The sequence below is a fragment of the Stylophora pistillata genome, chromosome 4 (genome assembly GCF_964205215.1).
Source record: "Stylophora pistillata chromosome 4, jaStyPist1.2, whole genome shotgun sequence".
Taxonomy (NCBI): domain Eukaryota; kingdom Metazoa; phylum Cnidaria; class Anthozoa; order Scleractinia; family Pocilloporidae; genus Stylophora; species Stylophora pistillata.
The window spans coordinates 42129296-42201384 of NC_142522.1; the positions used below are offsets into that span (position 1 = coordinate 42129296).

Consider the following 72089-nt stretch of genomic DNA (forward strand, 5'->3'; position numbering starts at 1 on the left):
CTCCTGCAGGCTTGGGGTAGGAGGGGTTAATTTCTCGCACACGAGATTACTGTGTGATGGATGGCCTCCCCTGGGGGGGGTTGGGTGGGTTTAATAGAGGACCATGTGGATAGGGACATGCATTTTTTAAGTAATTTCGCAACCAATTTATTTTGCAAGAAGATTACAAACGGTTAAAAATTCAAGGGCAGCCCGAATGAAAATTTAATTTAAAAAATAGGCATGTCTTCACTGCTTTCCTTGCAAGTTTTCTATCTCTGCAACGCTATCCATGAACATTTTCCACCTATTCATGCCTCACAATGGACAAGATGACTTTTAACAGACCTCAGTATTTGAAAACCGGATATTTACAGGTATTCACAATAGTTAATATACTTTTAAATCGATGCACCCTTCAAGGTATGAATCGTATAAGTGCTTTACACCCTGACGTTTTCAATGTGCGTTGAATATCGATAAGATGTCAAGACGTGTTACTGATTTGGATGAAAAACATTTCCTTTTAGTTAGTGAATGATTACCAGTTTTGTTAGATTTGTGTCGATTTTTTTCACGCTAACAAGGCGTACCTTAGGCTTCCTATTTCTTTGTTTAGATTAAAAAACTTATTTTACCGCCAGAAAGATAAAGAAAATAGAACAGAACAAAATTGGGAACTACCCCAAAAATATGACTAATGGACATTTAAGTTGGAACGATATCATCATATCCAGTAAAATGATAAAAATATCAACATTTTTAGGCAAAATCTGTCGGCAAGTCTCATGCGTTCAGTAGTTTTAATTTGGCACCACTGAGGAGATCATTGAAAAGACTGTTATGTATTACCATTACACAAATGTGGCAAATGGTTTGCAATTACCACATACGTGATTTGTTTCCCAGCTACTTAGGAAGGGCTTTTATGCCAACGTTATATCTACAATTAAGCCCTGACGGTAGAATTAAATTCACTTTGCCAAAAAACATCTGTAAGGGTTATTGTCAACTAAGCTATTTAGTTATTTAGTCTTTGTTACAGGTTGGTTAGATGGATCAGATTTTGAAAAGAAAAAGAATATGAGTCGCAGATTTATTGAATCCCCAAAAATTGATCACAACCGGAGAGGCGATCCTTGTGGTCAGTTATTATTACGCAAATGCCTGATTAAGTAAAACGCTCGAGGTTTTTAATCAAACAGCTGAAACATTCATTTTGGAAAAGCATGTCTTTAAGCACAGACAGAAACCTAGCATATTCTTGGAGCAGATTATATAAACATTCACAAAAGGTGTTTTCTAGGCAATGGTTAAAATATAAAAACCGGTTCTTAAACATTGTTTGAACCTAGCGGTGTTTAGATTAGGTCTAAACACCGAGTAGAGAGCAAATTCAAGTTAGACTCCCTCACACTCTGTTTATTACGAAAATTAGGGATTTTTGTTCATGCCGAGAAATAAAAGCAAACAAAGGAAAACGGACTCCAAGCAATAAATACCGGGTGGACTCCTCTAGTATTGGCAAGACAGCTCTGGCTTATTGTGACATGGATTTGGAAGGTAAATTATATTGAGTCGCTGCTACTTTCATTCAGTTTTTGCTTGAGTTGTCAATTCTATGAATAGTGTCCCTGGTTGCTTTGAGATATATAGATTCGAGCCAGTCCTAAAAAAAAATTCACCGCACAGTTTCGGTTTCCGTATTCACATGTCTTTCTTTTTTTTATATAAAACAGTGAAAGAGGGGCAAAAAGAAATGCTCCAGCCATTGTTCGTCACCGAAAAGTAGAAAGCAAGGAAGTGGCCTGAAGTATTCAGCTTGATGGGCGTCCTTTATGTGGTGAGGTGTTAGTTGAATTTCATCTACAATGCCTCTATATGAACATAATTTTTTTTTTTTTTCAGAAAAAACCCGTCAAAGTAGTCAACACAAATGGATATGGGCAGTGTTGGAGGGAAAACAATGTGTTTTTGTTAATATCTCGAGTCGTTCTAGTTTTGCTAAGATAGGAATATACAGGATGACGCACTGTTAAGCATGATTGCTTAAATCACTTGTAAATCGATCCAAACGAGATAATAATGTGTGGAAGTATTTCCATACTCATGTTCAGGATAATTGGGTCCCTTTCTTTGTTTTAATCGGTGTATTTTTGAAAACTTGTCGCTTCCGAAAGGAAATTGGAACACACTCGTTGGCGAGAGATCCAAGATTTCAGGACTCAGTTTGCTTTTAAATGAGCAAGGCTTTAGACAATAAAAGGGCTTTTCTTTAATACATTTCTTTAAGCCTATTTGAAAACTCTAAGAATGGGATGCTGTTGAATTTTATCGTAAATCGATTCATCAATAAACACGCTGCATGTTGAAGTTTGGAGCAATCACTTTCAAATGAACAATGACGAAGCTTACATACCGTAATTTTTTATTTATTGATTTGTTGTCGTTGTCGTTTTTACCGACCATGAATGAATGCTTGGTGGATTGAAGTCAGAGATAAACAATTTAAGAATTTTCTCGGGTTTGCACTTTTTTATGTCTTAAACTTTTTTAATCAGCGCCGATAAAAACAAGAAATTCGTGCTCACCCAACAGAACAAAATTACAATCAATTCTATTTCGACACGACTCTCTAAATGAAGTAATTTAATTCAGTCTTGAACAACTTCGTCGAAAAGGGAAGAGACAAAACAAAACAAAACAACCAAAAAACCGAAACCAAGTCTTATCCTAAGCCTAACCGTTTCAGGAGTTACTTGCATGAATTCTTTCAGCGTTAAACAAGAACTCATCACAAGCGACTTTGTCGTTGGGTCGCTTGGTTTCTACATGGTTTGGCCATGACACCATTCAAAATGCTTTGTACCTCTAAGTATTCAATGTTCAAAAGAGATGTACCGTCATGAACGAAGAGAAATATCCAGTAAACAAGGGGAAAAACGATGATGAATTCCAAACTATACTTTGTAAAATGGCGAAGATGGGCAGTGCTAAAATCTAATGGCACGAAACGAAAAGACAGCAACGCAAATCGCAAAAAAAAAATCTAATGGGCTCTAAAATTCGATACAGGAATCAACAGACACGAGTTTTACCTGGAATGGATTAATTATAGAGTTTAATTGCCCATGTGGTTCGTATATCTTAAAAATCTAACTTTCCGTAACTATAATTATCCTCTGTTTGCACTTGTTGCATCATTCTCAAAGAGGATGGTTTCGTTGTCCTTAAAGCTGTTTGTGAAAGTTAAAATTTGTGTTGGCGATCTTTGAAAAGCCGAGTTTAGGCTATTGAAGAACAGATATTGCGCTGGCGTCTAGTTGCAACGACTGCTAAATCACTTCTGAAGCACAACGGGGCGACGTTCTCGATCATGTTTCTTACCGGTATTTTTGCTGTGCGCGCCGTTGTCAACTGACGTTCCCTTCCTCTTGCTAAATCTGTCTAATTTGCGCTCGTGCGCTAGGGGTTAAAAAGTTGTTAAAAACTGATTCAAACGCATTGCAGATTTTTAACTTATTTTTGTTTCTTCATGCTACTTGGTAGATTTTTTCCCTCCAAGAAATTCACAAACATGAAGCACAAAAATGTTACATTGTAATTAGCAAAACAAAAAAACCTTGCTTATGAGTAAAACATCCATTTTCAAACCTTGACTTAGTTATAAGACATTTTTAAGTTACCAAAATGTTATGAGTACTTAAGTAAAATTTTACTTGCAATTCTGGCTCAGAAAGTCTTGCTTAATTGTAAAGGTAACACCACAAAAAGTAATTTACAAACTCTTCGATGCGATTTGAATTAGGAAAATATTATATATAGTCCTTGAATACCTAGCACATTATTGAAAATGTTTATGTCCCATTGTAAAAATAATAACATATCAACCATTTTCGTACTGAACAGTTCCTCGAGACCCGTTAAGCGAAAGCGGCATCCTGGTAACCTGAAGTTCTTCATTAAGTAATGTCCAGACCTGTTCCTGCCTAGAATATACATGTCAAGTGACAGGCGAGTTTCCTATGTAGTGGAGGACGGGAAAGTAATGCGTCTGAAGATTCATTAGGAAGAGCACGATGATACTTCATCAAGTCTTCTTAAAGGGTAAAGTTAAGCTATCCCTGGAGGATTAAAAACTAAAAACAAGCAGTCATTTAATATGTTTATCATTACAAAATGTTACGATATAGCAGTAACAACTGAAGTGTTTAGTCACTGGTAACTAAGAATCGTTCCTCAGTCAGAGGTTGGGTGAGCATTAAGTTTTTCCGTCTTCTCCGTTGACCTCCAAGGAATCCGTGATCACATATCTCGCAGAAACATCGCGCCGGGCAGAGGGAAATATTCCTCCATGCAGACTTCAGATGGACGAGGCCTTTCACTGTTAAAATAGAAATATATCGGAAAAAAAATATAACAATAATGATGGATAATCTCCTGGTAAGTATTCCGTAATTTTCATGTTTTTTTGGCTTCCTGAATGCACTAATCCGTTCAGAAAGCTACTGCGTGATGTACGAATATGATTATAGTGCAGACTCCGGCCAAGAGTTGATTGAAAAGAGAAAGTTTATTCCTCGTTCACCGTCAAAGAGTAAATTAAACGCATCAGATTATGTAGAAGGTGATGGAAATGATGAAATGATTTAAATGCAAGTTCGACTAGAAGGAGAAATTACAGCAAAAACTATAATAGATCTAAGAAAATTGACAAACAGAATGAAAACGAAAAAAGGATTAACGACCTAAAGATATTTCCTCCTAATAACGTGAATGGGCCAAGTAAAATAACGGCTGATTTTAAAACAAGAACTTGCCGTAAAAAAGGCCAACACTGAATATATTATGCATTGAAAAACGAGAACTTAAAGTGTGATCAAAGGAGTCACGTGAAGATTAAGAGCGACCGTCCGTAATTATCGCCCGGAGGCGTGCAATATGAAAACATCGAAGATCCCTAAATTTTGCCAGAATATAGGTCTGGATGAACTATTTCTATAAAAAAAAAACACTTTTAATTCAATTGCATTTTTATTTTTCGCGATCGGCGGCAAAATCGGTTTTGTGGCTCTCACCGTCAGCTTCACGAGGTTTAGCCTGCCATTATTTGAACGTCGCTTGAAAATAAAATAAACAGTAAATGTGATCAAATATTTTCATAATGAAAAGAACATGTATATAAAAAATGTCTGAGGTGTTCTTTGTTCGATTCCGTTGCAATAGAAATTTTTGGGGAATTTTTGTTTTTATCCAGTAATTCAATCATTTTGGCGACAAAAAAAGGACGAAATTGAGAGGGTAAAATCGCACCTTGGTACATGGAATGGGGTTCTATCAAGTTAATTCAGCGAAAGCTTACCCAAATTATGAATCTTTACGACCCCAGACAAAAGTGACTCAGAGGTCAAATCACGCCATTATTTGTCACGCAATTGGATGTGAAAAATAATAAATGCCCACGTCTAAATCTCGTGAAGCTGACGGTGAGAGCCACAAAACCGATTTTGCCGCCGTTCGCGAAAAATAAAAATGTGATTGAACTCAAAGTATTTTTTTCTAGAAATAGCTCATCCAAAACCTATATTCTGGCAAAGTTTGGGGATTTTCGATTTTTGCATATTGCACACCTCCGGGCGGTATTTACGGACGGCCGCTCTTAAGCTTAGGCCCTGTTTAGAAGCAGGTAGGGTAACCCTAGTGCTAGGGTTACCCTGGCAGGAGGGTTACCCTAACGCTCCCACATTTCTTCTTTTTTTCATCGACGTGTTTACAAGGCAGCTAGGGTTACCCTAGCACTAGAGTAACCCTAGCTGAGCGCTAGGGTTACCCTAGCGCTAGGGTAACCCTAGCTGCCTTGTAAACAGGGCCTAAGGGTTAATTTTGAATCAAGAGTAATACACGTACGTGAGAGGTCACGCACGTTTGAATCCTACATATCGAAGTGTCTAGGTGTATGAATGTGACTGGACCGAAATTTATCGCTGCTATGCTAGCGAACATAGACGTGTGGTTAAAAAAAAAAATTTGAAAATTAAGAATTAAAATAAATATAAGATAAAAATAATAACACTAAATGAAGAGGAAAAAAAAAAAACCTTCCACCACACCATAGGTCTAAGATGGGTAGGTTAAAACCCGATTATTCATTGGAAAGAAAATGATAATTACGGAGGAAAATGGTAAAGAGTTAATGGCTGTTAGGAAATAAAACCTTACCCAGGGCTGTGAACAACACGAAGCTGTTCAGAACAACGAACAAGACATTCACAAAAATTGAATCGTTTCCTTCTTGATTTTGCTTGATGGTGGGCTGGGAATAAATTGCACCGAGGCAAACATTGAAGAATATTATCCAAAGCACAAAGGTTTGAAGTCCATCTTCAAATTTGCCTTTTATGGGCCGCACAAGAGTGTAAGCAATTCCTGATGCACTTGCTGCAACTACGGCAAAGCCAATTTGAGAACGGCTTTCGGAACCAAACAACAGGACGACTGAAATGAGGGTCAGTTTGCGGTACATCTCAACTATCTCCCAGTACCAATATTTCTCTTTATAATTTTCAAAGAACACTTTAAAACCAAAAGCAATTTCTTCATCGGTGCCAGACTCGCGGTATTTGTAAATGGGAAACAGAAGTAACAGTGGAAAAATGACAGGGTATAATGCAAATACTGCTGCGATGTGCCAAAACGCGTTATGTCGAGTGGTGAAGCACCGGAGGGAATAATCAGCTTTGAGGAAAGATATGCAATCGTTGCCATGAGAGGTAAAACACACGTTCACACAGTTTCCAGGCAGGGGTAGGATGTTCATGATTTTCTTACTTGTCATTGGGTAAGACAACAGAAGAAATAGGAAGATGTTCCGATAACATGATTTCTTTATGGCTGTGATTTTCTGCAGCTTTTGGCTCATAAAGATATCCATGCTATTGATGTAAAGTTTCTTTAAGAATAGATACAGTAGTATCAAACAAACAACCGTAATGTTGATGGAAATGGCTACAACAAACTGGATGAATGGGTCCAATCGAAGTTGGGAATGTATGCAGCTTAATGGTGCAAACTGCAATATGTTTCCTTCAAAAAACTTCAAGTATTTTTCCATGGAAACAAGTACAACAGGCCACTGGACCCGTGCCAATGCCGAATAAATACCGGCGACGACTTGATAAAATCCAATCACGATTTTGGCACAAGACATGATAACATCTGCAACGGTACGATCGTCTTGGGTACGTTTTGAGTCTCCCCAAAGAACCAAGGCAAACAGAAGGACGAAGACGACAACTATTATCACACACGAGATGATTGTGATTAACACATTGGGACATTGCAGGCAGCTGTTAAATCGGAAATAGTGATTTTGAGAGCACATTGCACAAAGAGTACCTCGATATCCTGTGCTACAAGAAGAGTTGATTCCACCTTTACACGAGTCTGGATAGGGGCACTTGAGGGGCATTGGCAACAGTCCTTCAAATATAGTGAAGTTCTTGTCGTATTCAGCTGTAGCGATGTCAGTGTTGGCCACAAATGTTGAGTATTTTGCCATTATGTCCGTGTTGTTCCACTTCCAAAAGTAACCAGGAGCCAATATTGCTGTGTCGTTTCTACAGTCCATACCATGATCTGGACATAGCGTACAAGGGCCGAAACGATCCAAGCGGTAGAAATTATGAAGACATCTGCAAGCACGGTAACCAGCCGTCTGGTTAGTTTGGGTTCCTGTTGGGAAAAAGAGCAATACATCCATATATGAAAGTAATCAATATTAGGGTTTTCGGTAATATCATCCAGGAGAAGACGATCAACTGCATCGGGTAGAAGATCCACAATTTGAGTATGACTAGTTCAAGCCGCATAAGTGTTAAGCAGTAGGTCTCACTATATATATATATATATATATATATATATATATATATATATATAAATTTTTTTTTTTTGAAAATCTATAGACATTTACACGTTGTCGAGGAAATAAAATAATGCCCCAATAGATAGAAAAGAATAAAAGCAATGAAAAAGAAGTAAAAGTTAATTTACAAAGTTAAAAGTGACTCTCAAGAAAGAAGTGTTGTTTTAACCCTGTGCAGCCTGACATCTCCATGCCTGACATCTCCTGCCTTTTCTCCATACTGTTCTCCATACGTTTCCTAAGGTGCTGACCAGGAGAATTTGCTTAACAATCAAGAGTTTCTTCAGTTGGCGATTGTTTCCTTTATTCTCCTAACCTTAATAAATGAATTATTCAGGGCTGATATTGTGAGGAGAAATTAGATACTTGTCACTCTTAGGGGTCAAGGGGTTAAACTGCGGGGTCATCAGTCAGTGACCGGCACTTAGTGGGACACCTGTTAAAGCTAATTTGTTCGGTCACGGGAAACGCAATACTCTTTTGGTGCGCATTTGCCTCCATTATGCACTAATCGCCGAGATTAATGTCTTGAAGAAAACTCCAATGAGGATCGGGCATCAAGAGCTATGAAGAAACCAATGCCTTTGATTTGTTGAGTTGGAGGGACAGAAATGCACTATCTACTTCAATTTTTGTAATGCCGTTTGTTTCATAAGCATCGGCAATATTGCTTATTGCCTATTTGTAAACCTTGGTATGATCCTCACCATATGGACATGCGAAACAGTCAGTGGGAGATTTTCCTGGATGACGCGATTCTGAAACATATGTACCCGTGCTACAATTCTTACATCTTACTTGACCCATTTCATCTTGATAAAAGCCACCTGAAGTTAATTAAAAGAAACTTTATGATGAGAATGTCGTTTTGAATGTAAATTCCTTCCTAAACTAGAATTGGACTTGCAGGCGATCGATAAAGTTTATATATCGAAGGTCATACTGGCTACATCTAAAATATGTGTTGGGGGTGTACCGAACTTGTGGGGTACACTCTAACTCACGTACTCGAAAATTGTCCTTGACAAATCCTGTTTTATTCTTCTCCTCGTTTTCAAAACGTCTCTCTTGATTTCTGCTCTCACACACAAAAACTAATTTCATCATCTCCCACGCGTCTCCTGTTACAGTCTCGTGATCTAGCCTACACGTTCTTATGCAACTTTCGCATTGCGTCATCTCTAAAAGCGTCTCCTGTGTGCTTACGCAGTTTCCGTTCAAGGGGTCAAACGCAATATCTACCGCCTCGTAGAACTCCCAAAATTACACAAAGAAACTTTGAAGCAGGATATTCCGCGTAAGTTGTATCATGTTTGGGGATGAATAGATCGCTAATTATTGCTTTCTAAGATGTTTGATAAGAACAATCTGCTGATTCAAGAGCGAACATCCTTTTTAATTCTATGAAAATGATGCATTCTGTAGTTTTACAAATATTTTGTCCAGGATTACTTCAGAGCTACTCATCATTTGTGTATTAAAAAATGAAAATCAGTTCTTAACTTCTGAACTTAAATTAGATTTTTAACTTAGTATCAACATCACTGAGTTCAATTTTTTGAACGGGAGGTTGAAAATTTTTATTTCTTAAGGAGTGTGACTCTTACAGAGAATAGTACTTCATATTGACTTTCGCTAGACAGGTTATAGTGAAATTTGCTGGACCGTTTTATGTTCACTGATTGCTCCCTAGACCGTCTATGTTGCATCATTAAATAAAAAATAGCGATCACGTCATACTGCTTCGCCACTTTTTCACTAATTCAACTAATTATTACATCTACAGAAAAATTAAAACAAATAAGATAAAACAGCATTACCTGCCGGACATGTTCTGCACGTGCCATTGCTATAGGTACCAGCCACGCAAAAGGAGCAGTTCAGACATGTGCCCCATAAGTACGGTCCATTAGGATAACAATCATCACATTTGAAGCCCGAATGTTCAAAAGACGTTAAAACCCGGCCACTTCCTGCGATTTTTGTGTTTAGTATTGTAAAGAACGATTCTGATGGGGCACAAATGCTTTTGAAAATAAAAGAAAACGGACATTTTTGGATCAGCGCACATATCATGATAAAATACATAAAAAAAGAGATATCAACTCAAATTAAAAAAAAAAAAAAAAAAAAAAAAAAATTCGGGCCGAGGAAATCCACAGTTCCTTTTTCCGGTGCACATGATTTACCATAATAATCTTAATGCAGTAAATGGTTTGAACCCGGGGGTAACATGTGAAGGTGTAGTCTGATCGTCCGGGTGACTGTAGTCCTGAGGAGGACAGTTGTCGGTGGTAGTGACTGACGTTTCGACAACCTGTGCAGAAGTCATCATCAGAGTCAAGTGAATGATTGTTGTCAGTAGAATGTTCTTATTCCAGTTCGTTCACTCTGATGATGACTTCCGCACAGGTTGTCGAAACGTCAGTCACTACCACCGACAACTGTCCTCCTCAGGACTACACTCACCCGGACGATCAGACTACACCTTCACAATAATCTTAATGTCATGAATGTTAATCACACGCCTTAAGGGAACGAGATAACGAGCCTTTTTTTCAAGAGGTTTATACAAACTTAGAAACTCCAGGAGCATAAATTTCCTTATTTATACAGAATTCACATAAAAGAAAACTGCTTACATAGATACCGTAACGCCTGCATGGGGATGACTGTCAACTGTCAAATGGCCAAAATATCAACCATGAACCGTCAAAAACGCAATATTTTTAGCGTCAACCGTCAAATAAGCAAGCTAATGTTAGCCGTCAAATGTCTCAGATATCCTTGGTTAAGAACTAAACTATTGTCTTACTTGGGGTCAAGCTCTGTCGATTATAAATATAAGTTCTGATATATCACAAAAATACATCGATGTAAGTCCTTTAACTTCTAGTTGCGAGTAAAACTGGTTAGCGACATAACTGACTTCCGGTGTGGAAACACTTCAGGTGTCGTAAAACGTCAGTCATTTATTAATAAAAGGTGTTATAAACTAACAGTTCCTTAGAAACGCGTCATTATGAAGACTTGCAGCCAGATACCTTAAATTTAACTTTCAATCGTCAAAAGGGCTTATTTTTAACCATCAATTGTGAAGTTGTCTCCCCCTTCCAATTGAGACCCTCTTTAAAGAACTTTTGTCTTTTGATATTTACGTCATCCATAAAAACCCTCGTGGGGACTACATAAGCGCAATGTCTTGGTTTGCCTTACTTCTCAAGACTCGAGATAATCAGAGCGTGCATTATACTAGCTACATACTTAACCGGGGAAATTGTATAAAAGACCGTCACCACTTTATTCCTTTAATCAGAGAAGACCTTCGTAGTATGACTGCAGCATAACAGTTACTTACATACGAGCAGTGTAGTTTCCTGGAATAAATCCCTCGAGAATTTTGCAAGAAACTGCACTGGAAACAAAATTTAAATTTTTTTATAAGTTGCATCGGATAAAATTTTGATAAAGGTAACATTTATTCAGTCTTAAACTTACACTTTAAACTGCCCTAACACAGTACAACCCTCGATAACTGCCTATGATATACATCTCAAATAAAATGAGATGTGGAACACTGAAAGCTATAAAATATTTTAATCCTTGAAAAATTAACCAATATTCATAAGATGAACAACTGGAAAATTTACCACACCCATAAATCATTGGGGCAGATTTATTGTAAGGGTATAACTTTTCATTCTTTACATTTTCATGCCTGGTATCATATCATGAAACATTTCAAGTGGCAGCATCGTCAATGGGTTGTCAAAAATCGTCCTGAAACAAAAATAAAAGTTTGACATATATTGATAACGCCAAGAAGTTCCTATTTTAGACAAATAGAACAAGAAAATTAAGAGCTGGTTATTAATTTCCCTATGATTAATGTATTATAATAGCTAACAAACTGAGGGCTAGATTTTTTATATCAATAAATATTTTACCGAATTGTCGGGATCCTCTCCGCGTTTCAAGTTTTTCAAGTCAAGCGTTGATTTGCGATATGTATAATTCCGGAGCAATAACACGTTAAGATAGTGGAACGTTGATTTAACAACTTACAATGTTTGAAGATGAGATAAGCCATTGAAGGGGTTACCATTTATTTGCTTGATTTTGTTACTGTGAAGAAACCTGGGAACAGCAATGCATACCACAGATTAAATCACATGAATATATCCATTCCTGACACTCTTATTGGTTTTGTCTTTTTTCCGTAAGTGTTCCGGCACTTTTTAAACAACATAACACATTAGAGGACTCGTATCTAATGGAGATTGTTGTTCATCAGTTTATGAAGGTAACAGTTACTAGACTGTCCACCTTTGTCCATCGTTATTAAGTCATTCTAAACGGCTATAAACAAATCATATTAAGTAGACTGAGTTTTGCATTCAAGAGATGTTACATTCTAAGAGTTGACAAGATTTCTTTCTTCGTAAAATTTGAAAAATTCCCAGTCAACATCGGGCAAAACAATAACGAGAATTATAATATGACAATTATAAGAATACTAGTGACGAATCTAGAACTGAGACTTACAGAGAAAATAACCTTTAAAGGCTGTTGAGTAACAATGAGAAAAACCATTTTAAGTTTGAGAAGAAACAGCGTATTAAAGATACCGACTTCTAATGAGCAACGTGTTCTTTGAGCAGTTTCCGTATTTATGCTGAAGCATATTTTCCGTAAGTTACTAAGCATTTATCATTTGTTGAGCGCTTATTAGTCACACTCAATTGTATTAATTTTTTTTGTAAGTTACTCACAAGATTTCTAGAGTAGTAGCATTAGCAAATGCATTATCAGGGATTACTCTCAGGTTGTTGCCCATCAATCCTCTGTTATGAATAAAACAAGAAATACACGGACTGTTATGATTGCTCTAAGGCTTATGAGTTGCAACCAGTTCGTAGACGGTATAGCAGTGTCAAGTTTACGAAGCTAATCCTCCTAAGAATACCTTTGTCGCTGGCTGAAGAAATTCAGACCTCACTATGTGTGAAATAAGCAACATCTGTTTGCTTCGTGGTACAAAAATATTTCCCTATGATTGATAAATATCCTTGTATGACAGATGTACAAGATATTTCTAACAGGAACCTGGTTTAAAGTTTAGACTCTCACAAGAAATCACCTTCCTCTCAGTATGCCCGAGACTTGGTCTAAGAATTTAATTGCCAATGATTAGTTGTGTAAAATATTAATGTAACTGGTATTCATTTGTCGAATAAAAAATGTTCCCTTGACGGATTATAAAATATACAAACAAAATTTAGGACCAAGAACAACTCTGTATGTAGGTAATATGTGTATGAAGCATCTTAAAACTTACAAGAGACGCAGACCTTTTAGTCCGGTAAATGTGCTTGGGCTGATGTCTGTGATGTTGTTAAAATTTAAATGCCTTTCGGACAAGCAAAAATAGAAATAAAGAACGTTAATTCCCAACGAGTTTTTTCTGGGCACATACTGAGTCCCACCACTGAGTGTCAAAAATATTGTTGTGTTGTGAATCTTACTGAATAACGGCGATTAGTTGTCATGGCATCTTTACATGTGCGACTTCGAATTCTCCTAAGCTTCATACCATAGACTTTTTCAACCTTCCCACTGTACTTTTTCTTTTTTACGATTCACTGTCACTCCATATAAATACATTCTCCGCTGTTTGTTTACCTCATCGACCACCTTTAGAATGCTGCATAATTTCTAAAGAGCCCTGCTTAATTCGTAATACCCGAGCAATTTCATGTTATTAAGGTTACCTCTAGATCAGATTAGATTAGAAATGTTGGACAAAGCGTTTCATTATCATTAATGTTATTGTATTATTGTAAGAGTAAATAACCGTTTTAACCTACAAGATTGCTAAGTTCTTGCATCCACTGAAAGCCCCTTCTGGTATGTATTGAAGCTTGTTGAAGGAAAAAAAGCTGAAGCGAACATTTCAAAGTTTATCTTATGAAAGTACGAAATGATAATGATGATAATATTAGTAATAACAGTGACAATGATATCTATAGTAATAATAACAATAACTTATGATGATGATAACGACTTTATCAAAGCATCTCCACGTAGTTACTACGTCGGCCACAAGAACTCCGCGATTAAGATTTTGAGAGTTTCAAGATATTTTCTTACATCAAATCTAAAAAAAAAAAAAAATGAAAACCGTACAACTCCTTAGGGATAGGAGTATAACATTAAAGGGATTTAATACACGCTCATGAGGATATGATTTAAAATGCTCTAACATTGAGTGTATTGGGAGCCTCGTCGAAGCACATGCTTATAAAATAGATTGACTATATGATAAACTTAAGAAAAAAATGCATTAATATGTGTTTCATGAATGCGAGTTTTGTTGAGCTTACAGTGAAGTGAGCATAGTTAAGTTCCGGAAGTCATCCCTATCAATTGTTTCAATTTGATTCCCAGAGAACATCCTAGAACACAATAAAAGTATTTTCAACAGCTAGATTGAATGTAGTCTAAAATAATGTCTGTGCACTGACATACTTCATTTTGCATACAGTTAAACCACCGGTTTTCTGTTGGCCGTCCGACCCTCTTCCCTATTCTCATGAGACGGGGAGACTTTCCTTGTAATAGGAAAAGGCTGCAGGTCTAGAGTTCAATGAATGAGGCAAATCCAGATGACTCTCCGGTGTTTAGTACAGTACTATAACCGAGAAGAACTCAAACTCACATAGCTCCCAGCGCTTTAATTCCAGGTAGATCGGGCACATATCTCAGCTGATTGTTAGATAAGTGTCTAAAATGTAAATCCAAATAACATACTACTAAAAGATGGTAAAGGTGTATGCATCGGAAATGCGAAACAATGATCTCATGAAGCATCTCTCTTGGCAGTCTTCTTTATCTTCAATGCAAAGGCTACACTTCGAGATCAAGACAACGAAAAGCAAATTTAAACTATATAGGGATTGAGATATATCTCAGCGAGGGTACTTCAAATTGGGTGTAAAGGCACTTGTCTTAACCATGCAGCAACTAAGATTTAGCTATTCACATGGTTTTAAACATTAAACCTCGGCTCTTGTTTTGATAACCACCATTCATTTGCGGGCATTAATTTTTTTATGAGCATGCCATTTCTTACTTACAATTCTATTATCTTTGTGAAGTTCTTGAATGTGCCATCCTCTATTGTTCTAATTTGGTTTTCATCCAGGTGCCTGTGGAAAGAGGAGAGCTGACAATTGAATCGATCAAGCTAAAGGGAAAACAGGAGACCCGCTCATTCTAAGTATCAGAGGTTTTAAAAATCGCTATCGAGCTGCAAACTCACGCAGCCTCTGTCCCTCATTTTTCTTGAACAAAAACGAGCTTTCTCAATGGCTTCTTTGATGTAGCCTGTGTCGCAGACAGTCTAAACCGGCGGTGTAGTACGTCCGCGCAACGGCTTCTGATATCCCGCAGTCTTTATATCTATTTCTGATCGGCTTGTTTCTTACGCTATGTATGATTGGATGATTCTTGCGAAAGCGATGACGCAATTGTCTCGTAATGCTAAAATTATTTTGTTCATGGGTTTCCCGTGTTTATTTGTACAACTATAAACATCAAAACTACTTTGAGTTGGAATTAAGATGTCTACAGTTACCGACGATTGTTGGAAAATCGGCAAAACAAATCTAAGCTGTGAGAGCAACTTGAAATCGATATTCTTCTACCTGAATAGGAAACCTTGCTCCGCTATGTAAACCAAGGGGTATATAAAACCCATTTGCAATGAAAAAAAGCACAGGAAGCAGGATATTTGGAGAAAAAATAATCTTACAAAAATGATGATGATGATGATGATGATGACTAGGACAAGGACAAAGACGATAACTATGTCGAGGAGGATGATGGTTAAGCCTGGAGACAGGAAAGGGACGATAGCGGTAATGCATGACGCCAGATTGCGGTGGCTATAATAAGGATTATTGTCACGCTGATGAGTTTGGTGATTTAGCAAAAGGACTTAATGAAATGGGGAGTTGCTGATAAAAAAAAAAATAATAATAAAATGACACCATCACATATGTACAAATGAGGGTAAATAGGGCTTTTTTGATTTCTGGACCAATAACGGGTGTTTTTAAGGCAATGTAATGTCACTCTGCTGACCACCTCTCGCCAATTACATACCTATCACGGTAGCACAAAGTGAAAGATTACGTATGTTGTGATCAATCAAATTTGCTGGTTTGATGAAAGGCTTTGAATCCTATTCGGGATTTCAGTGCTAGGACTCAGAGGTTTATGCCCATTCCCTTGACAATGAAATGGCGTTAAACGAGACTAATAAATGACAGGTAATCAGAACGTTTAAGGGCTTTTCACTTATCCTCGACAAAATCAAAGTATTATCAGTGACTTACAGAACATAAAGCTTATCAGATGGTCCTTCAAGGGTGGCTTTTTGTAAGTGCGACAAGGAATTACTCGCCAGATGACTGCAAGATAATAACAATTATTTTCAAATACCCAATGCCAGAAATGGTGTTTCCTGAATTGAAATGTAGCTTTGAGTTAATGGCAAAACACCAATTTTGTTAAATATAAGGATTGCAATAAAGGAAAAACTTAAAGGTGTACAATTTTTGTTGTAAAGAGACTTACAGGTGTGTTAGATTTCCCATGGCTTTGAAGGTTCCTCCATCAATGTGTGCGAGACTACACTCGTTCAAGTATCTTGCATAATAGAAAATTTAGAAAAGCAAGGAGAAGTGTATCCATAAGACATCATAGGAGTATGCAGACGTAAATATATTTCGCACAAATCATTAAAGAGTAGATAAAAAATAATTTTCCTCGTCCGGCCCCACTCGCGCTTTCCCATTGAAAACAACTCTGAGTAAAAGCTAACGAGTTCAGGGCCGGACAGGTTGACATAAGCCGGTCCTGAAAAAATCGTCCAGCCCTGCTGCCCTCGCGTCGCTTTGCCGCAAAAGCGTAAAGGAAAACAGCACTGAAGAAAAAGAGTCGTGTTTTTCAAGGAATTAGGGGTTTCTTGTCAATGCTCTGATTGCATAATTTGTTTGTGCTCGTGTGGCTGCGTGTGCCCCATCTACCGCGTCCAATCATTAACGTTGACATTCTCGAAACTTAGTGGTCAAATGATAAAACGCTCGTTGATTGACTTTGATCGAGCCAGACAGGAAAATATTTGGCTCTCAGTCTTTTGCGAACGACCTCGTTTACGTCGGTCAGTTACATCATTACCTCGAGCCAAATATTTTACCGTTCGGCCCTCCCACTCGGTCAATAGGTACATAATCCATTTTTGTGCATGAAATAAATTCAACACAATTGAGAATCGTCCCCTTCAATATCCTCTAAAGCTTTTTTTCACCGCTGCCTTTCCTACTAGTGATAAATAGACTGTTGTGGAATTAATTAATCACAACTGAGATTTACACTGTGGGGTACTATCGTTCGTGTCTCTGATTAGACGAACGATGTATTTTGACAGTCGTTCGCTTCCAATCTAGGAAATTTGTCGGCTAGTAAGAAAAAAACTAAGGAGTAAGTAAGAAACTATGAAATAGGATGGAAAGTGCTTGAACGAATTTATATTCACTTGTTTCCGCCAATGCATAAAAAACTCAGTCGTTTACTGCCCTCACTCGATCGTTTTTCTTTTTTGATGCATCGCAACTCGTCGATAAAAATCGTTTCTGAGCACTTTCCTTGAAATAATCTCTATTTATTAACTTACAATTTCTTCATATCACTAAAACCAGAAAAAGTGTCCGAAGTTAAGTTTGGCCCAATCGGATTTCCAGTGAGATCTCTGCGGAGATGATGGAAAGTCACTCTTAGTAAATAGATATAGATGTTTTGTCTCAGCTAAGATCGTGACGTTCTGACCGCATACTGCTGTTCCTCATCAAGCGATGAAATGGAAGTGTTCTAAAGCATGATGTTCCGTTGCGACAAAGCGGTGTTTTTATTTTCATAGCACGGTTCTTTGTTATCTCGGGTGAAAACAATGCATCCATCTTCCGTGAGTTATCTTTCTTCTCTATTTTTGCAGAAAACAACAACTATTTCGAGAACGTTAACGATAACTAAAATGAGGAAGGAAAGTAGTTTAATCTTGACTTCAGTTTCCATGGATATACTTACAAGTAGAAGACGCTTTTTAGTCCTTTTGAGAAGACTTTGAACGCACTCAGTGAAATATTGTTGCCCGCTAGAAATCTGAGAAATAAAAAGTGCTAACTACATGTAGTTAATTAGTTTATTCCGACATAATCAGAGTAATGCCTATGTTCCGATGGCTCGTCCTTCTTGTACTCTTCGCCCATGGATGCATGCTGCTGAGGCATGAACTGATGTTAACAAAATATGTTATTGTTTGTCCCTTTTACGATTATTCGTAGCATTCCGTGAAATATACCACGGTTTCGTTCAATCTGCTATTGTAAAGGAGGGAGTAGTGGGAGGGGCTTTACATTGACGTTTTACCGAAACCATGTAACCTGAATAGATTTGTCATATTATTTTCTTATTTTCCTCTCTTCGTTTTCTAGATTTTAATGTTCTGGTTGTTATTGTTCATAATTATTGTCTCGAATTAAAAACACTATACCCACATTCTTTTTAGCCTCTTCAAATTTTGGAATGCGCTCTGCGGAATATGCTCCAAAAGGTTCTTTTGAAGGTTTCTGACGAGAAAGCAATGCACTGTCACGTGTATGAGTAAAAAAGCCATGCAACGTTGAAGTCTATGAGTCAAAAGAGAATTATGACTAAAACTTTATTCAGAAGTGGTTCTAGCAAATTTTACTGCCTCTCATTCTCTTAAGAATTGTGACGCGAGTTATATGGAGGTAGCGAAAGGGTCAGGGAGAGATGGAGTTCTACAAAAAAGTACATTTTTTGGATGCTTCATACATCCAAACGCCTTTCCTTACCGATGCTAACAATATGCGACGATTAACCCATCACGTGTACTTTCTTTTCCCAAAACGGGTCAGGGTCCATGGACCATCCCAGCCCACAGTTTGCAGTATGAATGAGAGTTCCCCCCCATCCCACCCCTCTTACTTCAAATTATCTTAAGGGCTTCACTCATCCTTGGGAACCTCCAAAAGACGAGTATAACATAGAGATACTCGAACTGTTTTCCTTTATCAATAAATTGCAGTTAATTGTGAGGATTCCCTTATTATTCTGAAGTTTATGAATTTCGGTGTGATGTGCAACATTACCGTCCCTTTCTGACAATAAATAACGGTAAACAGTGGATTTCTATAGCGCCACATCCATTGGCTTATTCCACCTTACAAAACTTCAGGGGAACTTTGATCAGGCTCCATTGAGTATTTTGAAATTCTTGAAGGAGATTTTTTCACATGCGTTTTCAGAATTTTGAACCTGAGCTGACCCATTCTCAATCATATTCCTCACTCTGAAGAAAACTTCAGCTCAAGCTATCAACAGATGATAAAAAAGATTCTTGTGAGTGATGTCCTCAGTTTTACAGTTTTCAAGCATAAAATTACGCTATTCATCGAAACATTACAACATCAACTCTGCCCTCTCAGCTATGCAACGAAATGATCGCTTTTTATGTTACTGTGTGATGTGTGATACAAACATATTCTATGCCTCAGAAATTAGACAATTATGTACAATCAAGTTCGCTGCTTTTCGGATTTAAAGTTTAAACCACTTTTAATAGGTGGAGGCTGGTTTCGATCGAAAAACACTTTAAATCTATAGAAATCTAGAGAATCGCTTTCCCTTGTACAGATATGATTACCCTTTATTTTAAGTTGTCTACTTACAAGTAGTCTAATCTCGTCAGATTCTGGAACGCTTTCTCAGGTATAAATTTCAACATGTTCCATGATAAATCTCTAAGAAGAAAAAAAATTATCTCAGGGAATTGTAGTACATAGTGATGCTCACGTGCGGAAACGAATGCAAGTGATGTAATACACTCGGGACCTATGGATTTGCATGCATGTAGCATATCTATAGCGTGTATTTAATTTTTTTTAGTAGCTCTTTTTCGGTCAAGAGTAAGTGTGTAAGGGACGTGAATAAACAGTTTTCAACTTAACCGCGGTGTACTGCAGGAATGAGTGCTAAATTAAGCAAACGAAAGGAGGCGCGAAGGCTGTCAGGATCTTCCTACCTCTTTTTAAAATTCTACAAGGTAAGATACATGGTACATTACACTAATGGCATTTATATATTTACAAATCCAAACTATACGTACATCCTAGTTAAGTTTGGAAGATGGAAGGTGCTCTGAGGAAAGGTCGTCAACTTGTTTCCTGAGAGAGATCTATAAGTTAAAAAAATAAGAATAACTTTCTCAATTATTTGATTTCAAATAGTAAGTGAAGTAATGATTGAAAAAGGCTGGTACTTAGTAATGAAAAAAAATTAAATGAACAAATAAAAACTATGCAAGGTCATCTCAATAACAAAAGCAGTTTAAAAGCCACAGAGAACTATGAGTTCTGTTTAGTGGTGCGCTGCACGTATCTTTGAAGTTTAACCAAATGAACACTGCACTTTACTTTTGATATTTTGTCCAAAAAATGGCTTATCGCTGCAAAAAAGCAAAGAAACAGGCTAGAGATGCGAGATTGGCTAAAGCTTACTCGATGCTACGACGGAGCCTGATTAGTTTTTTAAATAACAGACAACATGCGGCGAAGCTGGAGAAAAAACTCGCGATGTCTGAATCGTTAAGTCACTATTATCTCATATTTAACACGCACTTATGAAACGGTTATTAAACATTGATAAAAGAGCGAGCTTTTTTCGATCACATACATTTTCTTGAGCATTGTCAGATTTCTGAAGGTAAATTCTTGGATCGAGCTCAGTTGATTGCCTGACAAATCCCTAAATAGGAGAAAAATGATAAGGAAGCTGTGTAGCACAAAATGATTGATTAGAAAGGAAGGTTATCGATTGTCTTTGTCTTTCAGTTTCATAACAAGATGTTGTACAAAAACGTAGTTGTACGACGGTACTCACAGTATTGCCGTATTGGGTGGAAGGTCACGTGGTACGTGTTTAATTCCGCTGCACTTAATACTGATTCGATGTTGGCCAAAAGATTTGCACTGACAACTTCCTGGATGAAAATCTTTTGCACAACAGAACCCAGAGGCCATGAGCCAGTGCAACAAAACTAGAGGTGCCAAAGGATTGCATGTCAGTAAACGGATTGAAGATGCTTTCCCCATCTGCTCAAACGAAACAAAAATATATCCATTAAAAATTAACAAACTGAATGAGATATCCACTATATACATAAAGTATGATTTTCGAGATATGCAATTGCAAGTTTGAAATACCTGGAGTGAACCTGTATTGTTCGAACGCTTATTTCTACACATGCACATATAATTTAAGAATCACTTTTATTTCGAGCAATCCGGTAAAATATGGCTTACATCACATGAATGAAATCTACATCATTGATCAAAATGTAAGAACTTATATCTCTCAGGGAATTCGCATATTTTCTGCATGTAAATAGGTTTCGAGCTTTTTCATCATGGGGTGTTAAACGAGACGGCTGTGTAATGTATGTTGTGGTTTCATACCAATCGATCGTAAAAACCGTGTTGGAAGACTGCTTATGAACGGAAATATAGGACGAAGCTCTTTCTGGTCCTTTCTAATAAACTGGGTCTTTATTCAAATCTTTGAACGAAGGAAAAATTTCAGTATAAAGTAAATTCAAGCGTCGACTAAATTACCCACCACTTAACAATTGGTTCATGCTTTAGCGTGCACTATCGAGTTATGGAGCACGCGGGAAGTTTGGAGAGCACGAAAGAAGCGTAAGAGTTGCCCGAGGCGATAGCCGAGGGCAACTCTAGCTTCTTGAGTGCTCTCCAAACTTCCCACGTGCTCCATAACTCGATAGTGCACAGCTGAAAGCATGAACCAATTGTTTAGAACATAGCCGGTGGAATTGTGCATCAAATGCGACGCGAAAAACGGACAACAATATCAGTTGAAGCGAATCGTGACGGCGCTGATGCCAAGTCTCCTTTTCCTTTGTTTTTCTCTTTTTCTGCCTCATTTAAGAACTCTAGTCCATGGGAAAAGGTCGAAACATTGTCTTCGTTTTCGGAATAGCAGGCCGAGTTTCTGTTTGTATCCATTATTGTCGCGAAATGTATTATTTTTCCCCGCAATAGCAATGGCCGCTCGCGCGAAAATAAAATTTTTCTGGCGAAGTCGGATTTGCTGACGCTATCAGCGTGCACTATCGGGATTTTGAGCACGCTTACGTATAATGAATTTGATTGCGCGACTCTGCTAGCTATGTTCTAATATATGTTGGAAAATAATGGTCAGAATTAGAAAGAAAGCCAATGTTACTTCATTACGGCTTTAAGCGGGTCTGCTTTCACGCGATGTCAAAGGTGCAAAACAGATATCATTCTGCCTAATTATTTTTAAATCGTCAAACCGTCTGAAAAATGAAAATTTAATTTCAAAAGAGTTAATGAACCTGGCTTCGATAAATTAACTTGTTTTACTTCAATAGACGTTTTTACCAAGATAAAAGATTTAAATTTCCAAGTTACTCAGCCTTAATTGTGAGCCTTAATTGTTGCTCAGCCTTAATTGTTAGGTTACCCAAGCCTACTTCATCCCTGACTGCAATATGTAAATGAAAGAACGAAGGGTTATCCAAACAACAGCTGCGGAAGGGGAAAGAACAGCATCGAGACGTTTCCCTCTCTCTTGAAACTAGTCTAAATGACCTGATTAACTGGGCAATTATTATGCATTAATGGAATTTCATTTACGTTTATAATTACATTTTGCTTAACCAGCACATAATCAGCACAACTACAGGGTTTCATTGCCATTTCTTTCAGGTTATAACTTAAATATGAAAAATCTGAATATTAAATACAATACTTAAAGTTTGGCGAAGATATAGTTGCACACCTGTAACGACCAGTCAGAAAGAACACATCCAATAGCTTCTACGGTTGAAGAGGCGCGGATATTTTCGAATGTTTGAGCTTTTTCAGGGTTTTACCAGAGCGAATTCGTATAACCCGTTCGTTGCACGCATACGTGTAGTGCTTATGAACATACTTGCCTTTATTCAGATTTTTGTGACTTTACGGACGAAAATCCTAACCCTTTATAGCACTGGTTGATTGAATACAAGTTCCCAACTGTGCTTAATTGTTCTTCGCATTTGCCTATAACGAATGGTTCATTTGCATATAGCGAAAGGGCCATACGAATTTGCAATGTTGAAAACTGAAAGTAACTTGAAATCCTAAAATCAACAAGTCTCTTGGGAAATTTAGACTCTTGATTTATTTACAAGCTTATTAACAGCCGCTAGTTTTCATGATAGTACCAAATAGACAAATAAAGCAATTTATAGTTTTCGTCTCGTTAGTGATGAAAACAAAAAAAGGAAAGACAAACGTTTTGAACAAAGTTCGTTCCACATGACATGACCATCGTAAGAACACAATGATCGAAAGTGATTGCACATAGACAAACAAAAGAAACTGAAAAGAAAGGTTTCTTGGGGTTTTCCCTCTTAGCTGAAAGCAAAGGGAAAGGAATTAGCGTTTCAGCTGTTATATCGTGTAAACGAGAGTTCATTCTGCATGACCTGGCCCTTGTAAGAAAATAACAATCGAAAGTGATTGCAGGTATGCAAACAAGACACTGAAAAAGACAGTTTCCTAGGGTTTTTCCCTCTAGGCTGAAGGAAAGAACAAAGGCTGTGAGGTTTCAGGTGTTTCATCGTGGGATATAGTACGTAAAAGCGCATTAGAAGTCAATGGATATGGTTTATTGTTCACCAGTACCCACCAGGGTATACATCCTCTTTTAAAATAAATCGGCAGTTATACCGAATTGTTCAGACCTTTTACACTTGACCACGATTCATGCATCATATTTCCGGCAAGCGAGTTTCTCTTACAGCAGGTAGGTAATCTGCTGTTATGCCAAGTCATCTGGCGAATGTGAACAGTGTTCACATCCAAGATGACTTTTTAAGACGAGGGAACAAGTTTAAAAACATCTCGCGGGAGATATTTCGAAGAGATTTCCGTATAATCCTATAACAATCAGAAACAAAGCCGTAATCTCAAAGGTATTCTGTTGTTTTGCCTCTGCTTTCTTTTATCCAAGAAATGTATGTATAATGAGGTCTTGGGTTATACGGAAATGTTGCCGATATTTCTTAAAAATTCTATGCATGATCATGAAGTAAGAGAGCTTTGAATGCCAAATGAGACCAGGCTAGGACGCCGAACCCAACTAGCATTCCGACCTACTGCAATTGTTGAGTTTTACGTTATATTTTTACATCACATAATGGGGCAAAGAGATAAAGCTACCGATGGATATTTAGCTAACTGAACACAGGAAACTATATTTCATAGTATGTATCAGAATCTTAGTGCTTTCAAAGCGATGATCAAACGTAACTCCTTTTGACGCATGACGCATAATTTTATTTTTAATATCTACAAGTTCTGTGATTATCATACGTTTGAAGTTGATTTGACACTTAACAACGATTTACCACGTAAACGTCATTGACTCCGCAGCAGCTCTTAGCTTTGTTCCCTTTAGGTGTCAATGCTTCGTTTCGTCGTTTCAGAAAACAGTCAGATAATTAGGTCACCTGATAAAGTCGGCGAGATATTCGATAACATCGTTCTTTTCATGCTCAGATAAGCAAGATGAACAATATCGTACAAGTTTGTATGTGGAATTGTCTAAATCTTCCAATATGTTATCAATTCAAGATAAAAACAACGTCAAAAATTTCAAACGATATGTAAGTTTTCCAACTCAGTGAAGCGAAGAAGCAAGTCGACTCGAGTAAGACCGAATAAGTGTTTACAGAAATCATGAAATTGTTATGAGGACTTAAAACAAGAGAACCAAGTATTCAGCCAACAGACCAATAGATATAATAAGCAAGTGAATACCGAAAAAATTAGTTGAATTTATAGATGAAACAGGTTTTTTTGTTTCAAAACACATTTCTATCTAGAGGTTTTCAAACATTTCTATCTAAAGCACGGAAGTTATAATTAGCTATAACAGTTTAGGCGTAAACTAAAGAGTTATAACGGGTCCGAAGTGTCATGTTTGAAAAATAAAGAGGAAAGTAGAAAAGGAAAAAAGAAAAAATGACCGATCTCAGCATTGCCACCATTTAAGATATATTTCTATCAATTTAGAGAGCTTGGCACTATGGTTCAGAAAAAAAAAAAAAATGAGAGCTGGAAGGAAAATTGAACGACGAGTTCGCGAAAAGATCGCTATGCTTGCTAGGAAAAACTTCGAGAGACTATCAAAAGACTTTTTAAAGTCATGATATCAAGCTTAATATAGACCAGAGAAGTTAATTAATCATTCATTAATCCTATATTTTTTGTTTTGGTTCATGATCTGTTTTTTTTATTTATTTCGAGGATGGAATTTTTTGTTCTCAGGTGTCAAAAGCACTCCTCTGTTAGCATGGCTTCCTCGTGTCTGCGTCTGATAGTCGCCGCCCTCCTATTCTGTGTGACTGTCGCTAATAAGGTGAAAGTAAACAATATTAATTACTGCGGTAAGTAAAACGTTCTGAAACACGGAAAGAGCAGTGACAAATTCTACTTCAACACTGTTTGTGCTATATAATTATGAAGCTTTAAGACGCAAAAATTGTTCTGGTGTACTGTAGCTCTGCCTAATGTGTCTAAATAAGGTTTCTGATTACTAAAAGTTAAATATGTGTTTTTATACATCTTATTTTGTTTGTTTCATTCTTTTAACTCCGTCAAATTGAATCCACCCCCTTTAATGACAGCCACACACACATGTTAATGGTATCTCCGAGTCGATGAAGATCGACATACTGACAGTTTCTTATTTATTTATTTATTTATTTAAGGATTTGTACAAGCAGTACGGAGCAAAAACAATAGGACATAAGTCCCCTGCTAGCTTTAAGCTCCAACTCAACCCTCTCCTCAAATATTAACTAATAGACTAAATATTTGGTAATAGGCCGCTTAACAAGTGCACGCAACAAGGGTATTTAATTACTCGGCGACATTAAGGACAAATTATTTTAAAGGTACGAAAGTTGTCGCGATCAAAAACGTTGAAAAGTCTCTCAAAATAAAAAGACTTAAGTTTACGCTTAAAAGAGTCAATAGACTCAGCCTGCCTAACATCACTAGGTATATTGTTCCACAAATTTTCTATCCTATTAAAAATAGAAATCCCGTAGTGTTAATGGAGGATTTTTATTTATATTTAAGTTCAGCCCTGAGCACGCTTGACGCGTCTGACTCGTAACAAGGGAAAAATAGCAAACAAGGGAGCAATAGCAAAAGTGCGAACGCACTAATGAACAGTAAAGACGCAACAGCGGAACAAAGCCAACAATTCCTGCGAAGCTACTTCTAATAAAGCCCAGTAACCTATTTGCTTTAGCAACTATCACGAGTATATGATCCTTCAAAGAGGTGTCAGTCGCGATCACTACCCCCAAATCTTTTTCAGTTGAGACAACCTCCACATCTATACTATAGCTCCGATATGGACTGATACGCTTCCTTGATATACGCAGATTACTGCACTTTGTGGGCTGAAAATACCATTCATTTGGCAAGGACCAAGTTGTAAGCGAAACTAAATCCTGCTGCAATTTCGAAAAATCAGCATCATTATTTACGATCCTATAACATTTAGAATCGTCAGCAAACATAGCCAGCGTAGCACTATTAATTACATTTGGCATGCCATTTACAAATAATAAAAAGAGAAGCGGTCCTTGAAGCGGCCCCTGGGGCACGCCTGACCCAACACCTGTCTAATTACTAATAGTTCCATTTATAACCACCCATTGGCGCCTTCCAGTTAGGTATGATTAAAACCAGGAGAGTCGGGAGTCATTGATTCCAAACGTTTTTAGCTTTGACACGAGCTTTGCCGGGCACGCAGAATCGAAAGCCTTGGCAAAGTCTAAGTAAATTAAGTCAGTTTCTAGCCCGCGGTCCAGTGCTCATACTTCAATGAGCTGAGTGACACAAGACTTGCCCTTTTGAAAAGCCTGTTGCCTTAATTTGCGGAATTTTTTCACTTGTTGAGGAGATTTTGAGATCCTAATACGCCGCCATAAGGTCTTCTTCTTGTTAATATCCTTTGCTAAGTCCTTTGATATCCATGGAGGACGATTTGGATGTTTATAGCTTAGTTTTGGGACGAAGGCAAAAAAACAAACAAAAAAACAAACAAACAAACAAACAAAGTCATTCCACAAATTCCAAAGAGAATTAAAATCTTCGACGGCATTAACGCTGTGAATATCACTGCTGAGTGGAGTTAACAAATGGACTTGTTTAAGAGATTCAAAATTTGCAGTTTTGAAGTCGGATTGCCTCAAGCGAGAAACATCTTTAAAATCTACATTCACAGCAAAGTCAAAGAAGGCGGGAAAATGATCTGATGAAAGTCCACTGTCTCTAAACTGGGGACCAGTTTTAGGTTCGAGCATAAGGGAAGGGGTGTTTGTTAGAACGATATCTAAGATGTAGTTGCTTCTAGTAGCTTGCTCTACTCATTGAAATAAATCAAAGTCCATCGACAAATTTTCAAAAGAAGAATCATAACCAAATGATGCAAAACCTGACCCTTCTATCCACCGTTTGCCAGGAAAGTTAAAATCCCCTAATACGATAAAAGAGTAGTGATGATGAAAATCCAAGGCTCTTAGAAGGCCAGCGAATTGCTGAATACATTTGGATAGTTGTCAGGAGGGCGATAATAGTTTATAAACAACAACAATTTCAAACTTGAAAACTTTGACGGAACTTCAAGGAGAGTCGAAGACCGCGTACGTTTGATTGCTATCATAACTCCACCACCAACTCTACCAACACGGTCATATCTATAAATGTTATACGCAGTAGGCAATATCTCGTGATCCACGATTGACTCGTTTAGCCATGTTTCGGTGAGGCAAATAACATCGAGGTCTAGGCCATAAACGATATCTTGTAGAACCCCAAGCTTCCATTCAAAAGACGAACCCTTCACAACATGAAAAGTTTTTAAACTTCTCACGTTTTGAATAAAGCAGCTTAAAGATTTCAGGTGAGGTCCAAGATTTGGAAAAACGTCGCCACAGCGCAAATGGATCAGTCTTTCAACAGAAGTTGCTAAATAGAGGCCGGCATGCTTGACAATTTTCGCGATCGGTCTGTGCAGTTTAGTTGATTCTTCTCTTACTACGACGCAGTCTCTACAAAATTTAGGCCAAAACTGAGGTTTATATATGTCATGAGACCAGGTTGATGCCTTAAAAGAGAAAAGGGTACCAACAAGAAGCTCAATAAGCAGAGAGAAAAAGGATGCTTAACAAACACGTCCGCCGCCATATTGAATATCTCAATGACAATTTTTAAACAATAACAATTTCAGCAATAAGAACAGAATAATTGATTTCCTTAAATTTCAAAGCTCGGTTAGTCTAAATAACAATTCGTTCATAGGATTATCGCCTGTAGTGAGGACGTTATCTGAGTTCAATCTGCGCACGATCAACAACTCAATCCGCCCTAAGTAAGTCCGTATTTGTGCACGATCTTCGCAGTAAAGAGCACTATTTAAGCAATATTGAGAATCAGACGTGAAAAAATTCAGGCCTGAACGGGATTCGAACCACTAACCTCTGCGATACTGATGCAGCGCTCTACCAATTGAGCTAACAAGCCAACTGGGAGCAGGTCATCAAATAAGTCCGACATAAACCCGTAAGATGATAAATCAATCACAACGAATATATGAAATTCATATATCTGAACTGCGGTTATAGAAACGTATTTGTGCATGATCCTCTAGGTAAAGAGTACTATTTAAGAAATAGTGAAAATCAGACCTGATGGTCCTTTGCAGGTACGAAGTTCGAACTACATACCCTATATATTATGTGAAATGTTAAGAACAATTCATACTTTCGTGAATTTTAATAGAATCGCCAATAAGCGAAGTGACAAGCCACTGGTTATTCAATTGAAAGAGAGCTATGAGAGGCAAAAAAATTTGCAAAAGATGATTGTTACACTATTGAATCGTTGACTCTATCGTATACGTACTGATCATTAAGTCCAATAATTTGGTGAAGGAAATGTTGGACAATTTCTAGCTTTATGACAACTATTGCATCAGTATAGAAGAAGTAATGGTGATTTTGTTATGTTTGCTCTGTTTCAGGTCCACCGGATAAAACCTTAAAGTACCACTTGACTCCCTTTCCAGTAATATCCCCGGATGAACCGGTGAATGCCACAATCACTTTTACTGCAGGTTAGTAAGTGATCTGGAAAGCAGCTGTGACCAAGCTACATTATTCGACATACTTATCCAGTTACCATTTTCCCAAGAGTAAATATAAGTAAATTAAGAAATATGTTAACAGAGAATGAGAATTGAATTTTTTGAAAAAGGGTCAAACATAGACAATATACAGTACTTTTTTATTGTTCAGTATTGCGAAAAGTCTTTCAGATGCATAAATCGATAGAAATCCTCAAGTCTTTTTGTTTCATTTGTGAATAAACGGCAAGTATTACCCTGCGTTTTTGCTCTCTTTGTTATTTGCTCCGAGAACCTCTAACAAGAAAAAAGATAACTTTTCAATCGTTTGATAAATGTTGTACACGCTAATGAGGCCTAAAAAACGCGTCAACTCCTTCCATTGTCAATTTGAACTTTCTATCAACACTTCTTCAACAGCTGTTGACGTATTTGATTACACATCACGATTGATTGTGACCCATGAAGATGGGACACCCTTTTGGAAAGGTTCTGACATGGTCAACTGCACACCAAAGATGGGGTTTTGCAATTTGGCGGCTGGTGGTAGGTATTTCCAAATCAGAACGGAACAAAAGTACCGAAGGCGAAGCCAAATCGTAGCATTGTGGGCACGCCTTGATATGTATTTGGCTTTCAAGTCTCCGTTCTCAACAAAAAAGGCGTTTCTCATTTAACTGGAGATGAAAGATACTTGGCTGTAAATAGAATCACAAGATTTAGTTAAATTTTAACACCTGACCAACATTTTAGGATAAGGAAAACTTTCGTTTGTTTGTTTGCTTGGTCTTGTTTTAAAGGGGGGATTGTGTTTTAATATTAACTTATTTTGAATCAATTTCAATCTAGGTCCAATAGTGGTTAATTAGATTGAGAAAAGCGGAAGTGATTCTATCAAAAAATTACGGTAACAAATTGACTTATTAGAGAATACCATAATTTCAATACAAATAAATGATGGAAGTAATATATCATGATATATTTAACAATTATTCCACTCGCGCTTGTTGGATATGAGATGATAGATAGCCAACGAGGCGCGTAGCGCTGAGTTGGCTACAATCATCTCATATCCAACAAGCGCGAGTGGAATAGTTGTTTTATTAAAAAAAACGCTCCAAGATATTAGAAAAATCTTCTCGACTTTATTTTGTCAGAAGAAAGCGGATGGTACAAGGTACAGATATTAGATTATGGTATATTGGCTCGTATACCATGATGGCTAAGCCAATCAAAAGTCTTGAATTGCATTATCCAATAATCAAGTTTTTAATATTTCATGATATATATATATATATATATATATATATATATATATATATAAAGTGTGACTTGATTTTCGTAGAATAGTGCTCAATACATAGAAGTAGAGCGAGGTATATATTATATTGTGGGAGGAAAAAGACAAGTAAACTACAAGTTCATCCCTACAAGCCTGTTTCGTGGTCGCCCACTCATCAGGGTATTTAGTGAAATCCCCTGATGAGTGGGCGATGAGTGAAATTTTACCCCCTGATGAAATTTTACCCCCTGATGAGTGAAATTTTACTCTCATTAAATCCCCTAATGAGTGGGCGACCACGAAACAGGCTTGTAGGGATGAACTTGCAGTTTGCTTGTCTTTTTCCTCCCACAATATATATATATATATATATATATATATATATATCATAATATATTATTTAATATATATTTCATGATATATTATTTTTCCCACAAACAAAAATTACATCTCTTAGCTACATTAGAATAAGAACTAGCTTGTTTCACCTTACGCCACTTAATATTAAACTCAGTGTTCTTATCTTTAAGACTCCAGATATATTTACTAAGTTCAATAGCATGCCTGTAACGTTCGTTTCGGATTGAAGACAATTGGAGCCTGTAACGCATTTTAAACGCGGTGTCACAGAAACCAATGTATGTTTCCTTTGCGGTTTCTGTGGTGACCTCTGCCTGGTAAATTACGCTTTCCATGTCACAGCTTCCTTCCATGGGGTATATGTCAGGTTTCCTACAGTTGCAGCTTTTCCTAGCTTGATCATTAGTATGTGCGAGTTTCCGGATTTCTGCTTTGTTACGGTTAGATAACACCCTTACATTGAGCTACAGCTGCATGGGCAGCATTAAAACTGTCGTATCTAACCATAACAAAGCAGAAATCCGGAAACTCGACAACATCACCAAAACATACAAGAAAGCTGACAGCAAGCAACTCAGAGAAACTGACACCGCAGCCAAAGCAATCACGAAGAAAACTAGATATTAACGACCGGGTCGAAGTTACCACCCAGAGAGAAGCGTTCGTAACACTTAAAGACCATAAAGACAATTTCTTAAACCGACCCACTTGTCGTTTGATCAACCCATCAAACCAGGAAATTGGAAAAATAAGCAAGAAAATTCTCGAAAATATTAACCAGAAACTTGTAAATGCAACAGGCGTTAAACAATGGAAGAACACATCCTCTGTGCTGCAGTGGTTCAAAAACTTACCAAATAAATGCCAATCTGCTTTCATCAGCCTCGATGTTGTAGACTTCTACCCCTCAATAACGAAAGATCTACTCAAATGTGCCCTCGACTTCTAGTCTAACTACACGATCATCTCGCCAGATGATCGCCAAATCGTCCTACTTGCTAAGGAATCATTACTATTTAGCAATGAGACCTCTTGGCAAAAGAAATATTCCAACGGCCTTTTCGACGTCACCATGGGAAGTTATGATGGAGCGGAGACATGTGAACTAATATAAATCCACAATTTTATTGTTATTATTTATTAGTCGGCTGCTACCTCCTATCACAGCTTGCGACTATACCAGAAACTAAAATCGGACTTTACCGTGACGACGGCCTTGCAGTTATAAACCAGACACCCCAAAATGTGGAGAGAATTAAGAAACAGATTTACACGATATTTGCCCAAAACAACCTTAGAATTACCATCGAGGCAAACAAGAAAATCATAAACTTTCTCGATGTAACGCTCGACCTGATAACCGGCAGATTCGGACCCTACTCCAAACCAGCAACTACCCCTCTACACGTACACAGCAAGTCTAACCACCCACCTTGCATACTAGGAAACATCCTCGAAGCAGTTAATAAAAGACTTTCTGAAATCTCTTCTGACGAAGACATGTTTTACAAAGCCGCCCCTCCCTACCAAGACGCGTTACACAAGAGTGGCTACAAATACAAGCTGCACTTCACTGAACCGGAACCGCACCGGCCGCAATACCAAACCAAAAGGCGAAGAAACATAATTTGGTTTAACCCACCATTTAACAGAAACGTCCAGACCAACATTGGCAGAGCTTTTATTAACCTTATTGACAAGTGCTTTCCAGTCACCCACAAACTGAGGACAATTTTCAATACAAACACCATTAAACTGAGCTACTCATGCACACCCAATATGAAACAGATCATCGACGGGCATAACAAAGCCACAATCAGGAACGCAAAAATGTCCGAAGAAAGCCGCCCCCAAAGATTGTGCAACTGCAGAAACGAAAACGAATCCCCTTTAGGTGGGGAATGTTTGCAAAGCGAGGTTGTCTACCAAGCCACAGTCGCTACCAGGGAAGAAACTGAAACGTACGCTGGCCTCACAGAGACAGATTTTAAGACTAGATGGCGCAACCAACGAATGTCGTTTAACCACGAGAGACGGCGAAATGACACAGAGCTGAGCAATTACCTGTGGAAACTGAAGGAGAAGAGGGAAGACTATTCGATTTCATGGAAAATTATTGCTAGGGCTAGAGCATATTCTAATGCCACAAAACGTTGCAATTGATGCCTCACTGAGAAATTTTTTATCTTGTCCTATTCACAAGAAGCCTCTTTAAACAAGCGAAGTGAAATAATATCCAATTGTAGACATCGGCGAAAATATATTCTCAGGTATTCTTAACGCTATTATCGGCGCGCGCACGGTTTTCAAGATTTGAATTTTTTAAACAATGTCATGTGATCACATTGCTGAGTTAGAGTTAACCGTCACGATGCCTCAGTGTGCATGGAGTTTGACTGATGAGTGGATCAACTTTTGTTGGTCTACGAAACAGGCTGTATTAAAATCCATATGTGCATAACTTGAGTACTCCATTTGCTACTGTAATCGCTCCTTCATTGTCGAGCACTGTTCTGGATCCTACGTTGCCTATTTCGCTTATATATATAATTATACTTCAAGACTTAGGTTACTTGAACTTTTACTGCAACTCTGAGTTTCATGCCTCTTGCGAAGCAATCGTCAGTTAACAAGGCTTCGCAACAGGCATGAAACTCAGAGTTGCAGTAAAAGTTCAAATAACCTAAATCTTGAAGTATAATTATCCATCGCTCTAGCCCTGCTATTGAGCACTTTTTAGTAGATGATGATCTTATTCCGCTATTTTGGTATATATATATTTATTTATTAAAAACTGGATCATTGGATCATGCAGTTCAAGACTTTTTATTGGCTTAGCCATTATGGTATATGAGTCAATATACCATAATCTACAAATATGGTAAGCGTACGCGTCAGTTTAAAATCAAAAGGGAGCTACAAAATCCGGTTTCTCCTCACAAAATAATAATTTCTTGATGGCGTTTTTAATAAAACAATTATTCCACTCGCGCTTGTTGGATATGAGATGATTATAGCCAACTCGGCGCTACGCGCCTCGTTGGCTATCTATCATCTCATATCCAACGCGCCCTCGTGGAATAATTGTTAAATATATATATATATAGAAAGTCGTTAATGAAACTCTCAGGCCAACAAAGGTGCACCGCGCCAGGAGGATCAATAAAGATTCGCAGTCCAAACCTCACAGCCAACACGAACGTAGAAAGTTTAAAAAATTGCGAGGATGGACAACTTCTGACGTAAAAAATATATTGCCTCTATGCAATTGGTTACGCCACTTATATTAGCATATTTAGCCTTCTCATCTCTTAGTTTTTAGGGTTTGTTCCCTGTATTCTTTCCATTGCTTTCTTTATAATTAGGTTTTTTGTTTATTAGCACCAGTTCATCAGTCGTTATCTGTAATTACGTAATCATTAGCACTTCGATCCTAGTTAATGATCTTTTTTTATTTCAAAAGTTGTAAATAACTGAAGAAGGTCTCTGACCGAAACGTTTTTTATTAAATTTTTTTTATATTTTTTACGTCAGAAGTTGTCCATCCTCGCAATTTTTTAAACCTTCTATATATATATATATATATATATATATATATATATATACATTGGTTCTACTACAAATGACTTTAGAGTTAGATTTCGCAACCAGAAGTCTGCTATGGTTACTAAGAAAAAGACCTGTGAAGTAGCGGTACATTTTAACAAAACACCACATGATTTAAGTGATTTCTCATTCCAATGTATTGATCAAGTACAGGCGACTGTAAACAATTCAGGTAACATCGAGTAACTTCTAATTACCAAAGAAGCATATTGGAGCTCACAGTTGTTCTCTCTGGCACTCTTCGGCTTGAATAAGCACCAGGAATTTCACTCCAAAAAAAAGAATAAACTATAATTAATGCGGAGAATTTTTTCAAATTGGGCGGGCATCCAAGGTCCCAGTCTCAGCGTTATGGGGAATTTTAGCACAATTCTCGCCTTTCAAGTCAACGCTGGTTCCTTAACATTTTCAGTGGATTCGACAATTTTTTATTGTGATAATTTTTTAGCGTAGTAATTACTGTTTTTGTTTATATGTGTCATCACGCCCTATATAAATCTATTTAAGGAATTTGTAAGTCTTTGTATTACAACTGATGAAGGTCTCGGAGCGAAAAGTATTTTATTAAACTTTCTTAGACTTTTTATTTGAGTATATGTCTTTCTTAGCTCGAAGTTGTCCGTCCTCGTGTACTACAATATTTTTCCTATATATATATATATATATATATATATATATATATATTGAAATCCCCTGATGAGTGGGCAACCACGAAACAGGTCTGTAGGGATGTCTCTGTAGTTGTGTTTTTTTTCCGACATATATATATATATATATATATATATATATATATATATATAAATAGTCTTAGATCTTATTATGATTAGTATCATTTAAGGGCCCCTCCAGGGATTTTGTTGCTAATTTGTCCTTTCGGGCTCCAAAGGCCTTGTTTTGGGATTTTGTTGCGCTATACAGTTGTAGTAAAAAGTGGGCCTTCCCTTTTTTAATGCTCGCCGCTTTGCTTCTTTGCAATTGGTTACGCCACTTATATTAACATATTTAGCATTCTTATCTCTTAGTTTTTAGGGTTTGCTCCTTGTATTTTCTCCATTGCTTTCTTTGCAATTAAGTTTTTGTTTATTAGCACCAGTTCATTAGTCGTTATCTGTAATTATGTAATCATTAGCACTTCGATCTTATTTAATGCTCTCTTTTTATTTCAAAAGTTGTAAATAACTGAAGAAGGTCTCTGACCGGAACGTTTTTTATTAAATCTTTTTAGATTTTTACGTCAGAAGTTGTCCATCCACGCAATTTTTTCAACTTTTTTAACTTTTTCTAACTAGAAGAAGTAGTGTGGCACACGAGGACGGACAACTTCGGGCGAAGGACGACATACTAGACTATACACTCAATAAAAAATCTAAAAAGTTTGATAGAAAACGTTTCGGTCCAAGACCTATATACATATATTTCCTTTTTAGAGGGGTTAATACGCTTAATTTTAGAGTAAAGTGTTATCATGGTAAGACTTAGTAATACCCAGACTGGCAGTGGTTCCCTTATCAAGTCATTGGCGAATCTTGTGTTTTTTCTCCTAGAAACCTATACAGAGAGTTTACATGGCTACATCCCATTGTTATCATATGCCTCGTTGAAGGTAACTTGTGAAGAGTCTTTTCAATAGAAGGCAATATATCTTCTTTTCTATGATTGTTATAACATTTGTTTTGGCTAACGTTAAACTGCCGCTAGGCCAGTACAGTTTTAGCTTCCCGTTATAACAAAAATTGCGCTGTGTTATTGCTTTCCTGATTCAATCTCTTTATTTTCTTATTCTCAACTCATAGGGAACCTTCAAATTTAAAGTTGAACTGTACAATGATGACGAATTCGTGTGGATTTGCTTCGAGGGAGAAGTAGCTATCTACTAATCGTAGCAAGACCCCTTCGCTCTCATTTTTTTGCTTCTTTTTCACTGAGAACGGAATTTGGTTGATTAATAATTCACTAACTTTTCCGCTTGCATTTTATCCAAGAAAAACTTCAAATCTCATGACTAAGTCAAATGTATCAACTGATAATATCGAGATGAAAGTACATGAGGTAGCAGGTCACCTTAAATAGTTATGATAGCAAACTAATTGAGTGATCATTATTATCGATCATTTTTTATAAGCATATCTTTGAATTTTAGGCCGCTACTGGCACAAAATCGAGTTTAAAAAAAAATAGCTTCAGTTTAGCTTAGCTTCAGCCTGCAGTACAGGCGTCATGTTAGGGCGAGTTAACGTTAAGAAGCGCGTGATTGTTTATTCAACCAGTCGTGTTTAATTTAGAGTTAGAGTCGACGGTAGGCGTAGAGGGTGGGAAGGGGCAATTTTTTTTAATTTACCTGTTTGATTGTTTCAAAATTGTTTTAGAAGTTTTCAGGAGGCTCTTGGGCCCTTCTACTCCAAGTGGAGTAAAATACTGTAATTGGCGTGTTAGGTGGAAAGCAAGTTTAGTGGTAAATTTATTGAAATACTCAAACAATTTGTAAGTCGTGGGTACGCGAAGCGTACAAACGATTATAACAATGGGGCAGAATATGCAAATGCATCACTCACTCAGATGTAAACAAATCGATACGTCGACGGCAGACCAATTGATAGCAACCTTCCGAAATTATACGGGAATGCCTCTATCCCATTTCAGAACATGTGTAACGGAGTTAAAGCTCTTTGAAAGACTAAAGGTGTAACTATGAGTGAAGACGCTTAATGCAATCGATTTTCCGCGATCATCTTTCGCCATCATTTGCATTATTGTGGAATATTCCACGCTGTTCCCAGGTATATTTTGCTTTTAACAAAGCGTTCAGGCCACAATCGTTCCTAAATACATTTTCGAGCCTTCATTCTTCTCACTGCGAGCCGTCAATATTTATATCGTTATCTAAAGCTAAAATCATTTGCATTATCGATTTTCCGCGATCATCTTTCGCCATCATTTGCATTATTGTGGAATATTCCACGCTGTTCCCAGGTATATTTTGCTTTTAACAAAGCGTGCAGGCCACAATCGTTCTTAAATACAATTTCAAGCCTTCACTCATCTCGCTGCGAGCCGAAGACGCTTAGTGCAATCGATTTTCCGTGATCATCTTTCGCCATCATTTGCATTATTGTGGAATATTCCACGCTGCTCCCAGGTATATTTTGCTTTTAACAAAGCGTGAAGGCCACAATCGTTCCTAAATACATTTTCGAGCCTTCATTCTTCTCACTGCGAGCCGTCAATATTTATATCGCTATCTATCGCTAAAACGAGTAGCCGACGAATTTTTATATAGGGGAAAGCGAAAGCGAAGCGTTGTTTTCGTGACTGGCGAGTTGCTTGATTTTCTGATGGTTTTACCTCTCATCTGTTTGGTGACTACGCAAACATTAATTTGTGAAAATCATTGTGTGTACACCCCTGAACGGTAAAAAATATATCAAGTCGAACAGTTTTGGTCTAAGTCCACATTTTTGTCAAAAAAATGAAAATATACTCATGTCGGTTTAAAATGTGAAGAGTTCGTAACACATACAAAAGCTGTCTTTTTTTGTTTTCTTTTTTTTTTAATACTGACATTTCGCGCGCGAAATGAGACTATACGATAGCTTGAAATTCTATTTGAGAACGAAAGTGGCCGCTTTCTTGAAAACAGCATTCAGTGCTCACTTTGTTTAAAACAAAATATGCGAGGAAACGGACAAGGAATATTCCGAAATAGTGCAAATGATCATGAAAGTGATTACTAAAAGGCGATTGCGTGACACTCGGTAAGTTGTAAGATTACTGACATATGTTATCAATGGATCAGGTGAAATAACATTGTTCAAAATTTCTAGTCTGCATTCTGTGCACAATCTGTAGTCTGCTGTCTGCATTTTGTACCAAGTCTGCATTTCGTACCCGGTTTTCAGTCCGTATTCTGTACAGACCGATAGCTAAAGTGTAAATTCTGACCATTCACCCAGCATCACCCCAGCATTTCAGAGTAATACCAAGTAGTTTCAAATGGATCCAGGAATCACCCATTGTGTAATGATGGGCTGTTAATACCAGATAAGTGCAGATAAACTTAACGGTTTCTTTAATCTACACCAGCGGGCACGCCATGTTACAGCACCGATAACTCTATATAACAGTAACGAAATGTCTAAACACTACACATTGGAATTTAATATCTTCAAAACTCATTCAAACGCAATGTATCCACGACTTGTTCACAGTTTCCTTTAATTGATTTTAATAAGTTAGCGAAGAGATCTCTGAGTTTCCGTGACTCGCCGGTCTAAATTGTAAGTTTCAGCAAAACTTTTGCCAAAGATCAATAAATTTATTCCTCCTTGTCAGTATTTGCTTTTTGATTGTTATTTGGAAATAGCTATAAAGTCATTCAATAAATACAATGAGCTCAAAGCTAATTATAATTTGTAAAAAAACAAGGAGACATGTTTCACCGGAGATCTACAGTAGACTATTTGACTTGAACCTTTGTTAAGGCCCGCTCTAAGAATCACGAATGACTCACAAACATGGCCATTAAATGAATGGCCTTTTAAAAGAAGGTTAGCGGATGGTGAACACCAGTTTAACTGCAATGAACTGCTTAAAAACTAGTCACATTCTACCTCGTTGGCATCGTGAAAATATGTAATTTCGGGTAGTTTATGTACTAAACTAAACTGACCTTACAGATTGTCTTCTCCAGAAATCAAACCATTAGATAGTAAAATGTTTTAAATTTTACTGACCCATGCTATTTCTGAAAGGGTGTTTCCCGGATATGAGACAAAATTTTTCATCCTCCCGAAAGGGTCCTATGGCGAACATTCTTTGAAAAAACTTCAAAAAGCCATTAGGTTTTTGTTGCTATCCAATTCATCTTGAGTCTGATAGTTGAGTTTCCCACCACTTTTGATTATGTACGCTTATAATCCAGTAATTATCATTGATGTAAAAATATGTATAGATATAAAAATAAATTTTGCCCAAACTTTTTGTAGCTTTCGGGTTTTCAGCATTTTTAGGCGGGAGCCAAAGCACTTCTGAATATTCGCTGATTTGGTTGTATGAGGTTGTATAAGAAACTCAACTTTATAGACAAGGCTATTTATTCACTTGTACAGTTTGAAACGAATGATACGTGTCTGTTACTAGGGTGACAAACTTCTGCCGAAAGGAGGTGACAATTTTTTTGCAATAAAAAAAAAACAACTTCACTCAAAAATGCACGTGGTCTCCCCCCTCCCTCTCCCCCATCAGTGAAATTTCCTTGTAAGACACACTATTTGTACAACAAACTAATAGACTAAATTATAGCCGGGAGGAGAGCGTAAGCTATTTACACCTTAGACCTAACCACGAAATAAATTAAATCCTTCTTAGAAAAAAAAACAAAAACAAAAACAAAAAACAAAAACAATAACAAAAAACCAAAAACCTTCAAATCAACAGTATTTTTTCACAGTCTGGTACCAAACATTTGGGAAATGGACACATCATGTCAAAATGTGTCAATTTCAAATACTTGATAAGCAGCCTTCAAGTAGGTGGGCCCTATGCATTGCACCCCTGCGGACATAAGAGAGCCAGAATTGAAAAACGCATAAAAAACGTCTTCCGCTACGATCTGAAATTTAAGGCCATTAATATGCAATATGTATAATCGAGTTTCACCGACCAACAAGATCTCGGGGGATTTAATTCAGTTGTGACAAACTGACAGAGAACTTCACAATCAAGAAAAGAAGATGACCTCATTAAACGCAGGTTAACATTAAGTCGTCTTAATTTGTCTGATGTTTTCCTTAAGGTAGAAAGCTCACTGTAGCTATTTGCTGAATTTATAAGGGCGTTTTCAGATAACTTACATTTTGTATTCTACTGCTTCGTTTTCATAATTTTGGCTTCCCTAATATAATAAGTTCATGCATTTTTTAACTCATTTTGCAACCAACTTCTTTTGCAATAAGAAGGTTACAAACGGTTAAAATTTAAGGGCAGCCTATATCAATGTTTAATATAAAAAGTAGGCACGTCTACAGTGCTCTCCATACAAGTTTTCTGTCTCTGCAATGCTATCCATGAACATTATCGACTTATCGATGCCGCACAATGAACAAGATTATTATTGATAGACCACTAGTAAGTAAGTGAGCAAGTAGGTAACAACTTTATTTACAGAGGGTAACACATAACAGTTAAAAACCGACGAACCAGTGGCCCTCTATCCTAGGTTAAAAATTAACAACTATTTACACTTATAAGATAATAATAAAAAATAAATCTAAATCTGCGTATGCACAACTAAAAACTAAGCTAAGAGTTCTTGAATAAAAACATTTTCGAGCAGAACATTTAAAAGAGCCAATGGAGTCTTTCTTTCCAATGTCTAAAGGGATGCTGTTCCATAGTTTTGCTCCACTGGCCTGAAAAGTTCGCCCCCCTTTCCAAATTCTATTATAGGAGGGGCACACTAAGTTATATTTTCCATAGCGACTGGTTCTGGTGTGTCGGTCTGAGTTTCTCGTCAAAAGTTCTGTTATAATACCCCTGTATTTAAAGGGCCATTTTCATCCGAGATCCTTTGCAGTCGTTTGTTTTTGTTTTGGAATCGCGTTATTGTTAAATGGCGAACTCTGATAGTCATTCACAAACACTATTAAAAAGAAAAACAAAGATTTGGTGAAGAACACAGTAAACAAATTTGCAGCTAAATATTTGAGACTGAAAAATCATAAATCGAGTCTGTGTATAAAACTTGTACAAAGCTTACTTGATGTTGAAGGAAATTGTTCAGCTTCAACACTAAATAAGATATAAACAAATGACCAATATTGGCCAAAACTGATTTACTTTACGCATTTCAATTATAGAATAATGACTTGTACAAATGAGATCGCTTACATACATATCTCAGGATCTCAAGTAAAAATCAGTCAAATAATTATTCTCACCTCGAAAAAATCTCCCCGGAGTCTCTAGTTCCATCGTAGGAACAATGCAATAACATTTCTGCAAAAGCACTGTCTGTAGTGTTACCGAAACCCATTGTTGTTTTCCTTGCCCTCCATAAATCATACACAGACTCTCGAAGTTGAACAACCTTTGCCGAGCCGGGCAGACACGGCCTTCCTCTATACCGCTTCTTCGGCGACATCAACTTTTCAAATGACGTTTTTGACCGTCACACATGTAAGAATTAAAAACTATTTACTGATATGGATACTACGATAGTTTGTTGTTCGCACATGATTCAAGATGGAACTTTGAAAGTCCTAATTAGTAAGATGGAAGAAGATATCAAAGCGATTCCGCAACTTCGACGAAAATAGCGTATGTTTCAGATATGAAAAATGATCTGGGCGCGCAAGGCATCTCGGTTGAAAATGGGCCATTAAAAACCCATTTTTCATCACTGCAAAGTATTCAAAATAGTTTTAACTATTATGACGTAAAAAACGTCAGGGTATAAAGCGCTTATACGATTCATACCTTGATAGCTACAACGGTTTACACCCTGAAGTTTTTTATGTGCACTGAGTATCGAAAAGATTTTGAGATTTGTAACTGATTTGGATGAAGAACATTTCGTTTTAGCTAGTGAATAATTACCAGTTTTGATACATTTGTGTCGATTTTTTTACGTTGACATAGGTTAACAAGGCGTAGTTTGGGCTTCTTATTTCCTTTTTCAGAGTGAAAAAAAAAACTCATTTTAACAGGAAAAAGAAAAAAAGAATAAAGGACAGAACAAAATTGAGCACTATCTCATAATTATTACACGACTCGGGTAGTCAGAGGGCCAATAACTAAAATCAACCAATCAAAATGCTCTATTGCCGGTCAATATTCTCTCAGTATTGGACCGGGCACTGTCCCGAATGGTCCCGAATGATACCGCTATTATACGTGTCCCTTTGAACTTCAGTCGTATAATATTTCTCTTATTAACCAAGCTTGCTCGGGATCGTACCGGAAGAATATCGGCCCTCGGTCTTTTTTGTACGGACCGAGCGCAGCGATGTCCGTACTGTCAAGACCTTGGGCCGATATTCTCCCAGTGCGACCCTCGCGCTTGGTTAATAAGATACATATATTTTATCCCTTATTTAAAACGAAATAATGGACATTTGACTTGGGAAGATATTATCATACCAAGTAAAATGATAAAAATATAACACATTTAGGAACAAAATTTAAGAATTCAAGAAATTTGACCGCCAGTAAATTACCAATGAGGGTATATTATAAAATGTGACAAAGGCAATCAGGTGACCGGTAAGGGGTGGTGGGGGGGGGGGGTGAATTTTATTAAAACACAGTAAAACCCTCCACCACTCCAGTCCCCCTACGATGAATAATGATCGGTCCCTTATTTACAGTCATAATTCTTAGATTACGATGCCTAAAAGCTAGGTTTAATGGGTTCATAGATGCCTTCTTATGTCCAAGTTTTGGTTACTGCAACTATAAAATAAATCAGTTATAAACGAAAACTAATGCCACATCATTCGATTTACTTAAATAACAATAATGGCAGGATTGATTAATAGTAAGTACAGAGAAGTTTGCCTCAAATGTTGTTCAAATTTGGCATTTTAAGCATATGGAACGTGAAGTTGATTTGACCGTATTCATTTCTGTTAAAAGTCATCAAACTATGATATCAGTACAAACCGATCTTGATTTTTAACCTGTACTAAATTAAGCACATTTTTAGCAGGAATCACTATCTACAAAGTTCAGTTCCATCTATTAAGAAACTTTCCTAACTTATGTAGATCATGAAACAAGTTTAGGCAAACCTCCTGCTGTCAAATTGTAAAGCTTAATCCCGGAAACTTGGCATTCGGTTTCACCAGATAACTCGACCTCTCTATTGACAAAAACATGACGGTCTCTCTTTAAGATGGCTTTGAAAAATATCATGCGGTATAGAATGTCGACAGCTGGAACACGAAAGATATTAGTTTACTGAGCATGAAAGCTGCTAGTGCCTGTCCTCAGAAGCTGATGATATCAACCTCAAGGTAAGTGTTTGAACATCACTTTTTAGCCCAAGGAATTGGTCATATTTGAAAGACTGGAGCATCTTTTTTCAGTTTTCGAATTTAAATTCAAACTCTAAAGCTGATTTAGAAGTACATGACGGAGGAGGGAAATGGGTGAGTTTCTCGCTTTATCTACATGTGTGTTACAATGGGGTAATGATAAGCATTTGTAAGCTGATATAAAAAACCGTCTCTCTATTTGTTATTTGTGGCCTGTTAGCTCGGCCATTGCCCCCCCCCCCCCCCCCCCCGCTCCCCGCTGCTTTTGAGTGGAACCTACCAGGGGTATATGTGATACTGGCATCGAAATACTCCCCAGGGGAAAGCACCGGTCATGGTTAAAGTGTGAACCTCAACGTATCATAGGGTGGACCTGGGAAGCATTAAGAAAATAAACACCATCTACTTACCAAATATTTATTGAAAATACATCCTCTGTAAGACAAAATTTTCAGGCCTAATAACATACAAAAGCACAATTTCAGCTTGTTCATCTGACTAGAACACTTCAATTAATTGCACACTGTGCAGAATGCTAAAATTTGAGTTCAAAAGTTTGACGTTAAAATAAATATATTGACAGTGAAGCTGCAAGAGCACAACAAAACAAAATGGCGGAAAGGAGAGGGGAAAGTTACATCGTTTTAATTCAGAGTTTTAGTATAAGCCGGAGGCCAGAATAAAATTCTGGTGAAGTTTCATGTAGCAATTCAAACGAAAGACGGGGAAGACTACGAGTGTGATACTTTCTTGTAATGATTACTGCTGTCGACCCATATCTAGCAGAAAACATAATACAAATGCTCGATTATTCGTTGTCATCCCCATCATGCTATGGTTATTTTCATTGTTATCCTCATCATAATCATCATTATCACTTTCCTTATCACAGATGCAGCTTTGCAAGCTCAGGCTGAATTTCCGCGTCGTTATTTCTCAAAATAAACCTCTAGCCTGAAAAAAGATTATTTACTTAATGACTGAGTGCGAGGAAAAATAGTAGAATGAAAAATAGTAAAATGGCATAGTCGTTGGGCATCAAGGACCGAACAGATTACCTCGTATGATTAAATTATTAATGTAACGCTAATCACGAGAGTGTACAGCTAATTTGTTATAGTAAACATAAAATCAACACACTCACTCACTTAGGAACAACTCTAGCGGTGGTTGATCATTAGAAAGTGGAGGTAGCGGCAAGACAAAATCCCTCGATACGTTTCCCTCTTTACAGTTGAAACCAACCAGGTCTTTTTTTCTTTTTTCAACGAGAAGGGAAAAACTATACTTTGTTTTCGTTATGTTCTAGATTGCAAAGTGTTCAGTTTGATGTAGCTTACACGTACGCATGGGATTTTTGTTTTTAAAGGTTTATCTCAACATGGGAGGAAAAAAAAAAACAGAATTAAAATTTAAAAGACCGCTTGGACCTGGTGCTTCTGTGAATGAATGAATGAAAAACTTTTTTTAAGTGTCTATGTTTTTAGCTATAAGCTAGTGGGGGACACTAAAAAATTTAAAAGTCAAATACATTTACATATATAGATAATAGTAATTTACAGTAGATAATTAAAAAGATTATAAAGTTATTTAATTAAGTTTTAAATTTCAACAAGAGTTTAAAGGTCGACTTTTCTTAGGATCTTCTCGAATGAAATTAGAGTTTCTATCGTTCTTAGGTGTCTTGGTAACTTCGACCAAATGAGAGGTCCCGTATATTTAATAGAATTCCTACCAAATCTTACAGTATCGAATCTTGGCAGTTCGAAGTCACTGTTCCGTAAGTTATACTGAGTGTTCTTTATATTAAATAAGTCAGAAATATTCTCGGGTACGAGACTATGCTTAACTTCTAACGTCAAAGTGGCCATGTCTTGTAGTTGGCGATTGTACAACGTCGGTAGTTTGGCGCGACTTAATAGTTCTTGATAGGACGCTGATCTAGTTTTGTACACCGCCCTAAGTGCTCGCTCCTGAATCCGCTCAAGCTTTCTCCGATCCGATGCATTACAAAAGTGCCATACTAGATTACAGAAGGTTAGATGGGGCAGAATTGAAGACCTGTAAAGTGATAGTTTAGCATTACAGGGTATCAAATTGCGTAGCCGCAGTAGGACCCCTACTCTTTGACTGACCTTAGAGCATAGATCACTGATATGACTAATAAAACTCAATTTTTCATCGATTTAAACTACCAAAAGCCGTATTTTCCCCATTCTCTCAATGGTATGACCGTCGACAGAAAAGTTTTGATTGTCGTCGTCTTTGTCAACATTTCTTTTGTCTTTTCTTTCTATTATGTCATAAATCAAGGCTTAACTCAACAACGGCATAAAAAAAAAAAATGAAAAAAAAAAAAGTATCCGGTCTTCTTGTGGCCACGGTCCGTTTGTACCCAAATGCAATTGATCTCTACCCAAGTTTGAGTCGGTTCGTACCCAAACCGCCGATCGATTCTTACCCGCCCAAAATAAACATTTATTCGAAATACCTTATGAACAACCGCGTGAAAAGATGCTCAACTCAGATAGTGCCTTCGACGTACGAAGATTTCCGAAAAGCCAGCCGTTACAACAGTAACAATCCCCAGTACTAATTTCACCCAGAGGATCAGACTAACACCATCAAACATGGCTCCTGGGTTCAAACCCTTTTACTTCTTGTATTCGTGACAGGCTCGTAAGATAAAGCAGAAAAAAATTAAAATTTACTCCATGGCCTTTCATTCCTTTTGGAGCTATAGTTGATGCTGCCCTAACAATCACACCTGGTAAGTTGATGTCCGTGAAACATGGGAGATCGGTGACCTACCAAATATTATAATAGAGTTCTGATACGACGCGTGTTCTCATTGGTTGAATGAAAGGGCGTGCTCTATCAGATCATAGAGCATGGAAATGAGCTAAAGCTGTCCCGCCATCAGCCAATTTGTGCCATGTCTACTGAGGTTTTTTTCGTTAATTGAAAGAGAAATTTCGGAATAAGCAGGTAGGCAAGTAGCAACCGAATAACAAAACAAAGGTTTGTAAACATGCCAAGCGCCGTAACTTGCATTACTATGACGGATGTAGAGACGAAAACCCTCAAAGGGGGAACGAGATGGACAGTCTGAGTGCTAAAGGTTTTCACTGTCAGTTAGATCGTAAACTTACGTAAAAAAAAAATATCAAACACAATTAACACTTTTATAGTATATATAGCTTCGTGTTTAAAACAAAACAGAGGTGGGGAGAAACACGAAACGTAGTCGAGTGTTTTTCCATATACTTATTATGTGCTGTAGAAACTTCCTGCGTGCTTTACAAGAGAAAATAGCACAGTCAAGGCTTCTCTATTTGTTAATTTACGTTCGTGTCCTCGTGATTTAAAATTTGATCAAAAGTGCCTCAAACGATTTGCAAATCTTAAGATATTTTTGTCTCTTTGTGCTACTTCAGTTTTTTTTCCCTCCAAGAAATTCACAAATATGAAGCACAAAAATGTTACAGTGTAATTAGCAAACCAAGATAACCTTGTATAGTAAACCGTGGTTAAAATGAAATCCGTTTATTCAAGGTGGTAACCAGAAAGAACTGAAATAATAAATTAAACACACGCTGTATATATGCATGCAAATCCCGAGCGTATTATATCACTGCATTAGTATTCGCATATTGGCATCGTTATAAGCTAAACCTTGCTTGTGAATAAAAACATCCGTTTCCAAATCTCACTTAACTTAGTTAAGGCCACTTTTAATTTACCAAAATGCGATGGGTACTTTAATAAAATTTAACCTTCAATTTTGACTCAGAAAGTCTTGCTTAATTGTCAAGACAACTCGACAAAAATCATTTAAAAAAAATCTTCGATGAAATTTAAACAGATACAAAATTATATATGGTCCTTGTATACCTCGCTCGTTATTGAAAATGTTATGTCCCATTGTAAATAGAATAACATAAACATTGTTTTTGTACTAGAGAAACAGTTCCTCAAATCTCATGAAACAAAAAGGTCATCTTGGCAGGTTAAAGTTCCTCAGTAAGTAGTTTTCAGACCTGTTCCTGCCTAGAATATACAGTGACAAATGAGTTTCCTATTCAGTGGAGGAAGAGAAGGAAAATTCATTCTGAAGAGGGCGATAATACTCTCTCAAGCTAAGCTATTCATGGAAGACTAAAAACTAAAAACAATTAGTCATTGAATACGTTTATCATTACAAAATGTCACGATAAAGCATTAGAAGACGATCCGCTGCAATAGTTAGACGGTCCATAATTTGAGTATAACTAGCTCAAGCAGCCAGAGGGTTTAGGTTTCACTTAATTTTTTTTTCAAAAATCTACAGGCATTTATCGGTGTCAAGGTAATAAAAAATTGACCCCCCAAATACTAGAAAAGAATTAAAACAAGGAAGAAGAAGAATAGCTTAATTTACAATGTGAAAGGTAACTCTCAAGAAAGAAGTATTTTCTCAGAGCTTTCAATAAGACCCGGCACCCGCCGGCGCTCAGGCAGGTATTTTGTTGTGAGTCGCCGGATATTTTTCACCGTGCTCAAGTCGCGGTTACCACGCTCAAGTCGCACTCAAGTCGCTCTCCGGTGGGTGCTGTACCGAGGTAGCCACCTAGTTCAAATCTTATTGAGAGCACTGTTTTCTTAACCCTGCGTTTTCTCCATACTGTTCTCCATACGTTTCCTAAGGTGCTGACCAGGAGAATTTGCTTAACAATCAAGCGTTTCTTAAGTTGGCGATTATTTCCTTTATTCTCCTGACCTTAATGAATGAACGATTCAGGGCTGATATTGTCAGGAGAAATTAGATACTTGTCACTCTTAGGGGTCAAGGGGTTAAACTTCCGGGTCATCAGTCAGTGGACGGCACTTAGTGGGACACCTGCTAATGTTAATTGTTTTCCGTCACAGGAAACACAATACTGTTTTACTGTAAATTTGCCTGTCGTTATGCACTAATCGCCGGAATTAATGTCTTGAAGAAAACCCCAATGAGCTCTGGTCATCAAGAGCTCTAAAGAAACCAATGCCTTTGATTTTCTGAATTGGAGGGACAGAAATACACTATCTACTTAAACTTTTGTAAGCATCGGCAATATTACGTATTGCCTATTAGTAAACCTTGGTATGATCCTTACCACATGAACACGCAAAACAATCAGAGGGAGATTTTCCTGGATGACGCGATTCTGGAACGTACGTACCCGTGCTACAATTCTTACATCTTACTTGACCCATTTCATCTTGATAAAAGCCACCGGCTTTATAATGAGAATGTCCTTTTGGATGTAAATTCCTTCCTAAACTAGATTTTGATTGGCAGGTAATCGATGAAATATATATATCGAAGGTCATACTAGCTATACCTAAGCTCATAAGGGGTCAAACGCAATATCTACCGCCTGGTAGGGCTTCCCAAATTACGCAAAGCAACTTTTAAAGCGAGAGATTCCGCGTAAGTTATCTCCTGCTTGGGGATTAAAAGATCGCAATGAATTGCTTTCTAAGAAGTTTAATAAGAACAATCTACTGATTCAAGAGCGAAAATCCTTTTTCAATTCTACGATAATGTTACATTTTGTATTTTTTTGAAATATTTTTTCCACGAATACTTTCGCGCGAACCTCGATTTCAGAACAACTCATCTGTGTTTCAAAAAATGAAAATCAGTTCTTAACTTTTGAACTAAAAGATTATATTTTGAAATGAACTTAGTATTAACCTCATTGAGTTGAATTTCTTGAACGTGGGTTTGAAAGTTTTTATTTCTCAAGAGGTAGGATTCTTGCAGAGACAAGTATTTAACGTTGACTATCGCTAGACAAGTTATAGAGAAACTTACTGGAACGGTTTATGTTCATTGATTGCCCCTAGACCGTCTCTGTCGTATTTTAAAGAAAATTAGTGATCCCGTCATACTGCTTCATCATTTATCCACTAATTCAATTAATGAAATTATTATATCTAGAGGAGAATTCAAAAGATAAATAACCAAATAAAAAGATAAAACAGCATTACCTGCTGGACATGTTCTGCAATTGCCTTCGCTATAGGTACCAGCCACGCAAAACAAGGAGTTCTTACATACGACCCACCCTTTATTAGGATGACAATCATCGCATGTCAGGCCTATGAAGGTAGATCCTGGACAAAATGTTCGTTTCGTCGTTTCGTTATGGCGTTTCGTCATTTCGTTATGTCGAGTCGTTGTTTTCCGAGTTCGACTCGTCGAACTTTCAGTTCGTTTCGTCGTATTGTCAGTTCGATTCGTCGGCTGGCCTCTTCGACTCGTTGTTTTACGAGTCCGACTCGTCACCGGCCAAATCGGTTCGTCGTTATGTCGTTTCGTCGTTTCGTTATGTCGTTTCGTCGTTTCGTTATGTCGTTTCGTTGTTTCGATTTGTCCACTCAAGAGGGGCTATAATTCAACCTACATTACATGAATCGTTCGTTTTATTCCATACACTCTTACATGAAGCAATAATGTGGTATCGATTATTTGCCCTCTGCCGATGGTAATGGATCTATCGTAGAGCTACTTACGGCACAGCATAGAATTCGTCTTGAGTCGAGTAAATGATCGTTTCCATGAAAGTGACAATGGAATTGGATATCTAATAACACACCTCGACAGAGTCTTGTATATCTTGGCTCGGGCATTTTCGTTATTTAACATTCCTCCTCAGCTGGAGTGGTTCTTGCAAAGAGTTTATCAAAATTTGGTTATGTTGGTTGTCCTTGGTGGCAGTGATATGTACAACTTATCACAAAGGCGGTTGCAATTATTTAGGTTTACAGGATGCAGGGGTCGTCCCAGCATAGATATTCCTAGAGAACTCCTGGAACAGTACCTTGAGAACAACTTTACACCCGAACAAATTGCTCGACTTTTCTGTGTGTCGACCAAGACAATCCGACGACGCATGAGTGAATATCAACTTCACTTTGAAAAGCACTGAGTTCTTCAACCGACGCAGAATTGGACGAAGTTATGTAAGGATGAATGTTCTTCCAATAATATTTGGGATTGCAATGCTTGCTTCACATTCATCTGTATACCGGTTAATATTTATTGGTTAGGCAGGAGGCTGAACGCTATTTCCAAGAGCTTACAATATGGCCCTATTTAAATAAGTAAGGGAAACAAAATGACCAATTTCAAATATAAGGAAGCTCATAAATCTCCGAATTAGCAATACTGACATCTTGACCAAGTGTTCCTTGTTGTCCAAGGTTTTATCATGGACATTTGCTTTAATTGGTAATTTTCTGTAATTAGATGTTTTAATATGTATTTTCAACCAATGCCACAAGTATGGAACTAAAATAAATGAAATATTGGTGTACCAATACTCAAGAAAACTATCTCAATTCCTCCCATACTGTGGCTTTTGGGATTCACACCTTGGACCTCTGGTTTGTTAGTGTATATTTTTAATGAAGGAATGCGATGTTAAGCTCGCCTGAAGGAAGTCTCTTCTCTGGTGTTGCACAAGATATTCCATTGACTCATTTGTTAGATTACCATAACTGAGACTATTAATGGGTTTCTGCAGTGGTGTTGTAGTATTCATACATTGTGTCAGATCAATTGATATTATATTGACATCTTCTCTGATTCACTCTTTTTTGTTTTGTTTTTATTTTGATTCATTGACTTTTATATTTTGTGTTCAGTGAGACATTTACCAATGCTTTCAATGAGTTTCGCTCATTCAAATGGCCCAATTACAATCAAGAATTTCACTGTTGGCTTATAGGTGATGATTTTGCTTTTTCTTCAGACAACATGTATCTTAGAAGGTCATTAACTTTTAGGGTCTCAGCTTCTAGGTGAAGAAATACAGTACATGTATTTTCACTGTGTAAACACTAAGCACAGGGTCACTCAAGTAAAGTAAATCATTTCTATAGCAGAAAAGAAATATATTAAACCATTATCAAGCAGAAATCTTTGAGTAAATGGCAAGAGACAACTTTAGGCCATCTTTTTTTTTCTCCATTTAGTGTCATCCAACCCATCCAAAGTTTAGCAATTAAAACAAAAGTAAGAATAAAATAAAATGACATAGTTAACCATTTTTCACCCAAAATAATTCTTGTAAGCTGAATATTGAGATTAGTAACAGCATAGAGAAAAACAGGAACAAGAGCAGGAACATTTTTTACAGTACATTTTCTGCCATATTCCTTTTGATTCATGTCTTGTTGTCTCCCGGCTCAACAGCAATGAGGTTGTGGTACTGGGCCTCCTGTTAAGAGACTTCTTGTAACTTTGTTTTCATTAGAAAAGAACTAAATGTGATTTAGCAATGAGACAGTTCTTGTATTTTCAACTTCTCACGGGAGTCATGGGGATGGTGCAAAACCCCTTCCCTGATATCTGGCACTGAAATATGTTTTTAATACTTGGCTTATGTATTCGTTTAAAAGCTCAGACATTGTGAAGACCTTTCCCAGATGTGGGTATAGGAGCATGCGTGGACACCTTCGTGCAAGAGGTCATAATGTGCAATGGGATCGTATTTGAGACAGCATGAGAAGGTTGTGTCCTGAAGAAATTTTAATGCGGGCATTACAGCTTACAGTATTCAGATGCAGAACATACTTTGTTCAGGCCCCCCTTTCACTGTGGCATATCAATGGAAACCACAAGTTGATAAGGTAGCTAATATATGCTGCAGGTGATCATAAAGATAATAATAATAATAATGGTGATCACAAACCCCTACCTCTTTAGCAAATATATGAATGATCATGGTGTCAACTTCCTTAGCTGTTAAACCTTTTCCATGTAGGGAAAATTAGGTTGCTCTATCCAAGAAATGTAACTCACTCACCAAAGAAGAGCAAAGCTGAACAGGCAGTTTAGCACAATTTTAGAAAAATTATTTATTTTATCTTTTCATGTACAATTGATGCACCCTTTAAATTTTCACCTGAAATTGAGTGTAATGTGTCCACCATCTCCAAAGCATTTGTCGTTCTGTTGTTGTTGTGGTGATGACTGATATCAAGCAATCTTGTATAATTTATTTTCAGGTGGGGGTTTGTAATACATGGTGGCATAGATGGATACTCAAGGCGCATTATGTACTTGCACTGCAGTTGTAACAACAAAGCAGTGACTGTCCTTGAACTTTTTAAAACTGCAGTTGAAGAAAATGGCCTGCCTTCAAGAGTACAAGCTGATCAAGGAGTGGAAAACGTTGATGTTACTTGGTATCTATTAACACATCCAGACAGAGGGCCAGATCGTGGAAGTTTTATAGCTGGAAGAAGTTGTCATAATTAGCGAATTGAGTGTTTATGAAGAGATGTTTTCTCAGGTTGTACATTCATTTACTTCAACCTTTTTGACCATATGGAATCTGAGGGGCTTTTGGACATTGACAATGATCTCCACATGTTTGTTTTAAGATATGTGTTTGAACTACGAATAAATGCCCATCTTCATGAGTTTACAGAAGGGTGTAATCAACACCCTATGTCCACAGAGGAAAACATGTCTCCAACTCAATTATGGTTATGGGGTCTCCATGGATGTTCTCTCTCTGTAGAGCAAGCGCAGCTATTGGTATGTTGAAAGTACATGTTGTTTTTAATCAATGCTGTATAATGGCTCAATACTAATTTCAAATGTTCTTGGTGGGTCTGTCTTTTTTTTTCTGAATTAGTTCCTTTTGTTCTGACATTACTATTGAGTTTTAAATCACTGTGGGAAGGCGCTATCTCAATAGTTTTATTTTCTTCATTTTTAAAAAAACTCTGCCAAAACATATATTCTTACGATAGAAACCTTACTACAAGAGAAACGGTTATGTATTGTGGTTATGACTACAAAAGTACAGTCCTGCTTAGGCAGACACACTTAGGATCAATCACTGCACTTTGCTTAAGGAAGGTTAAAAAATACGAATGATAAAAATGAAGTCATTAGGGTGTGGCAGCCTAGCCACACCTAAGGGAAGTTAATTTTCTCTATGGATTTTGTGTTTATTTACTTCTCATTTACTTGACTGTATACAATTTGAGCATTTGAACAGAGGACCAACTGATTGACTGTTTCTGACCATTTACAAGTACTTTCTCTTCCACAGGTGGACAATGTTCCCGATTATGGCATAGATTGGAATGGGCCCCTACCTCATTGTCAGTGGGGTGGAAACAGTGTACTCTTCGATGACACAATGACTGTGGAGGTTCCTGATATAGAATTACCCAGTATAGCAAACAATGATCTACATGCATGCCTGGAACAGAATGACCCCCTAGCTGAGAGTCACTGTCTTGAACTTGATACCTACCTTAATCTTGTCTTACATTTGCAGGCATTAGGTAATGTATAGATGTAATAGGATACAGTGGTTAAGTGAGTAGGAACAAAGAGGATTCAAGGATTTCCAAAACAATTTATTGTAACTGCAAACCAATTGCACTACAGCTAGCAAATTGCACACAGCCTGTGTGAAGACGGCTTCCATTTCCTTTGTTGCACGTGGAAAAGGGACCCTTTTCTGCATTCAACAAAGGAAGTAAGAGACGTCTTCACGCAGGTTAGTTACAAACCCTGCACACTAAGGAATAATTTGGTACATGTACATGTACCACTATGTGTATAAAATTGTTGACTGCACATGCATAGTAAACCAACATGCTTTTAAATGCAACATTATTAAAGATTTATGGAAAGGAACTGCTAATCAGTGCATAACTTGTAAGTGTAATGCTGAAATTCTCCAAGAACTATGTGGTAAGATTATTAAGAAGTCTTAAATGTTGTAAAAAACACCAACTTTGTAATGAATAAAGAGCTTTTCCTCAATATATTGATAACCACAAACTGTACAAAGTTGTTTAAGACTGGTTTTCATTAAATTAGGAGTCTCGAGGGGAGTTGTTGTCAAGGAGAAAATTATGTAAAGTTGGACATTCAGGTTTGACCCTGTGATTCCTGAAAACACATGGAATCAATCAATGTGGTTGGTTTATTCTTGCACTTCTGCTTGTGACTCTGACAATCCGTGTTCTGCCTTTGATTTTGTTGGTGTTTTTTACTCAATCATTTTGCATTACACTTCTGATAATTTACTTCTCCAACTTTGATTCCATGGTTAATGAAAAACAGCTCTAAGTCCCTCAGTCTAGGACTTGCAATTTTTTTTTAAAGTGTAGTTCGATAATTTCTGTGTAACACAACAAAACTAACTGGAGAATGACTACAAGTCTGTAAAGCCAACTTAAGCATTTTCAGAAAAATGCAGTTCACTGGTATTTTTCCTAGCTTTGAGTTACAAAGTTGCTAAGTAGTAGCAAATCCCTGGTTCTCAAACTCTAGGGCAATATCCAAGCTTTTATTGAACTTATTCTCACTGAAATGAATTTTTGGGAGCTGTAATATTGCCAGACATGCTGTTGCTAATGGCAAAAAGGCTCTCTCATCGTCATCAGGAAGATACCTTGTTTAATTTAAGGTGGCTCGTACCAGTTTCCTCGCAAGGGGAACAGATCACTCTTGCGTCAAGCGCGAGAGAAGCGTTCGAAAGAAGTGCGAGATTAAAAGACGAAAATTTAAAACAAAGATGGCGGCACGAGGATTTTTTTCTATTTATGTGAGAAGTTTACCTAAGAGCTTGTATTTGATGTGTTGAGCGGCCACTGTGAAAGCAGGAGATAGAAACTAAGATAAAGAAGACGATTTTCGGGGAAGTAAAGGTTGCTTCACTTCACATTTAAAAGAAATATTCAACCGATATGAAATCTTGCGACGGCGAAGAAAGAACTCAAGTGAAGGATGATCTACCTGAAGTGGAAGAAGACTTTGAAACTAGTTTTGCTGTAAAATGAAAGCTTGCCAAGTTTCGTTCGACAGCCGGCCGGCACACACAAGCTTCCTTGTTTGTTGCAATGTTTAGGACACGCCCCAGTTGAAAAGATCTGCTTACGCAGTTTGGCTTTACGAACTTGTTTTACAAGGACTCTCTGATCGTCTTTCTTTAAACGAGAGTTTTGAACAAAGCTGTTTTGTAAAGAGCAGATTTTGAAATGAATTATCTACGGAAGATTTTATAAAGATCATAAAATTTATAATAGTGGGCACCGGCCTCAACTGTAGTGGAAATAAGGGATAGTACGGGAGTTGAATCCAGTCAGTAATGTGTTATACAAGTGCTCTACAGTGCTCTAAAAAGCCACGTAGGAGCTGTTCATTTTGTGGGTTTATGATAAACCCGTGAATAAATGAATTACTGTGAATGCATGAATATCACACATTCGAACTGCTGAGTATTAGATGAAGATGAGATCGATCGTTGCTTTAATAGTGGCGAGAAAGAAGGAACTTACAAGTCGGTATACAAGAACGTGGAGTGATGCTTTCTGCCGTGGAATTCCCCCCCCCCCCCCCAAAAAAAAATAATAATAATAAATAACATGCGCGGGAGGGGTAAGATATTGCATAGCACGTGGCCAGTTCGTTTTTAAAAACCTGATTACTTTTCAAAGAATTATATTAAGAACCTGCTGTCACTTCTACTGAAATTGAAATGGAAATTTTGAGTACTCCATCAAAAAAAAGCCTAAGGACTTTATTCATGTCCAGTTCGTCTTTTGAAGTCCGGCCGCACGTCAAGCTATATTTCATACCCTAGCTGAACTAATGAACATGTCCATTTCAACTGGTATCGATCCCCACAAATTAAAGCACGCTATAGTAATTCCAATTTAGAAAGCGGATGATGAAACTGACCCAAACAATTATCGCCCAATACCGTTACTGTCCGTGTTTGATAGAATATTCGAATAACTAAAGTACAAACGCCTAAAATCTTTTGTAGATAAGAATGATATATTTTTCACATCGCAATATGGATTTAGAGAGAACTGCTTAACTTAACATGCAATTCTGGGTATTATAAATACAATTCAAAACAACATTGATAAAAAATTATCTTCCTGTGGCATTTTCATTGACCTGAAAAAGGCCTTCGACACGGTTGATCATTCGATTTTGTTGTATAAATTACACCATTATGGAATTAGAGGATTGATTAATGACTGGTTCTCGTCATACTTGTCTGTCAGGATGCAATCAACCCAAGTCGGTTCTATTGTCTCTAGCAAAGAGAGAATAGTGTGTGGAGTCCCTCAAGGTTCTGTACTTGGTCCGCTTCTTTTCTTAAATTATGTCAATGACATGCATCGTTCCTCTAAAAAGTTTGACTTTTACCTATTTGCTGATGATATCAATTTAATATATGCAGTAAAAGATCTAAACAAACTTGAAGTTGTCGTCAGTGAAGAGTTATTTAAGTTGTGTGAATGGCTGAATTCAAATAAATTATCTCTTAACGTATCTAAAGCTAATTTCGTTATTTTTTATCCTTATCAACACAAACTATACCGAGAAGTAAACCTTAAAATACTTCATAATAACTCGGAGCAATTGGTATCTCTTGAACGTAAGACATGTGTTAAATACCTAGGTATTCCAGCTAATTGACGGTAATCTCTCCTGGAAGCACCATATTAACTACATTTCCACGAAAATAAGCAAAGGTATAGGTATTGTTACAAGGCTAGATAAGGCTAGGCAGAGGGTAAATAATCGATACCACATTATTGCTTCATGTAAGAGTGTATGGAATCAAGCGAACGCTTCATGTAATGTAGGTTGAATTATAGCTCCTCTTGAGTGGACAAATCGAAACGACGAAACGACATAACGAAACGACGAAACGACATCACGAAACGACGAAACGACATAACGAAACGACGAAACGACATAACGAAACGACGAAACGACATGACGAAACGACGAAACGCCATGACGAAATGACGAAGCGACAAAACGACGAACAGATGTGGTGGATGATGAGTCGGACTCGTAAAACGACGAGTCGAAGAGGCCAGCCGACGAATCGAACTGACAATACGACGAAACGAACTGAAAGTTCGACGAGTCGAACTCGGAAAACAACGACTCGACACAAAGAAACGACGAAACGCCATAACGAAACGACGAATCGAACATTTTGTCCAGGATCTACCTTCATACAGGCCCGAATGTTCTAGAGACACTACAACTCCGCCACTTGCTGCGGCTTTGTTGGTCAGAATTGTAAAAAACGATTCAGATGGGGCACATATGCATATAAAAAAAAAGGACGTTTTTGGATCAGCGCTCATATTAAAATACATAAAAATAGGTATCAATTTAAATTAAAAAATTAATACTTCTGGCGAGAAATACACAGTTCCTTCTTCTGGTGCATTTATTTACTTGATCTTGTTACTGTGAAGAAACCCGAGAACAGTAATATAAAATATAATGGTGTTTGTATCTCACAGATTAAATCACGTGAATATATCCATTCCTGACACTCTTATTGGATTTGAAACTTTTCTGTAGGTGTTCCGGCACTCTTTAAACAATCTTACACATAAGAAGACAACCGCCTCCCGGTTAGTTCAATTGGTTAGAGCGCCGGATTGTGTTCTGCGGGAGGTCGATATATATCACAAAACTACTCCCGGCGTGGTAAATCAGATAATCACTAACTTAATCAAATTAAATGAGTCTGCGTGCGGTTTCACGAGTGTTCATTTTTCTAGGCTTTTTCCGTTGAGTTTATTTTCAGTTCAATGCAGGCTCGATTTCTTCACAGTTTATCTACGAAAGTAAATAATGATGATGATGATGATAACATTAGTAATAACAGCGATAATGATAACTTTGATAATAATAACAATAACTTATAATGATGATATCGACTTTATCAAAGCATTTCCACGTAATTACTACGTCGGCCATAATAAGTCTGTGATTAAGATTTTAAGTGTCCCTGTCTGAGAAAGTGTTCCAGGGGCCAGAACTGATGGCCAACTGATTTGGCTGAAACTTGGCACAAAACTTGGGTGTGATAAGATATCTCAAAAGTCGCTTTGGCTCACTTCTTGGGCTGTTTGCTCTAGAGCTTGAGGGGAGGTTCCATTTGTGGCCTATGTAGTCATTTGTTTCTGTTTGTTTTGATTTTTTTTTTTTTTTAGTTTATACGCTTACACGCGAGGGTCCGCTCATAATATGGAAAGGAAATTTTACATTATTTGGGATTTTCTTCGATCTTTGGAGTAAGTGATACTTCTAAAATGTGTACTGAGGTTTTGGAGATCTTCCAGGAATTTTAAAGCGGAAAGAAATCACAGGGAAATACCTTTTCCTTGTTCGGCTGTGTGCTGTGTGTTTTTGCCAATTTGATAATTCTAGGGTATTCGTATCGGGTTTGACGCACACGAAGTTCTTCTCGCACAAAGCAGCGAACTAAGTCCATTGACGGTGTAAAAGGAAACCATTAGGAGAAAAACTGCAGCGTGTTAAGGAGAAAATTCATGGATTATTAGGTGGATTATGGATAAAGTCGAACACGGAGCCGCCAAAATGCCTTTAAAGGGCGCCATAATGCTAGTAAAGACTTCGCCTCTGTCTTCGACTCTACATCCATTTAAGAATACGGCTATCGAAATTTTTTTATGATGATATTCTCTGTCCATTTAATGACAACATTCAGTGGCTATGATTTATCAAAGAAAAGTAAAATGCAAAGAAGTAGTCTGAAATCTTTGGCTTTATGGACGTCCTTTATGCGGTGAGTTGTTAGTTAAATTTCATAAACTATGCCTCTGCGAACATAATTTTTTCTTTGGCGAGAAAACCCGCTAATTAGTCAGCACAAAATGGATAGGGGCAGTGTCGGAAGGAAAAAAACGTGTTTTTATAAATATCTCGGGTCGTTCTAGTTTTACTAGATACTAAAATACAGGATAACGCTCTGTTTAGCATGAAGTACTTGGTAACATGAGCCACTCACAGAGTTTTTGAATAGGATCATGCCAATTGTGACAAAAATAGAGAATTGACCGCCAGAAATTATGGTTGATCATAGAATGTGTCAGAGGTAATCAGGAGACAGGTGGGAGCAACAGGGGAATTTTATCAAAACATAGTAAAACCCTCCGACTTCCCCCCCCCCCCCCTTCTTATATTCCTCTACCCTCTCACAATAAATAATGATGAGTCCCTCACCTACAGCCACAAATCTTAGATTTGATGATTACGATACCTCAAGGCAAGGTTTAATGGGTTCAGAGATGCCTTTATATGTCCCCGTTTGGGTTACTGCAATGATAAATTATATCAGTTAAAAATAAAACCTTTTATTTTTAATTAAGAGCAATAATGATAAGATTGATTAACTCTAAGTACTGAGAAGCTCGTCTCAAAGGTTGTTGAAATTTGACATTTTTAGCATATGGAGCAGAGAGGTTTGGTTTTACCATATTCAGTTCTGTTAAAGGTGACCGTACAATGATAGCATCACAAACCGATCTTGATGATTAACCTCTTCTAAATTAAACACATTTTTAGCAGGAATCACCACCTACAAAGTTCAGTTCAATCTATTGAGAAACTTCCCTAATTCATATAGATCATCAAACAAGTTTAGGGAAACCTCCTGCTGGCAAGTTGCAGAGCTTAATCCCAGAAACACGGCATTCGGCTTGACCAGATGTTACGGGAAAATTTTGTGATTTTTCCCTGTAGAAGTTTAAGCATATGTATTCCTTGTTTTCGGAATTTTAGCGTTCACAATTCATGCGAGTTTCTTTCATTGCGATGTTTTAAAAATATAGAAAGCCACAAGTAATTTTAAATAGCCAAGTTAAATTGTACAGCCGGCCTCTAGGTACTTTTCGTGTTCAATTCTAGCGAAAAATTTGGTAAAAAAAAGTGTTAAGGGTCTTTCTTGCAAAATTAGTTCTCATGGTAGTTGGCAGCTGTGTTTATACTGTCTCGTAATTTTAAATTCCTTTCATACGATAGTTTCCACACCAACCTTGAATAGATAAGCAGAAACTTTTAATTGCTTTTCCACTCTTATTTCCTAAGCTGTGCTACTGTAATTAAGATATTCTTCATACCAGAGCTGTGAACTCTCACCTAAGTTCCCTACTTTTAATGGCCGAAAGTTTATTGAACCTGCTTTTTCATTTTCGAAATATAAATATTTCCATGTAAATCATTTTGCTTTAAAGAGAAGGTTTCCGTTTTTTTGTAATTTTTATTTGAATACTGTCAGTTTAGAATTAAACAACAAACTCTTAAAGGGATCCTTCACTGTTTTCGAAGATATCGCTTAAAATGCTCTTTAAGTGTCCAAAAGAAGATTTTTCGAACAGAAAAAGTTTCTCCCTGCTTAGATTTTTTGTTTTGGCCTCTCAACAACACGATCTCGTCGCCGAATGAAGGATTATCGTAACTTCTCAAATGTGACAAATAGAAGTATAATAATTCAACATCGAGATGACCGTGAGTCCAACGGTAGACTGGAGATACTCAGGTAGCGCAAGTCACTAAGTAAAAAATGGCGGCGAAGAAGGCGCCAAGAACAAACATGATCTCGATGCTCTGCTACAAGAAGCAACAAGTTTGCTTGGAGAAAAAAAAATATCACGGAAGAGGAAAAAAGGCCGGAGTGATTTGGAAATTTATAGGGACTCCACCACTGGTTTGAAGAAATACAAGCACAAGTATCGGCCTCGCGAAAAAATGTGACGAATACGTCGCTCTGCAGAAGGTGAATTTACAATATTTTTATCTTTTGCAACACGATGTCCCCCTAAAATTAACGAATACAGTTAATTGTCAAAACGCCTTAAATTTACTAGAATGATTAATCCAACGTTCCAATCAAGCTGCTGGCCATGTTGCCTTAACAAAGCTCATGCAAGTTTTATTTTGACAAGACTCAAACCTTATAGGTTTCGATCCGAGTTTAGATTTGGGAGATGATGATGTACAGCCTACATGTCGTGAGATGTCACCACCATCAAATGTCAAGCGTAAGTTTTGTTTGGGACAGAATGTTCTTTTATCCAAACACCTGCAATACAACTGTTTTTCACAACATCCCACTTAAATGTAGATCAATCACTTTAATGACATTGAGAAGTTCGCATGGCTACAGCACTAGAAATGGCTACTTACCTAGACTGCCTAAACCTAAAACGGAATGCGGAAAGAGGGTGTCCTACTTCCGTTTTATAAATGACTGGATGTCCCTCCCAGTATTTTTAAGAAGGCCAATGCCATGCAAAATTTTTGAGGAAAACCTTACAAGATTCTTAATGCATAAATACTTTAAATGATGGATAAAACTTTAGATATACGCCGTTTTAGATCTGTGACGATTGTATTTCTTATTTTATCTTTTAATACTTTTTATTTTTACGGAGGACTTCCCTGAAAACCGCGTATTTACGTGACGGGCGCTTCCTCCTTAAAGATTGTCTATTATTATTATTATTATTATTATTATTATTATTATTATTATTAATGAGATCAATCGTTTCTCATGCAAAGGTAATGATAAATTGCCAATAATGACTGGAAAAAATTGGGCCCCTGTGCTCATTAGTAAGCTGTAGCCTTTTATCCACCTATAGATCTCGATATCAAGGCAAATCTACTATATTTTCAATGTGTACATGCATGAGCATGCGCGAATGATGCTATCAACTATACGCAGTAAGGGTACACAAAATGTGAGGAATCACCTTAACCTTATTTAATGAGGCATTCTTGGGACAACTTGATTTAATGAAGTAAGTGGGGAGTGTAAAGAAAGAGAGTTTATTTTTTATAGGGTTGTACATTTCATTTGCCAGGTCTCAATCTTTGTTAGAAAGAAAGTTGGTGAAATCACAGACTAACTGGCATTTAAAAGAAGGGGTGCTAAATTATTTTAAAAAATTATGGTCATGAATAGAAGAGTTGGAATCTACCAGTATATATTGATGCACATTGTGACTAAATATTATTTTTGTTTCATAGAAGATGACCTCGAAGCTGCACTTGCAAAATGTGAAGAGGTTCTTTCCACATTTCAAATTGCATCTTCCAAAAATTGAGAAACACGGATGTCTTAATTGACCTCTAGTTGGGACAACATCAGGAAGGAGCTAATAGAGGCAGTCCTTAGCTTTGAGGGCCTCCCCTCTCCAGACATTTGCAGCATTTGTTTGGAAGGCAAAGTCTGTATACGATGTATGGAGTGCCCAAAACAGTTTATGTGCCATTCATGCAGTGAAAAGGTTCACAAGTCTTTGCCTTTTCATGACAGAGATACATATGTAAATGGGTACTTTCATGCTATTCCCCCAACTGTTGGAGTTGAAGGAAAAGGTTATCACCAAATAATAGGTAATCTCACAATATACAGTGTCCATTTCTTTTAATTATTATTTTCACTTCATATGCTTAGTTATACATTTTTTTAAACCACCATATTCAAATTGAACTTAGCATAAGCAAGTAAAGGTGGATGGAGACTCATCCAACATGTATTAATTAGCTTTAAAGTCAGAAGTGGTTTCAAAGAGAAATTTATGATGATGATGATTATGTTATATCATAATGCAAAACAACATTTTTAATGTAGCTTTGCCTATCTCTTTTCCTTAGATAAGTCTTTTCCAGTCCCTAATATACCAGATCAATGTTCAAGTTGTAAAGAGGATGGAGTCATACAACAAGTTCCATCTTCTGGTTTCTTAATAATAGTTAATGAAAAAGGTAATAGTGTATGTTTGCTTAAACTGTCCTGGATTTTTCTAATTCCTGTATCTAATTATTAAGTGAATTAATAAAAGTAATATGGCTTGCTCTTTATCTCAAATTACTTTTTGATATGTCCTTTTATGGTAATCAATTAGATTGTAATGCATCATAAGGAGAGATTAATTTTATTAAAATTTTAATTAGTTTCACCTTAATTTATTACCTATAGTTATGGGAATTCCTAATTGAAGCCATTTTACTCCACTTTAATGTTATCATTATTCATGAAGTGAATATATTTTTTTTTTTTTTCAGGACGATACAATTTGAACAAAGTCATAATCCAGTGTTCCAATTGCAACAGTATCATTCTATCCTGGTCTCTGATTGATGTTGTACAAGCAGGGTTTTGGTGTGGGAGTCCCACTGACGCCAGTTATGTGTTTGACCAACAATCATTCAGGTTATGGGATTCAATCCAAAAAAGAATGTCTGGGACATCAGAAAGCTCCTTTATTCATGCACTTGAGGATGTATCAGTTATGAAAGGAAGGGTATGCTTTTCTTTAGTTGAATTAATTTTATTTAATTTTCCACTTATGTTTCTGCGTAATTTTTTGTACAGTAGTTTATTGAATGGTCAAAATTGTATTCTGACACATTCTTTCTTAACACATATCTTTGAATTGTAATATTTTAGAGACAATGTAGCAAATGTATGGGGTTACATGACTTGCTCTTGGCTCTGACGTAATAATCTGATTGTCTATAGATTTTTCACATATTTTGAAGTTTGGTGCTAGAACATTTCAATGTAATTTTCAGGTTTTATACCTTGTTTTTTTGTTTTTTTTTGAGATTTTTGTGTACATAATGTAGTGGAAATCTTACTTTTGTGCTGTCTGCTGTACTTTATCTAGTATTTACTATTACTGACTGTAGCGTTTACGGCGACCAAAATCTAAATTCTAAAGGTCAAGGGCGTGTCGCTCCAAAACGCGGTTAACGAGGTGTTTGGGACTATTTTACTGATCGAAATGACAACTCAAAGTTGACTGTTTGCACGAATCTTTATTCTTGAAAAGCAATCGAGCAAGAACCACAATCAGTGACGAAAATAACGATTATTCTGACAGTCAATCAATCTATCGAAGGATCGATCGTAAACTGAAACAACAATATAACGAAGTTCTATCAATCTAACGAAAAGCCGCGGAATACGTGATCAAAGAATCGCATGTTAAATACTGGGCTCTAAAGTCTATAACGAGATTAACAAAACAAGTGAAACAGAACAAAAGTTTGGAAACAAATTAAAAGAGTTTGATGACTGATAAACAGCCCATTGTTCTATCTAAATGATGGGCGTTCACTGACTCGCAAATTGGCACGAATTTGGCCTTTGAATCTTAAATCCATACAGATCATTGCAATATTTGTTTTGTACATTGTCGCCCAACACTGAAAAGACTGGAGAGGGAAAGATAAAGTTACAAAGGTACTCACATATCGGTCCCGCTTGTGCCAGAGGTTGAGAAAAACGAAAGGGCGAAAGTTTACCAAGGCTATTCAAAACTTACGAAGAACAGATTAAAGGGACGCTAAAATTGCCTTTTATATGCGCATGGTGACGATGAAAGGTCCGATTACAAAACCAATAGAAATACAGAGAAACAGATAAGCATTGTAACTATGTGGCTATCTAAGATCATTCTGAAATTAGTGAACTAATCAATAATCAATCCAAAAAATGAGCCTTCTGGCTAATGTCCTTAACACTGACCTACCTAAATTGATATTTCTATTTTATTTTTTCAGGCACCAACCATCAATCACAGCACATTTAGTAGATCTTTTAAAGAGTGGAAATTCTGCCAGTTTGAATTGGGTCCTCTGCAAGGTCACAACGGGATTATTTGCCCTACATGTTCCATCTTTCAGGACTCCTGCCATGTTGATGGAAATATGAAACTGTATCGTTACAGTTCATCTGGAGGGTAGGTTTTATTCTAGACGAAAGGTCTACACAGAGCAATGTCAAAAACACCCAACATTTTATCAATGCTCATAAAACTTGTACAATCGAATGAAGGGTGCAAATTTTGTAAATTTTACTTTTATTAGTGGCCTGAATACAAGTGGCTGTTGGTTATTGCATTACTTATATTTTAATTTGGTGTGTTTTGTTGAGTTTATTTATATTAAAGATATATAAAGTTGAGGTTTAATCATTAGGTTAGGCACAATAGTAGCTGTTATCATCCATTGTCTTTAATAATAATTATGCAGTTATATCATGAAAAAATTATACATTTTAGCCAGTTATAATTGTTTTCTTTTACAGACAAAGGAGGCAATCACATTATGAAGATCTTTTTATTGCCAACAAGGGGGATGTTGATAGTCACATGAACAAAGTATATGCAAAGCAGTCCAAATCTAAGGTGTGTATATATGCAGTTTTACTCCGATCATTTTGTACTAAGTTTATAGCCTCTTAGCAAGCTGTGACAAGTTTCTATATTGGTAGGATTGCATGAAATTTTGACTTTTCTGTTACAGTATTAATAGTTATTAATTGCTGCAACAAGGAACAAGACAATATGTGTAGGGAATCACATTGGCGGGCTGCTTCTAATAAGGGTAGAAAGACAGCTAAACTAGATGAGACAGGACTTGAGATCGCAGGCTGCCGGCATGGTTTGGCACAGTGGGCAGTGAACATGGTGTAAAGCATTTTATAGATTTTTTCCTATCCAGGGGTACAGTATGAACAATGGAGGTCCATCGGCATTCAACTTAAGGCAATTAGAAAACAGTAAGGACTGACAAATTAGAATCAAACAAATTCACAGAGTTGTAACTAGACCTTAATTAGTCAGTTACTTCATTTTAGTTAATTGAAGTTATAGACATTCAACTGAAAGGTAGGTTATTCATATCTTTTAGATCGTGAGGAGCTCATTACTGAGCATGCTATTGCTTGGAATCAAAGAAAAATCAATGGCATGGCACAGAGTCTGTCAAGACGGTACACTCGGGTCAGTATTTATGCAATATTACTATTGCTAAATAGCTATTAAACAGACAAAATTATGTTACCATTTGTACTCACGCTTTATCTTATTTAGATTTGTCCAAACAGCGTGCACACCTCCGCAAAAAGATTCCTTCAAACAAGAATAAGCTCTCTTCCCTAATAAATAAGTACAATCAAAAGAAAGAAGGCAATGAAGCTTTGCAAGCTACTGTCTCTGAAGTTATGAAGGGGAATTTCCCATTGGGAAACACAACAGGTAAACTTTGTGAATTTTAGTACTCAATTCAACTTGTCTCTTTTGTTGAGTATTTCAGCTTGTAGCTGTCATTTTTGTTCTCAGTATATTTTCATTCTATCATTGATAAAGTATTTTCTTGTACATTGTACAACTTACTAATTTTATTTATAACATAACCAAAGCAAAGCGCGCGCTCTGATTGATCAATTTAGCGTCCCCCATTTGCCCATGGGTGTACGCTGCTGACGTGAGCAAATGCAAAGACTATTTTTCCGCGGGCGATTGTTTTTTCTGGTCACGTAAGATTTGTTAAATAAAAGGGAACTCTTTAGCTACAATGTATCAATGTTATGTTATAAAACAAATTGTAAACACCACAGCGTACACTACTGAGTTATGGATGCACTTGGGAGGTTTGCTAAGCACTCAAGAAGCTAGAGTCGCTCTCGGCTATTGCCTCGAGCGACTCTTATGCTTCTTTCGTGCTTAGCAACCTCCTGCGTGCATCCATAACTGAATAGTGTACGCTGTGGTGTTTACCATTTGTTAAATAAGATAAGAGACACTTGTGATAGGGGGTAGCTTAGTAGCTACGGTCATTGTGTTGGTGTCTTAAGAAAGACACTATGCTCCAGCACTGTCCCTCTCAAGCAAATTGTACCAGCAAACTGTTCACAACTTCTAATAGATCAGGCCTCTTCCGAGGTGTTGCGTTTTTTCCTACCTCTGTCTAACCTGAGCACGCAGGACATTAAAATCAAGAAGAAGAAGAACAACAACAACTACAGCAACAACAACAAGCCGCTTATTTTCTTTCCTTTTAAAATGTTATTTTGCAAATAGTAAATGCTAGTCTAGGCGGGCCATTGATTGCTTATGCATAAAACTAGATCAATTAAATAACATTAATAACAATTAAGATTTAGTTACATGTAATATTATTATAATAGTTTCTGCGTATTAAGATTGCTAAAACAAAATGAGGGGAGAATAATGAGAGAAGATACTGATTTTAATTACATAAAGTTTCCTGTTCTTGAATAATCTCGTGTTTAATAAGAAAGGAATTTTCTTTGTCCAGAATTCTTGGTTATTCATTTTTAATTCTAGCCTTGAAAGACTTTTTGGGTAGCTCTCTTAGAGTGCGTAGTATCTCATTCCAAAAACTGTCACCAATTATTGAGAATGCATTGTTTTTGTAATTCAAGTCAGTTTTCATTCGTCCATATAGGTACACCAATGAGAATCAAGAAATTCATCGTTGAAAAACATGAAATGATCACGAGATGGGATGAAGAAATTTCTGTCGTAAAAAAAGACATGGCAAACTTTGTAGCGTTCTACATGGATGTTACTACTCCTCGGCTTGAAAGGATTGTTGTGGAGTTACAGGATGAGTTAGCGCGTGAGCATGTCATAACCATTAGTCTTTCCTGTTCTTATCATTAACAGTTTGCTTAATAGAAAATAGTCTTGATAAAGCGTTCTTGGTCTTTTTTCCTGTCAAGATCCTGAAAGCAGTTCAGACGTACCACGCGACAACAACGAAGCATCTTTGCAACCCGAGATGGAAGAAAATGTAATTACCTTTATCTTTGTGTTTACTTATTTACTTATTTATGTATTTATCTACGTACGTACTTACTTATTTCTTTATTTCTTTAGTTTTCACACTATCCTTTGCTTCACAACTGCAGTACATTTCTTACTCATTTGCAATACATTGTGCACTCTTTTACAATAATGTTCTTACACTTTGCTTTACACTACTCCGCGTCCATGGCATACCATGCAAACATTCAGACACACTATGTGAAAGTAACGTAGCATCAATATTTCTCTCTGCGACACCCTCTTTCTTTTCGTGTGTCTAGGAGATGAGGTTCAGAAGTTGTTCAATGAGTGTGGTGGTTCTTCAAGGAAAGTTGAGTTGTACCAAAAAGGGAATTGCCTTTTGCAAGAGTCAGATTTGTTCTGCAGCTACCAAGTTCAAAGCTGCATTATATGGTAATGACTACGAGGAATGTCTGCCTTTGGAAGAGGGTGCAGAAAATGATGATGACGTTGACGTTGACGACAGCACGTACGACAGCGCTTAGAGCACAGCCTTGATTACTATTATTATTATGTTACTAGGTGAGTTTTAACTGAATGAAAAGATAATTCTTATTTTTTGTTATTTTTATTTAAATTTAATTACTGCTAACACAAAATACATACAAAATACATACAACACAAAATTGCATGGTAAAAAACAGCTGCACAATTGCCCTTATCCTAGTTGTGACCATTTCAGTCACCCTACAGGAAGGCTATAATTTTGCAGTTATAGCAAATAAACTATAGATAATTTATAATAAATTTAGTATTTATTTGTGATCACAGGTGTAGCCTTTAAATACTCCACCCATAGGAACAAAGAGTGTGAGTGTGTGAGTGATTGTGATCACAGGTGATTAATAAATAGTTACATTCAGCAAATACAAATTTTCACTCCGGCAACTTTAACTACATTTATGTAAATTATAGTTGACAATTATGGCCTCTTATTAAGAAAGAAAAATTAACCTACCATAGAAGTTTGGTAATTAGGTGAGGGTAACTTTGTCTGAGAAAATGTTACAGGGGTCAAGGAAAAGTGTCTGTTGCTCATTTAACAGGTGTCTGTATTAGGCAGGCAAATGTACATAAATGTTGTAGTTTTCGCCTAGAAAAACTAGTTGAACATGTATTAAAACTGTCTTGTATCAAGGGCGGGGTTCTACTGAAAAGGTGATTTGATATGATTATCTTAAAATATCCAAATTTAAAATTACTATCATTTACATTTCCACAGTATTCAAAATCTATAAAGACCCCTTAATTACGTTATGAAGTGGGGGAGGGGAGGGGGAGTTAAACAGTTCTCACTCAAAAACAACATACTTCATTGAAATGTAAATTATTTTTTAACAATCTATGAAACAAACAGAAATGAAAGCATTTAATCTAAATAACCATTTAAGCATTTAATCTGAATAACCTAAATAACCTTTAAATGTAAGCTACTAGATATTCATACCTTAAATGGTCTTTTAGTTGGCCTGAAAACCTCTTCAGAATTTAAATCTGAAATTAAAGAAAATTATGTACATGTGATGTTCCTAATCATTTTCAAAAAAAGTTCCTAGGCATCTTCATATTGGTATATTAATTACTTTAAATGGTGCCTGTAAATGCACTCTATACAGTACAGGGAGCTTAGACCAGATTGGGCCTAAATGCAAAATCTGAAGTTAAAAACTCAACTAATGATTGCAATTTCCTGTTGCTGTCAATAATAATTATGGCAACAGCTAACAAACCTTGAAAAACAGAAAGAAGCAAAATAGATCGAAAACTACCAGTCACAACTGACAGATGCGACCTTTTGACCTGGTTGAAGTGAAGCTTTGTTTCCAGAGAGGTCTGCTAGGTAAGATGATTGTCAGCAGTGAAAAATGTAACCATTGTTTTAGGTCTGAATTTCAGAGTATGCAAAATATGTTACTGAAAAAAAGACTGCAATATAAAGTGTATCACAGAACCCCTGTGTAATTTAAAGAGTTCCTCTAATTGTGTATATTCCAGATGGCCATGCAGACTGCAAACCAAAACAACTTCCATGAAGGAGGCATTGAAGGAATATTTCCTGGCACAACACAACATGTCAGATGGAGGTGACCTGCAAATCATTAGCATTATATCTAGGAGATAGGGAGTTGTGAGAAGTATAACTAAGCCACTTCAAGCTACCAAAACTGAGATTAATAGCTCATTTAATAGCTCATGAAATTTGGCCTGACTATAGAGCTCTTTACCAACCCATTATAACAAAGATTACTAAAGTTTCTGACCACATTTCAGACAATAAAAACAATGTAATATGAACCCTAGCAAATTTGTTGTAACCATTAACCAGCTAGTAAATAGAATAGAAATAACACAAAAAAAATTACCATGTCATTGCAGGGATTTCATTTGGCCTTGTCTACACTAATTGAGTTTTCATTGACGCATTTCTGTCTGACATTGCCCACACTAGTAGTGATACTTTTTTGTAGGTTAAAATTAGATCAGGCATATTGGTTACTTTACGTTTTGGTTACATTATTGGTTACTTTACGTCACGTGGTGCAAAATCACAGGACAGTTATCATGCAATAACCCCTGTCTGTGTTGATATTTGTCCTCCGATTTTTTCCGTAAAAAAGAAACATAGTCAACACAAGAGTTTCAACTTTTCTGTTCTCCTATTTACATGGAAGGAAACCAAACTCATTTTTTTTTGCTTGCGTCAATCACGTGCATTCGCCATCAGATCACCACTGGCTTTTTTACTGTGTTCACGTGCAGTTTAATTGCGATGTGAAAATTAATGGGAGGGTTATAAAATAAATAACCCCACTCTGGCTTGCTGGCATGTCGGCTGATAATGTTCTTGGCTGGAGGATTGCCCTCAAAATTTCATATTTGCCCTCGAAGCTTTGCTTCGCAGCCAAATATTCATTTTTCGGACAATCTCTCGGCTGCGGACATTATCAGCTGACATACCAGCAACCCGAAGTGGTTTATTTACTAAATATACGCCATTCGATTCTATATCTATCACCCAATTTTATAGACAAGACAAAACATACGTTCCCTCGATACGCTTCCCCCTTTACAGTAGAAACCAAACAGGTTTTTTTTTTCTTTTTTCAACTTGAAGGCAAAAACCTTACTCTATTTTCGTTATGTTCCAGATTGCTAAGTGTTCAGTCTAATGTTTCTTACACGTAAGCACGGGAAGTTTAATTTTAAAGGCTGACCTTGACCTAGGAGAGCGAAAAAAAATCATTTTGAAAGACTGCTTGGACCTGATGTTTCTGTTTCTCTTGTCTTTTTGTCTTTTGTGTCATAAATCAAGGCTTAACTCAACGGGAGCATAAAAAATTGTCTCCGATCCGGTCCTCTTGTGCTCACAGTCGTTTCGTAACCAAATGCAGTTGATTTCTACCCATGTTTTAATCGGTTCTTGCCCAAACCGCTGATCGATTCTTACCCGCCCAAAATATACATTTCTTCGAAATACCTAATGAACAAGCGCGTGAACAGATGTTAGTTGTTACCCATAACAACTTAGGATCACTCAAGGGAAAAACCTCTCGGAGCTAATGCTTTTGTTCCTTTTCTCTACCATTTCTTTTTTGCATTACCTCAATTGGTTTGTAATTGACTCAAAAAAAAAAAAATGATTTCAATGTTTCAAATGTTTTTCAAATATTAAAACCCACAGTAAGGTCAATACTTGCATTCTCATATCGAGAGGTACGATCACCCAAGTGAGAGTAGTCCCTAAATGGATTGAGGTTTCGACGCGACAATCTCAGCGGAAGTCAATATGTATTGACGGGGCTCAACTCAGATGGTGACTTCGAAGTACGAAGATGTCCGAAAAGTCAGCCGTTACCACGGCCAACAATCCCCAGTACCAATCTCACCCGGAAGATCAGACTCACACCATCAAACATGACTCCTGGGTTTAAACCATTTTACTTCTTGTATTCTTCACAGGCCAGTGCGATAAGACAAAACATTGAAATTTTCTCCATGGCCTTTCACTACTTTTGGAGTTAACGTT

General features: G+C 37.0%; 3 protein-coding genes and 1 long non-coding RNA gene across 16 annotated transcripts; 3 read left to right on the forward strand and 1 right to left on the reverse strand.

The window, feature by feature from the left end:
* Positions 1-3557: 3557 nt before the first annotated feature.
* LOC148733823 (uncharacterized) lies at positions 3558-21118 on the reverse strand. 5 transcript variants are annotated; one of them, XM_088758432.1, is made up of 22 exons: positions 20927-21118; positions 20720-20791; positions 20154-20222; positions 19717-19788; positions 18520-18591; positions 18050-18124; positions 17640-17714; positions 16541-16612; positions 16300-16374; positions 15037-15108; positions 14619-14684; positions 14284-14355; positions 13768-13839; positions 13239-13310; positions 12673-12744; positions 11966-12037; positions 11609-11680; positions 11259-11315; positions 9721-9926; positions 8608-8727; positions 7375-7710; positions 3558-4363 (listed from the first exon to the last, which is right to left on the reverse strand). In XM_088758432.1, exons 1-22 carry the CDS (start codon positions 21064-21066, stop codon positions 4191-4193), a joined length of 2184 nt encoding a protein of 727 aa, XP_088614558.1. In that variant the 5' UTR covers positions 21067-21118; the 3' UTR covers positions 3558-4190. The 5 variants fall into 5 exon arrangements, with proteins under 5 accessions (XP_088614558.1, XP_088614554.1, XP_088614555.1 ...); XM_088758428.1 differs by having other exon boundaries at positions 6199-7710; positions 20927-21103; XM_088758429.1 differs by lacking the exon at positions 14619-14684 and having other exon boundaries at positions 6199-7710; positions 20927-21104.
* A 2451-nt stretch (positions 21119-23569) lies between these two features.
* On the forward strand, positions 23570-38857 carry LOC148733824 (uncharacterized). Of its 3 annotated transcripts, none has more exons than XM_088758716.1 (6): positions 23575-23878; positions 25405-25523; positions 29177-29269; positions 29699-29824; positions 36071-36129; positions 36320-38857. In XM_088758716.1, the coding sequence occupies exons 2-6, from the start codon at positions 25430-25432 to the stop codon at positions 36401-36403; spliced, it is 456 nt and encodes a 151-aa protein (XP_088614842.1). In that variant the 5' UTR covers positions 23575-23878; positions 25405-25429; the 3' UTR covers positions 36404-38857. The 3 variants fall into 3 exon arrangements, with proteins under 3 accessions (XP_088614844.1, XP_088614842.1, XP_088614843.1); XM_088758717.1 differs by lacking the exon at positions 23575-23878 and adding an exon at positions 23906-24047; XM_088758718.1 differs by lacking the exon at positions 25405-25523 and having other exon boundaries at positions 23570-23878.
* An 11980-nt stretch (positions 38858-50837) lies between these two features.
* Positions 50838-54684, forward strand: LOC148733825 (uncharacterized). 7 transcript variants are annotated; one of them, XR_016000629.1, is made up of 5 exons: positions 50838-50971; positions 51233-51315; positions 51563-51602; positions 51989-52219; positions 52598-54684. It is a non-coding gene; the product is annotated as an uncharacterized LOC148733825 (long non-coding RNA). The 7 variants fall into 7 exon arrangements; XR_016000634.1 differs by having other exon boundaries at positions 50860-50975; XR_016000630.1 differs by lacking the exon at positions 51563-51602.
* Positions 54685-60911: 6227 nt separating this feature from the next.
* On the forward strand, positions 60912-68033 carry LOC148733826 (uncharacterized). The gene is given in 10 exon segments (XM_088758435.1): positions 60912-61188; positions 61373-61453; positions 62445-62813; positions 63075-63185; positions 63486-63724; positions 64989-65167; positions 65515-65614; positions 66120-66211; positions 66302-66466; positions 67957-68033. Coding segments are annotated over 8 exon segments (1170 nt in total). The 5' UTR covers positions 60912-61188; positions 61373-61428; the 3' UTR covers positions 66357-66466; positions 67957-68033.
* Positions 68034-72089: the final 4056 nt, after the last annotated feature.

Excerpts from the sequence above, each read along its gene's own strand:
- LOC148733824 (XM_088758716.1), top strand. The coding sequence starts at position 25,430 with ATGGCTTCCTCGTGTCTGCGTCTGATAGTCGCCGCCCTCCTATTCTGT. Across the intron at positions 29,270-29,698 it reads CACAATCACTTTTACTGCAG|CTGTTGACGTATTTGATTAC; the intron begins GTTAGTAAGTGA and ends CTTCTTCAACAG. Across the intron at positions 36,130-36,319 it reads TATCATATGCCTCGTTGAAG|GGAACCTTCAAATTTAAAGT; the intron begins GTAACTTGTGAA and ends CTCAACTCATAG.
- LOC148733823 (XM_088758428.1), bottom strand. The coding sequence starts at position 21,066 with ATGGCCTCTGGGTTCTGTTGTGCAAAAGATTTTCATCCAGGAAGTTGT. Across the intron at positions 13,840-14,283 it reads TTAACTATGCTCACTTCACT|CTTTTTTTCCTTCAACAAGC; the intron begins GTAAGCTCAACA and ends TGTTCGCTTCAG. Across the intron at positions 9,927-11,258 it reads GGAAACTACACTGCTCGTAT|CATTTGTGCCCCATCAGAAT; the intron begins GTAAGTAACTGT and ends TATTTTCAAAAG.